This window comes from Hordeum vulgare, chromosome 4H, assembly GCF_904849725.1.
Source record: "Hordeum vulgare subsp. vulgare chromosome 4H, MorexV3_pseudomolecules_assembly, whole genome shotgun sequence".
Lineage (NCBI taxonomy): Eukaryota > Viridiplantae > Streptophyta > Magnoliopsida > Poales > Poaceae > Hordeum > Hordeum vulgare.
The window spans coordinates 178,533,117-178,605,205 of NC_058521.1; positions in this window are offsets into that span (position 1 = coordinate 178,533,117).

Below are 72,089 nucleotides of genomic sequence, written 5' to 3' on the forward strand. Positions count from 1 at the left end.
GCTTTTAATGAGATGTCTGTACTCAGACATGTAACTTCCGCTTGATGCTTGTATGCTTTGAATTTTGGGTCATGTGACCCCTCTGTTTGTAACATTATACTATGTTGGGTCTTTGGAGCCTATTAAATAAATGATGAGTCATAGAGTTATGTTGTGATGCCATTGCTGTATCTACACATATCATGCATATTGTGTGTATGTTTGAAATGCATTGGTATGTGTGGGATTCAACACCTAGTTGTGTGCCTCTAGTAGTACTCTTTACAGGGAAATGCCTCTTTGTGCTTCCTCTTGGTAGCTTGCTACTGCTCCGGACACATTGATTGACCGGCATGTACCCTTCTTAGCTGCTATGTCTGTCCCCTCGGGGAATGTCACGCGGTGTAATGGAGTCCTTGTAGCTTGCTACGACTCTTCTACACACGTTGTTGACCGACACCTGCTTTGCTAGGTTATGTATGCATGTCCCTGTACGGATTTACCAATTGGGTTCATAACTAGTCATGTCGACCCGGGTTCTCTGGCATATGATTGCTGGCGACACAGTCATATACGTGAGCCAAAAGGCATTAACAGTCCCGGCCAAGGTAAGGTGGCAGCCGTGGGGATAACCGTGCGTGAGGCCACAAAGTGATATGATGTGTTACAAGCTAGAATTGTGCGGCTTAGGACTAGGCTTGTTACCTATCTGCTAGGATGACGAGTTACTGAGCCATGGACTTATAGGATGGTCGGGTGCTAATTCTGTTTCAATCCATTTTTGTGAGAAGTGTTGCCTATGTTCTTGCTGCACCTTGAACCCAAGATGTTGAGTTGTTATGTTGCCCAAATCTCTTGTAGATTGCCTCATTTTTCATGTCGGTACAGCCGTCATGCTGTCCGATTTTCCCAAGGATCGTGGTGTTTTAGTGCTCTTTCTTGTTTCTGAACCCTGGTTGTTTCCTTCAGGATGTAGCCAGTAATCCGAAATTCTGCTGGTCGTGGTCTGAACCATGGAGCTGGCAGGGATGAAGAAGTTTCTCTCGATCCACCTTTGATGACAGAGGTTATGTTAGAAATTGAGAGGAACAAGCGTGCCACCAACCGTCTATTAGAGCACATTGAGCAGAATATAGCCCATCAGCGCAATGAGCTAGTGTCCATCCGAGACTTCATCAAATTGAATCCCCCCACCTTCTATCATTCCAATGAGCCACTATATGCAGATGATTGGCTCCGAAGTATCAACAACAAGTTGTGTTATGCAAACGTGGCTGAAGGAGACAAGGTTACTTATGCCACATATCACCTTGAAGGTTCTGCTAGCCTATGGTGGGAAAAATTTGAGGTCATGCGTCCTGCAGGCCAAGTTACTTCATGGAAGGAGTTCTACGAAGCTTTTTGTGAGCATCATATTCTGCAGGCCCTGATAGATCGGAAGCAAGAGGAGTTTTGCAATTTGTCTCAACACAAGTTGGATGTCGTTTCTTATAGTTGTGTGTTTGGACGCCTTGCGTGTTATGCACCAAAAAAGTATCCACAGATTCCAATAAGCAAGCTAGATTCAGGAAAGGTCTTAACCCAAAGCTTCGCCATGATCTCAGTCTGCATGAGTTCATCAGTTTTGAGGTTCTTGTGAACAAAGCCATCCAAGCAGAAACAAGCACAATGACCTACGAAGAATCTCGCAAGTACAACCATGATGTTTGATCATCTTCAATTTCTATGTCCCAGAAGCGCAGGACATGGATCCCGAATGCAGCTCTTCCTCCAAAATATGTATCAAGGCCATCCTATGTGGTGCCTCGTTTGCCGATGCCAAGTGTTCCTAGAACAACCTCATCAACCAAGTGTTCAACCCAGATCCAGGTCCTATTTATGGAGCATGCTTCAAGTGTAGCCCGCCAGGACACTATTCAAGGGATTGTCCTCTGCGTGGTTATGTTCCACCCCCATCAGAAATGGGTGTTGTTCGTTGCAAGCTGCCAACAAAGAAGCTTAATGAAAGGTTAGTTGCTCCAACTCGTGGATGTGTGCACCATGTATCTCCAGAAGAAGCTCAAGATGATGATGATGTTGTGCTTAAGACGCTTCTTGTCAATTCTCATCCAGCTTCAGTCCTATTTGACTCAGGACCATCCCACTCCTTCATCTCTGACCATTATGCCTCCTTGCATAACATTGCTTTTGAAGATATGCCCATTCCATTAGTAATTCAGGCTCCAGGTCCCAAATGGCAAACTAATGCAGTAAGCCATGGGAACCAAATCCTTGTCGATGGTTTAGTATTCCTTGCTTCTCTGATAGCCCTCAAGACTTCAGATATCAATATCATTTTGGGGATGGACTGGATGATAGCTCATCATGCCAAAATTGATTGTTTCTCTAGGACTGTTTAGCTTACTCATCCTTCTGGCCAGATAGTCAATGTCTCGTCTGGTATTTCAAAACGCCAGATATATGCCCTCAATGCCAATCCTCGTCCAGACCTTGAAAACATCCTGGTAGTCCGTGCCTTCTCGGATGTCTTTCCAGAGGAACTGCCAGGTGTTCCATCTAACAGAGAAATAGAGTTTGTCATAGTACTTATTCCAGGAACCGCCCCAATTGCTAGAAGACCCTATAAGATGTCTCCTCAAGAATTAGTTGAGCTTAAGATCCAACTCGATGAATCTTTGAAGAAAGGTTTTATCCGTCCAAGTTCTTCTCCTTGGGCGTGTCATGTCCTCTTCATCAAGAAGAAGGATGGTACGGATCGGATGGTTGTAGATTATCGACCGGTTAATTTGGTCACGATAAAGAACAAATATCCGCTCCCCAGAATCTACGATCTGTATGATCAACTCGGTGGATCTATAGTCTTTTCCAAGATGGATTTGAGATTAGGTTATCATCAAATCAAAATTAGTAATGGGGACAATCCTAAGACGGCCTTTGTCACTCGTTATGGCCAATACGAGTACACTGTCATGTCCTTCGGTCTAACCAATGCCCCAGCAACATTCTCTCACTTAATGAATTCGTCTTCATGGAGTACTTGGATAAATTTGTCGTGGTTTACCTCGATGATATTCTGATTTACTCATAGAACGAAGAAGAACATGTTGAGCATCTTAGGCTGGGATTGATGAAACTTCGAGAGCACCGCCTTTACGCCAAATTCTCTAAATGTGAATTCTGGTTGCCAGAAGTGACCTATCTAGGCCACGTAATTTCTACGAAGGGTATTGTTGTCAATCCCGAGAGAGTTCAGGCCATTCTTGATTGGACTCCACCTGAATCGGTGAAGCCTTGGCATAGCAAGCTATTGTCGCCGTTTTTTTGAGAACTTCTCCAAAGTTGCCAAACCTCTAACTGAACTCCTCAAGAAAGATAAGAAGTTTGAGTGGACCCAAAGTGTCAGGAAAGTTTTCAGGAGTTGAAAAGACGACTGACTACTGCCACGGTACTTGTGCCCCCAGATTTAACAAAGGACTTTATTATCTACTGTGATGCCTCGCGTCAAGGACTTGGATGCATTCTTATTCAAGATCGTCATGTGATTGCCTACATATCTCGACAGTTGCGTCCACATGAGGAGAATTATCCATAACATGATGTGGAACTTGCCGATGTCGTTTACGCACTGTTAACCTGGCAACATTACCTTCTCGGTAATCATTGCGAAATATACACTGATCACCAGAGTCTCAAGTATATATTCACCCGACCGGATTTCAATCTCAGGCAAAGACGTTGGGTTGAGTTGATCACGAACTAAGACTTAGGAATATCTTACACCCCAGGCAAAGCCAATGTCATGGCTGATGCACTAAGTCGTAAATCCTATTGTAACAACCTCATGTTGCTACAAAGTCAACCACTTCTCCATGAGGAATTTAGTAAGCTTAATCTTCACATTGTTCCTTAAGGATTCCTTTCCACCTTGGTGGCGAAACCGACTCTTGAGGATCAGATCATAGCAACTCAGAAGCATGATACAGGAATTTCCCGGATCAAGAGCGGCGTTGCCAAAGGACTTGCTGGTCGATTCTTGGTAAATGATAAAGGTGTTGTATTCTTTGAGAATCGTTTATTGGTTCCCAAGAAGCAAAAAACTTCGAGAATTGATCTTCAAGGAAGCTCATGAATCTCCTCTCACGATTCATTCCGGTAGTACTAAGATGTATCACGACCTACGCTAGAGGTTCTCGTGGACCCGGATGAAGAGAGAAATCGCACAATTTATTGCTAACTGTGACGTTGGTCTTCGCATTAAGGTAGAGCATCAAAGGCATGCTGGCACCCTTCAGCCCTTGGCTATTCCCGAGTGGAAATGGGACAAGGTTGGTATGGATTTCATCACCGGCTTTCCAAAGTCTAAGAAAGGGAATTATGCCATCTTCCTGGTCATCGATCGTCTTTCGAAAGTTGCTCATTTTCTTCCAGTTCGAGAGAGTATAACTTCTAGTCAGTTAGCAGACCTATATATTTCTCGAATAGTTTCTCTTCATGGTGTTCCTCTGGAAATCAATTCAAATCGTGGAAGTCTTTTCACCTCTCGATTTTGGGAAAGTTTCCAGAATGCTATGGGAACTCATCTGTCACATCCCTGAATCCCTAATCGAGTTTAGCAAGATTGTGCTCATGTATTATTCATTGCATCCAATAAAATGAAATAAAGACAAAAGAAAGAAATGAAAACAAGAGCAAACCTAGCAACTCTATATTCAAAATAATTCAAACTAAGTGACAAATCAATGAACCCAAAATGGCCTTCTTAAAAGTTCATCTTTTCTGATAATTCTTGGAAACAAAATATCAAGGGTGAAATATATTTTCAAAATGCTTTTAGAATTTTATTTTAAATATAAAAGTCACTGAAATCAATTACATATTTGATTTCAAATATTTCAGATTCCCATAAAATGTTGAAAACTTTATCTGGGTTTGGAAATATTCCAAATAACATCCCAGCATTACTCACACTATTTTAGAAATAGTTTGGAGCCAAAAATAAAATAAAACTAAGTCAAAAAGGATAAAACAGAAACTAAGAAAGAAAGAAAAATGAAAAAAACTATACCTTGCTCAGGCCCAGCCCAGCTCCTCCCCTCGTGTCGTCTACCTCCTACCAGTCGGCAGCAAGAGGTGGTCGTCGCTCCCTCCTGCGCGGCCACGCACCTGCGTGCCTGCCTGGCCGCCCCTTCGCGCTGGCCGCAAGGGGATAACCCTCCCGAATACATTCCCGTCCTTATCCTCTCCCCATTCGCGCTCTCTCCCCTCTCCCTCTCGGCCGCCATTTGAGCCCGAGCTAGAGCTCGAGCTAGCCGTCGTCTCTGGCCACCGGAAGTCTCCCTCAGCACGTCGTTCGCTCCGCCTCATCGAGTTGGTCGTCCCCGCCAAAGGAGAAGAGGCCCCGAGCCCTGCATCGCCCTGACGCCATCGTCTTCCTCCTCGGATCCCCCAAGCTTGCCGTCGTTGTTCTCCCTCTTCAGGCCGTCCCCGAGCACGCCTTTGACGCCCCTGCACTCCCTGTGAGCCCAGGATGCTTTCCCCCTCATTTTCCCTCTCGATCCCGAGCTCTAGGCCCAGATTCATCGGAGCCCGACGAGGACCGCCGCTGTAGCTCGTTGCCGGTGACCCTACAGTGACCGGTTGGTCCATCCGAGGCCTTCAACAGCTCCAGCTATTCGCGTAGATGCTCTAGGAGCCCAACCTCGCGCGATTTGCACTCGATTTCGATGACCTCGACGATGGCCGAGCTCCGGCAGACGCCGAGCTCCGCGTCGGCGTCGATTCTGGTCATCTCAGCCCCGAGGCTTGCTCCATCTTGCACGCGGTCGAGTGGCCAGTTGTTTGAGCCCCTCCGTCGTCCTTTTGGTCGCCAGAATCACAAACCCGATGCCCTCTGCGGTTCTGGTGGTCGCCGGAGCCTCGCCGTCGGTGGGTTGACTCCCCTGAGTCACTGGCAAGTGGGGCCAGCCCCTGGCTAATTAAGATTAATAAAAATAAAAATAATAGTTATATTAAAAGTTAAACAGACACTGACATGTGGGTCCAACCCTGTTAAATATCTAATTAGTTTAAAATTTGACTAATTTCTCGCGAGAGTCACTGACTAGTGGGTCCCATTGGTCAGGTTTGACTTTCAAAGGGCCAGCTGACCTGCTGATGTCATGCTGATGCAATAATTCCAATTCTAATTAATATAATTTCATAAAAAGTGCAAAACTTTGGAAATTCATAGAAAATTGATTATAACTCCAAATTTGACAAATAATATATGCAAATTGATCAGAAAAATTCAATGAACACAATGGTGCTACTTTCATGCATGAAAAACAAAGTTATGAAGCAGCATTAGGTAAAATCAATTAAATGATTATGATAAATATGTTAATTCAATTAATATTTGAATTCAAATGCAAATCCTCATCATTCTATAAGTTTTATAACCACTATAACCCATACTACGTTTCATTTCATGCCATGATCATGCATCATGATTGTTGCATATGATTGCTATTAATTGAATGTTGTTATTTCGGTAGGCTCTTCCCCTCCGGATATGTCCGAATATCCGATTGACGGATATTATCCCTCTGCTGAGCAACAAGGCAAGCACCCTTTTTGATCATCCCGATATAATCCCATGTTCTTGCTCCTGCTCCCACTTATTGCATTAGGACAAAAATATTTCAAATGCTTTACTTCGGTAGCTGAACCTATTCCTTTGCATGACCTGTCATTGTCATAGTAAATAGCCAAACCATGCAACCTAGCATACCTGGTAGATGCTTGTGCTGTGATGTGTTATTCCTGCTATGCTTGCTATGCCTAGAGTTGTGTCAGGTCTGTTTCATCTGGATGATGAACATGAATGGATGAATGTGTTCTAGTGATAAAGAATAAGTGTGGAACCTGATTTGGTGAAGGTACCTATGAAAGGCTATGTAGGAGTACATGGTGGGTTGTTTCATTGGAACGTCCTTAGGAATTGAGTTCCGTGTATGTAGTCCAAGACGAGATACTACCACATGCTGGGCCCTGAAATATGACCCCGCTCGACTTATTAATCGCCTAGTACTTGATCCAGGAGGCGCAAGTAGTTTCTGTTGTTTATAGTCATGCTGGAGGCCGTACATAGTGCTGACTTTAGAGGTGGGCTATGATGGGGTAGGCAGTGGCCCGGTGTACCAAGTGGCACCCGGATGGTGGGCTTGGGAACCCTGCGCACATCGTTTGAGGTCGTGGCGGAAACCTCGGCCGGACTTTCGTGCGGGTTACCCTCAAATAGGCGATAAACCTACACTAGGTACTAATGTGGTGAAAGGTCGTGGCCGACTCCCTCGCTGGGCTTCTGTTTGAAGGTTGCCGAGGTGCATGACGTGCACATAGCGATAAGTGGCGAGAGCGTGTGTGAAGAAGTACACCCCTGCAGGGTTATGATCTATTCGAATAGCCGCGTCCGCGGATATGGACTACTTGGAGGCATATGTCGTTCATAGACAACTTTAATGGCTACTCGTAAAAGTATCAAGATAAGTGTGAGTGTCATGGATGGCATTTCCGTAGGAAGACAGAATGATTCCATGATAGTGTATTATTGTGGAGTTAGTGGACTCGTGTACGACTTATCAAAGTTGTTAAAACTATTTAATAATTGTTGCAGAGGATACCCACGAGCCAACAGGTGGGTTCTCTCTTGACATCGATGATGACGAGTAGCTGGTGTCCCAGCTACGACTTGGCCCCTTTCAGCAGGGATCTCTAGATAGTCAGGCTTTATCCTTATCCTTTCAACTGTCTGTACTCAGCCAGCTTTTATGCTTCCATTGGTTTGTGTGACTTTGTTTGTATGACTTTGAGTGTCGGGTCGTGTGACCCCTGCTTGTATGAACATATTTTGAAAGACTCTTCCGAGTCTTCTAAATAATGTCATGATGTTGTATGGTTATGTTGTGATGCCATTGTTGTATCTATGCATATGTAGTATGTCATGCGTACGTGTGATGCACTGTGATATTGATACGTCCATTTTGCATCATGCTTTCATGTTGATATTTATTGCTTTTTGGGCTGTTATATTACTTGTGGTACCATATTTATGTCTTTTCTCTCTTATTTTGCAAGGATTATTTCAAGAGGGAGAATTCACGCAACTGGAATTCTAGACTGGAAAAGGAGCAAATCCTAGTCCACTATTCTACACATCTCCAAATGCCCTGAAAATTTAGGTGGATTTTTTCTGGAATATATTAAAAATACTGTGCGAAAGAACTACCGGAGGGGGGACACCAGGGCCCCACAAGCCCCCACTCCGCCACCACCCCCCTGGTGGCGGTGGGCAAGCTTGTGGGCTGCATGAAGGCCCACTAGCCCCCCTCTTTTGTTATATGAAGCGTCCTGGTCTGGAAAAAATCAATCGGGAGCTTTTTCGTGGTTTCGCCGCCGCCACGAGGTGGAACTTTAGCAGATCCAATCTAGAGCTCCGGCAGGACGATCCTGCTGGGGAAATTTCCCTCCCGGAGGGGGGAATCGTCGCCATCGTCATCACCAACACTCCTCTCGTTGGAGGGGAGGCATCTTCATCAACATCTTCATCAGCACCATCTCCTCTCCAATCCCTAGTTCATCTCTTGTAATCAATCTTCGTCTCGCGACTCCGATTGGTACTTGTAAGGTTGCTAGTAGTGTTGATTACTCTTTGTAGTTGATGCTAGTTGGATTATTTGGTGGAAGAGTTTATGTTCAGATCCTTGATGCTATTCATTACACCTCTGTTCATGATTATGATTATGTCTTGTGAGTAGTTACTTTTGTTCCTGAGGACATGGGATAAGTCATGTTAATAATAGTCATGTGAATTTGATATTCGTTCGGTATTTTGATATGCTGTATGTTGTTTTTCCTCTAGTGGTGTTATGTGAACGTCGACTACATAACACTTCACCATATTTGGGCCTAGAGGAAGGCATTGGGAAGTAGTAAGTAGATGATGGGTTGCTGGAGTGACAGAAGCTTAAACCCCAGTCTATGCATTGCTTCGTGAGGGGCTGATTTGGATCCACTAGTTTAATGATATGGTTAGACTTTGTCTTAATTCTTCTTTTGTAGTTGCGGATGCTTGCGAGATAGGTTAATCATAAGTGGGATGCTTGTCCAAGTAAGGGCAGTACCCAAGCGCCGGTCCACCCACATATCAAACTATCAAAGTAACGAACGCGAATCATATGAACATGATGAAACTAGCATGACAGAAATTCCCGTGTGTCCTCGGGAGCGCTTTTCCTCCTATAACACTTTGTTCAGGCTTGTCCCTTGCTACAAAAGGGATTGGGCCACTTGCTGCACTGTTTCTACTACTTGTTACTTGTTACTCTTTGCATGCTACGTTTCACCTCGCTACACAATCACTTGTTACCGCTACTTTCAGTGCTTGCAGTTATTACCTTGCTAAAATCCGTTCATCAGAGCCTTCTGCTCCTCGTTGGCTTCGACACTCTTCCTTATCGAAAGGACTATGATTGATCCCCTATACTTGTGGGTCATCAAGACTCTTTTCTGGCGCCGTTGCCGGGGAGTGAAGCGCCTTTGGTAAGTGGAAATTGGTAAGGAAACATTTATATACTGTGCTGAAATTTATTGTCACTTGTCACTATGGAAACTCTTCCTTTGAGGAGTTTGTTCGGGGTATCTTCACCATGAACGGAAGCACGAGGAGTTGCTCCTCAACCTGAGGTACCTACTGAAAATATCTTTTATGAAATTCCCTTGGGTATGCTTGAGAAACTGCTGGCTAATCCTTTTACACGAGATGGATCTTCACATCCAGACTTTCATCTAATTTATGTAGATGAAGTTTGTGGTTTATTTAAGCTTGCAGGTTTGCCCGAGGATGAGGTAAAGAAGAAAGTATTTCCTTTATCTTTGAAGGACAAGGCGTTGACATGGTATAGGCTATGTGATGACGCTGGATCATGGGGCTACAATCGGTTGAAATTGGAATTTCATCAAAAGTTCTATCCTATGCATTTAGTACATCGTGATCGGAACTTTATTTATAACTTTTGGCCTCGTGACAGGGAAAGCATAGCTCAAGCTTGGAGGAGGCTTAAATCAATGTTATATTCATGCCCCAATCATGAGCTCTCGAGAGAAATCATCACTCAAAACTTTTATGCTCGGCTTTCTCATGAAGATCGTACCATGCTTGACACCTAGTCGTATGCCTTAGTAGCTCTCTATATAGAGAAATGCCCCTTTGTGATTCCACCGAGCCTTGGTAGTTCGCTACTGCTCCGAACACATTGGTTGACCGGCATGTATCCTTCTTAGCTGTTGTGTCTGTCCCTATGGGGAAATGTCACGCGGTGTAATGGAGTCCTTGTAGCTTGCTACGACTCGTCTACACTCGTTGTTGACCGACACCTGCTTTGCTGGGTTATGTATGACTGTCTCTGTACAGTCGAGCCACTTGAGTTTATGACTAGATATGTCGACCCAGGTTCTTTGACATTGGAATGCTAGCGACACTAATGCATACGTGAGTCAAAAGGCGCAAACGGTCCCGACTAAAGTAAGGTGGCAGCCGTGGGGATAACCGTGCGTGAGACCGCAAAGGGATGCAATGTGTTACAGGCTGCATTCCTATGACTTAGGATCAGGGTCCCGACATCATCTCTCCTTTAGCACTGCTTATCACCCTCACTCAAGTGGTCAAGTAGAAAGAGTCAATCAAATTCTCGAGGATATGCTCATAGCTTGTGTTATCTCATTCGGAATGAACTAGGAGAAATGTCTTCCATTCGCCGAGTTTGCTTATAACAACAGTTTCCAGTCTAGTCTGGGCAAAGCTCCTTTCGAAGTTCTGTATGGGCGAAGATGTCGAACACCATTAAACTGGTGAAAACCCGGTGAAAGACAATTCTTTGGACCGGATATGATCCAGGATGCAGAAGAGCAAGTTTGCATCATTCGTGAGAATTTAAAAACTGCCCAATCTTGTCAAAAGAGCCAATATGACCGTCGTCATAAGGAAGTAAGTTATGAAGTTGACGAGAAGTCTTACCTTCGGGTTTAACCTCTCAAGGGTACCCATCGTTTCGGTACCAAAGGCAAATTGGCTCCTCGTTACATTGGTCCTTTCCGCATTCTTGCTAAACAAGGAGAAGTTGCCTACCAATTGGAACTGCCCCCTTAACTTTCCAAAGTTCATGATGTGTTCCACGTTTCTCAACTCAGGCGTTGCTTCAAGGATCCTATCCGTGAAGTGGACCACGAAACGCTTGATCTCCAAGATAACCTTTCATATCGAGAATATCCCATTTGTATTCTTGATGAAACCGAGCGCAACACTCGACATCGCAACATCAAGTTTCTCAAGGTTCAGTGGTCTCATCATTCAGAGGATGAAGCAACCTGGGAGCGCGAAGATCGTCTTCGGCTTGACTACCCCGATCTCTTCACGACTATGCCTGAATCTTGGGACGAGATTCTTGTTTAGTGAGGGTGAGTTTTCATAGCCCTAGATTTACTTTGCTTGCCAAGCATTCATGCATGCATATTTAGTTTCTTTTGAATTTGAAATGTGGAAGTAATCAAACCTTAGGAACCAAAATTTTGTGAAATAGGCAATATAAAAATTGCTTCAAATAGATCCAAGAAAATGTCCGTGGTTTTCCAATAAATTATTGGCATGATATAAAAATGTCAACCAATATTTTTGGATCACAGAAACATTTTATTTTGGACTTCTGATTTAATCAAACAATTATTTGCAATGGAATTATATTTACTATAAATAAAATATAGTTTCTTAAATTCTGAAACTATTATGTGGCATTGGACAATTATATTTATGCCACATGAAAATATTATCAGGATTTTATAAAATGATTTGAATTTATTTTCAAACCCAAACAAATGTCAGAAAAAGAAATAAAAGAAACAAAAAAGAACAGAAGCTTATGTGGGCCTCCGTGGAGCAGAAGCCATCCCAGCCCAAAGGGGCAGGCTCGTCTTCTACCTCTACTAGTACGCAGAGGCGAAGCCGAGCATGGCCAGCGCCGCGCGAGCTCCTGCTTCGCGCTGGCAGCCTCCCCTTGCCTCCACCGCACCAGCAAGACCCCCTCTCTCCCTTATCTCCTCCTCCTCTCTCCATTTCCCTTGTTTTCTCTCCTCGTATTCGTCGCCATTACCGAGCTCGGGCTCGAGGTCACCAGCGTCCCTCTGACCGCAGCAGCGCCTCCCCGACCGGCCCTCAGCTCCGCGTCCACAAGCCGCTCCTCCCTGCCAAAGGAATCGAGCCGCAGGCCCCTGTAGAGTCGCCATCATCGTCGTTTCCTCCTCCGACCACCGAAGACCGCCGCCGTCGATTCGGCCTGCCCAGAGCTCCCCTTCCGTCGTCGTTGCTCCTGCGGTGAGATGTAGAGCATTTCCCCCCATTTTCCCATGCTCTCCCATGCCTCTAGTCGCAGCCCCGTCGAGGCCGAACTCCGGACGCCGCGCGCCTCGTCGCTTGCCCCCGCTAGATCGGGCGCTTCGCCAGCTCTATGTAGTCATCAACCGCACGCGAAATGGCCCCTTGTAGCGTGTTCTAGCCCGTCTCCAGCGAGCCCTCCACCCCGGTTTGGTCATCGGCGACCATCCTCAGGTGGGGGTCGACGTGGCCGGACATTAGCGCCTAACCATCCCCCCCACAGCCACTGCCAGTGGGCCCTAGGGTGGGTGAAACCCCAATTAGGAGCTGGTCAGCGCGGGTTTAGCCCCGGGTCACTCACTAGTGGCCCCCAATGGTCAGGTTTGACCTGGACCGGCTGGTTGACCTGCTGACGCAGGGATGACATCAGCCTGACGCAGTAATTCAATTCTTAGTTTTAAATAATTCCAAAAAAATAGCAAAACTTCAAAAATTCATAGAAATTAAATTATAACTCGGATGAAAATAATTTATATATGAAAAATTATCAGAAAAATGCAAGGAATCCAATGGTACCATTTTCATTCATGTTTGAACAACTTAAACATGATGAATAGGACAATTACACAATAGGCATATAAATGCTTATGTTTGGAGTTTGGAAATGATCTATATTGATCAAATAAACCCCAATTAACGTGTGATCACTTGCATTAGATAAAACCAACATCATGTTAACATGCTATGCTCATGCATCATTGTGAAGCATTTGTTGTGCTTAATTTGTTCTCTGTTGATTTTGTTGATAGACCTTGCGAGATGTAGTTATCACCAACATCGAAGAACAGCTGAGTTCTTCTGATCAACAGGCAAGCAAACCCCCTTGAGCATTCTGATACAATCCCACTCTCTCGCTCTTGCTCTCATTTTAATGCATTAGGACATAATGATTCAACTGCTACTTATGTTACAGTAGATGAACCCATTCCTTTGCATGACATGTCTTTGTCACAGTAAATAGCTAAAACAAGCAACCTAGCATACCTGGTAGATGCTTGAGCCATGTTGTGCCATTACCCTGATATGCTTGCTATGCTTAGAGTTGAGCTGGTCTGATCATCTAGATGATGAATTGGAATGATCATGTCGTACTGATGAGAGTTAAGTGTGTGAACCTATTTTCGTAAAGGTAGCGATGAGAGCCCATGTAGGAGTACATGGTGGGTTGTCTCATTGATACCGCACTTAGGACCTGAGATCTTGTGTTAGTGTTCCAAGATTAGATACTACCGCACATTGGGTTCCGGTAAGTCGACCCCTCTCGGCCTATTAACTACTCTGTTCTCAGTCCAAGAGTCGCAGTAATTCGAAACGTTCATAGGTTGTGGCACGGCCAACTAAGTGGATGAACAGTCCAATCAGGACTGGCTTGGGGCCGTGATCACATTGTTTGAGGCCATATTGGAAACCTCGGTCGGACTTCCATTATGGGTTCCAACTCAGATAGGAGACTACCTTTGCATGGGTCATTGTTGGTTAACGTCCGTGGCCGACTCCCTTGCTGGGCTACCGCTTGAAGGTTGTTGAGGTTCTTGTTTTTATGTGCACATGGCGATAAGTGGCGGGGAAATGTGTGACGAAGTACACCCCTGCAGGGTAATTATATATTCGAATAGTCGCGTCCTCGGATATGGACTACTTGGATACTTACATGGTTCATAGATAACTTTAACGGATACTTTAAAATGGTCAAGATAAGTGTGAGTGCTATGGATGGCCTTCTCGTAGGATGACGAGAGAGGATCCATGGTGGTGTATTGTTGTGGTGGATATTTGGACTTGTGTGCGCTCTCTCGTTGGGAGACGAGAGAGGTATAAAACATTGTTGTAGTTTAGGTTAGCCAAGGGTCAAAGCTGGCTTTTCTACAGTAAACCCCACAACACCGTTCATTGATACATGATGCATATGTAGTTAGTTCTCATATAAGTCTTGTTGAGTACCTTCATACTCATTGTTGCTTATTTTTATTTATGCAGAGATATACGTTATTATCTCTACGTTTTCCTGTTGACGTTAACATCAATGGAATAGCTTGGGAACCCAGATAGTGGTCTGGCTCCTATGGTAGGGTCGTTGTAGCTTTTCACGCTCTTCGAGCCGCTTTTAATAGATGTTTGTACTCATACATGTAAATTCCGCTTGATGCTTGTATGCTCTTAATGTTGGGTCATGTGACCCCTCTGTTTGTAACATTATACTATGTTGGCTCTTCGGAGCCTATTAAATAAATGATGAGTCATAGCGTTACGTTGTGATGCCATTGTTGTATCTACACATATCATGCATATTGTGTGTATGTTTGAAAGGCATTGGTATGTGTGGGATTCAACACCTAGTTGTGTGCTTCTAGTAGTACTCTTTACAGGGAAATGCCTCTTTTTGCTTCCTCTTGGTAGCTTGCTACTGCTCCGGACACATTGATTGACCGACATGTATCCTTCTTAGCTGCTATGCCTGCCCCCTCGGGGAAATGTCACGCAGTGTAATGGAGTCCTTGTAGCTTGCTACGACTCGTCTACACACTTTGTTGACCGACACCTGCTTTGTTGGGTTATGTATGCTTGTCCCTGTACGGATGTACCACTTGGGTTCATAACTAGTCATGTCGACCCGGGTTCTTTGACATATGATTGCTGGCAACATAGTCATATACGTGAGCCAAAAGGCGCAAACGGTCCCGACCAAGGTAAGGTGTCAACCGTGGGGATTACCGTGCGTGAGGCCACAAAGTGATATGATGTGTTACAAGCTAGAATTGTGTGGCTTAGGATCAGGTTCCCGACATCTAAGCCTCTACCAGCCTCTGAATCTGATGGTTGAATAGAGTCTGCTATCTTAGTTGCTGCTGCAATGTTAAGTACCGGAGTATGATATACCTCAATGTTGTCTTGTCAACCACTTAAGAAAAGTTCTCGCTGACGCCGACTGGAAGTTGGAGGACGACGACGACCGTGTCCATTCGACGGTTCGCTAGCCTCATGCTCACCGCGACCGAACCCGGGTGGGCTCTCCGCGGAGCCCGCCATGAAGACCTTCGCTGCTGGATTGCATCTCTCACACTCAGAAGGAACATCAGACTGATCTGATGCCGAGAGGATTGGGTCCCGAAGGGGTACAACACGCTCGATGGCACCAACCTGAGGAGTCGACGGAGATGACACCTGGTGAGCCACTGCCTGCTTCACCCATCGCTGGAGTCGTGAGCGGCCGGATCGCTTGCGACGATGAACAGCGGAGTGAACACCGACAGCGGAGTCGACGGTTGCCGAAGGAGTACGCCGAAGGAGCTTGCACGGAAGTGCGTTGCTCCATGGATTGGGAGCGCCTCGATGTCGAGTGGTGCTTCCTGAAGCCATGTCGAGTCATCGGCGATGAAGATGAGGGCGCCGAAACGGATCTCACCACCCATGAACGAATCACAGCCGGAAGACATGACGAAGAGTGAAAATCGCAAACTTGCCGGAAGTCGCTTAGACGTCTGCCACACAGTGGGCGCCAACTGTCGTAGGAATAAACCTGATAGTAGAGGTGTAGGGTCTGAAAGGAGAGGGCGGAGTCCTAGCTACGGCAAGCTTGTACACATGATGTATTAGTTCAGGCCCACATCTTAGAGTTAATAGCCCTACGTATCAGTGCTCGGGAGCTCTTGCAGTGTGGAATGTGTGTTACACGGGGTGCGAACCCTTGTGCCAGAGGGGAGGGGTGGCTTATATAGAGTGCGCTACCCCTCATCAAGGCCTCAGCATCTAAGGGCCCGATCGGTATGGTTTAAACATATACGTTACTGATAACGTATGTATGTAACTAATACCATTCATGAACATTAGTTGAGCGCATGTCCGTTGGCCTCCGTGGAGGTGGCTTCTGGTCTTCTATGTCGACTCGAACCTTCTGAGTGGAAGTAGGTCATCGAGTGGATGGGAATATCTTTCGAGTGTTTATGTACCGAGTGATTTTTTAGGTGCCATGACCCTCCAGTCGGAATCTTCTGCATGACCCTTTAGCTGATAATGAGGTACCCTTGGGTAGGACATTTAGGTCAGTCCTATGACCCTACCCTAGGTACATATCCCCATTAGGAACAGAAGGGACACCGACGGGCACCGGGAATGAGATTGGTAACTAGCGATGCAAGACGTACGATGTACCCAGGTTCAGGGCTCTCCGTGGGAGATAATACCCCTAGTCCTGCCGGAGTGGTTGATGAACCGAGATGATTACAAGATGCTCCTTGAGTTGTTCGACGGAGGATGAAGATGGAGCAGCCGACTCGCTATCTGCCTCTCCTATGTGGGTGTGTGGGTGCGTGGGTGTGATAATGGTCGACCCTCCGCATGGGGGCGGGGGGTTTTAAAGACGAACCCATCGGCCTACAAAATGGATACTAAGTACATTGCGGGGGCACGGCTGGCAGCCTCTCACGCCGGCCAGGAGTGCGTTAAGGATTAGTCTTGTCGCTGGAGGGGCCCGCCGGCTGCAAGGTCCCATCTGGCCCTTGGACCTGATAACCCACATGTATAGGGGATCGCAACAATTTTTGAGGGTAGAGCATTCAACCCAAATTTATTGATTCGACTCAAGGGGGAGAGAAAGAATATTCTCAAGTATTAGCAGTTGAGTTGTCAATTCAACCACACCTGAAAGATTTAGTATCTGCAGCAAAGTATCAGTACCAAAGTAGTATGATAGCAGCAGTAGCAATAGTAACCAGTAGAAGCAAAGTAATAGCAGTAGCAACAGAGTAACAGTAGCAGTAGTGACAACAGTAGCGGCAAAGTAACATAGCAAGGACCAGTAGGAAAAAGCTCGTAGGCATTGGATCGGTGATGGATGATTATGCCGGATGCTATTCATCGTGTAACAGTTATAACATGGAGAGATATGTAACTAGCTCCCGTTCGTCAATCTAATGTAGGCATGTATTCCGTATGTAGTCATACGTGCTTAGGGAAAAGAACTTGCATGATATCTATTGTCCATCCCTCCCGTGGCAGCGGGGTCCTAATGGAAACTACGGGATATTAAGGTTCTCCTTCTAATAACGAACCAGACCAACGCATTAACACTCGGTGAATACATGAACTCCTCTACTATGGTCATATCCGGGAGTGGTTCTGGCTATTGTCACTCCGGGGTTGCCGGGTCATAACACATAGTAGGTGACTACAACTTGAAAGATAGGATCAAGAACACACATATATTGGCGACAACATAATAGATTCAGATCTGAAATCATGGCACTCGGGCCCTAGTGACAAGCATTAAGCATGGCAAAGTAGTAGAAACATCAATCTCAGAACACAGTGGATACTAGGGATCAATCCCCGTCAAAACTAACTCCATTACATGATAGATCTCATCCAACCCATCACCGTCCAGCAAGCCTACGATGAGATTACTCACGAACGGTGAAGAGCATCATGGAATTGGAGATGAAGGAAGGTTGATGATGATGATGGCGATGATCTCCCCTCTCCGGAGCCCAGAACGGACTCCATATCTGCCCTCCAGATGAAGAACAGGAGGTGGCAGCGCCTCCGTATCGTAAAACGCGATGAACTCTTCTCCTTGATTTTTTCGGACGAAACGGACTATATAGAGCTGGATTGAGAGGCGGCGGAGCTTTGTGGGCCCGACAAGCCTCCCAGGCGCGGCCAGGGGGCCGTGCGTGGTCGGCTTGTGGGCTCACGGCTCCACTCCCTCCGCTGATTCTTGCACCAGTATTTTTCATAAATCCCAGAAAAATTCTCCGTGAATTTTCAGGTCATTCCGAGAACCTTTATTTCCGCACAAAAACAACACCACGGCAATTCTGCTGAAAACAGCGTTAGTCCGGGTTAGTTCCATTCAAATCATGCAAATTAGAGTCCAAAACAAGGGCAAAAGAGTTCAGAAAAGTAGATATGAAGGAGACGTATCAACTCCTCCAAGCTTAAAGCCTTGCTTGTCCTCAAGCAATTCAGTTGACAAACTGAAAGAGACAAAAGAAAAACTTCGATGAACTCTATTTGATCTTGTTGTTGCAACTATGTCTACCTCATAACCAGAATTTCAGCAAGATCACAAGCAAACCACATAAGCAAATGACATCTAGGTCTCACGGTAAACTCATATCAATGGCATAATCAACTAGCGAGCAAATAATAATAAGTCTCAAACGTCAACACTTCAATCAAAACAATCATGAAGCAGTACGAACAGATGGTATCTCGCTAGCTCTTTGTGAGACCGCAAAACATAAATGCAGAGCACCTTCAAAGACCAAGGACTGACTAAACATTGTAATTCATGGCAAAGAAGATCCAGTCACAGTCATACTCAACACAGTTAAAAGCAAGGCATAAAAACGACAGAGATGCTCTCTAATTGGTGCTTTTATAAGAGGAGGATGACTCAACAGGAACATAAATAGACAGGCCCTTCGCAAAGGGAAGCATTGATTTGCAAAGGTGCCAGAGCTCAAGCTTTTGAAAACAGAGATAATAATTTTGGGTGTTATGCTTTCATTATCAACACAATGACTAAGAGTTCTCACCATCTTCCACGCTACACATGCTATAGGCGGTTCCCAAACAGAAAAGTAAAGTTTTGACTCCCCCACCACCGATCAATCACACTCCACAACTAGCCGAATCCTTAGGTGCCGTCCATACCAGCATCAATCCAGGGGGAGTTTTGTTTGCAATTATCTTTTTGATTTGAGCATGGAACTGGACATTCCAATTACAGGCCCCTTTCTCGTGAATGATAGTGAATAAACACATATCGAGGATAACACGCCTAGCATGGAAGATACTAATAGCCCCCAGTCACCACATGAGCGGTTCAGGCATGCAAAACAGATTATTTCTTGAAGGTTTAGAGAGTGGCACATGCAAATTTACTTGGAACGGCAGGTAGATACCGCATAAAGGTAGGTATGGTGTACTCATATGGAATAACTTTGGGTTTATGGAAGTGGATGCACAAGCAGTATTCCCGCTTAGTACAAGTGAAGGCTAGCAAAAGACTGGGAAGCGACCAACTAGAGAGCGACAACAGTCATCAAAATGCATTGAGATTAACCAACATTGAGTGCAAGCATGAGTAGGACATAAATCACCATGAACATGAACATCATAGAGGCTATGTTGATTTTGTTTCAACTACATGCGTGAACATGCGCCAAGTCAAGCCACTTGAATCATTCAAAGGAGGATACCATCCTATCATACTACAACACAGTCATCTCAAAATTCATGTGGGCATCCATGACAAACCATTATAAGCTCCTATCTAAGTAAGCATGGCATAAGCAACTATGATCTCTAAGTTGTCATTGCAAACATGTTTCCCTCACAACAAAGCTGAATCAGGCACGATGAGCTAGTCATATTTACAAAAACAAAATAGATCGAGTTCATACCAGCTTTTCCAGGCTCAATCACTTCATCATATATTGCCATTATTTCCTTTCACTTGCACGACCGAACAATGTGAACAATAATAAGCGTGCTCGTGCATTGGACTATGCTGGAATCTGCAGGCAAACACAAAGGAGAAAACAAAGTAATATGGCTCTTTAATAGATAAACAGATATGCATGAGAGAGAGCCACTAAACATTGTAACCATGGTCTTCTACCTTGAACCAAAGAAAAAAGAAAACTATTTACACGGGAAAGGTCCCAACAAGAAAAAGAGGAAAATAAAATCGTTTTGGGTTTTCTCAAACTAGACAGACACACGAAAAGAAAACGAGAAAAAGAAATAAACTAACATGGATGATACAGTGGCAAAGTGTGAACACCCACGAACAAAGTGAAAGCATAAGCAAGAATATAAAGTCTGTGAGAAACACGTACTCCCCCAAGCTTAGGCTTTGTCCTAAGTTGGTCTACTCCCAAGGATGGTCCAGGCGACACCCAAAATCATAATGGGGGTCGTACGGGAGCGTTGCAGCCACTGCCTGAATAGCTGCCTCACGGAGACGAGCAGCCTTTGCCTCCCTCTCGTACTCTGCTGCCTCTCCTCTGGTTATGTAATATCTTCATTTTACCTGAAAGTCAAAGAAGGCAGGAGCAGGAAGGGTAATATGGAAAACACGTTGCCGGTAAAATATCAAACAGTATAGGAGGGATTCATCATCCCTCTCAAGGAACTGGTAGCGTGTCAAAGCGACGCGATCAAGGAAAGCTGTATGGAGCGGGGGATCTCCTTCGCGGATGGGTACTCCAAGAAAATTTTCTATGCGGGTGGCATAGATCCCACCAAAGAAATCCCCTTCATTAGCATTATTGTTCAACCTCCTTGCTATTATAGCTCCCATGTTGAAACTTCTATCACTTGTTACTACACTCTTAAGGATACTAAGGTCAGGTGCGCAGAGGTGGCAATGCTCAATCTTGCCATTAATGCATCTGCCTATGAAGAGGGCAAAATAATGCAAGGCGGGAAAATGAATGCTCCCCATGGTAGCCTGCGTAATATCTCTAGTTTCTCCAACAGTTATACCAGCGAAAAAATCTCTAACCGAAGATTTAGGAGGATCATTGAGACTACCCCAAATAGGTATCTTGCAAATTCTATTGAAATCCTCTAAATCCATGGTATACGATTTGTCATAGAGATCAAACAGTACCGATGTGTCATGGCCAGCTGAAAAATTGAATATACGAACAAAAGAGGCAGTGAGAGCAACATACTGTTCACATTTATCGGAGATGAACTCTTCGAGTCTGACGTTGTGAACAAGTGCATCAAACTCGTCTTTGAAACCTGCCTCAATCATAAATTCATCAGAAGGCCATTCACATGGTTGTACCTGTGCATCCCTTGGTTGGTAAGGATCGGGCTCCCGAATCGCAAGACGGGGACCTCTCTTTCTTGAGGAATCACCATGATAGTTTCTCCTAAACATCTTCCTTTTCTGAAATTTTCAGTGACCCAAAGGAAAAGTGAACAAGGCTCAACTAAACTCGTAGCAACTACTCCAACAAGTGCCTAGAGGCCATATTATGCATCAAAACTACTTGGGACCAGCTAAAATTAGCATGCAAAGATCAAGAACATGGTTACCAAGGCAGCAAAAATACGTGAAGTATAAGGCACTAGAGCAAAAACTAATTGGACCAATGGAGGAGTCACTTACCAAGGAGTAATTTCCCCAAAACAGTTTGGAGAATGGTGCTTTGAGCAAGGAGATTGAAAATCCCAGCAAGAGGAGCAAGAACACGGGTTTAAGCTGCGAAACGATTTTTTCTGGAGGTGGGATAAGCAGATGGGAGCTAGAATGAGTGGAGGGGTGCACATGGGCCCCACAAGACAAGTAGGCGCGGCCAGGGGGTGCCCGCGCCTCCAAGGCTTGTGGCCCACTAGTGCAGCCCCTAGACTAGCTCTTCGTCTCAGTATTTTTCAAAAATTCCAGAAAAATCATACTTGATTTTCAGGACGTTCGGAGAACTTTTATTTTTGGGGTACTTTTCTACGGGACGCTAAAACAGAAAAAAGGGAAAACTAAACTAAACCTATCATTTTTCTTCTAAGCAACCAAAGGTTAAAGCTTGGAACAGAGGTTTGTGACTCCTCGATTCATCCATCGCATGGTCATCGAAAGAAATCTGTCAATGAGGTTGATCAAGTCTCCTCGACAAACCTTTTCGAATCGCAAAAGAAGACGGAGAATTTTCGAATAGTCACTAGGTCACCTTAATGGGGATGTGTATCTCCCCAACAAGTAAATCATACTTCATCTTAATAGGAGGAATAGGGCATTCAAAGCTCCCAATAAGGATCGATGAAGTTTTTTTGATAGCATTGATGCAATGTACTCGATATTGTTTCTTCGGAAAATGCACCGTATGCTCTTGACATGGAAAGTGACATTGCCTTTGTTGCAATCTATAGCAGCCCCTGCAGTGTTTAAAAAGGGTCTTCCGAGGATGACCGCCTTGGCATCGTCCTCGGGAATATACAGAATAACAAAGTATGTTAAGATAGTGACATTAGCAACCACAACAGGCACATCCTCGCAAATGCCGATAGGGAAAGCAGTTGATTTGTCGGCCATTTGCAGAGAGATTTTAGTGGGTGTCAACTTATCCAGTTCAAGTCTACGATAAAGAGAGAGAGGCATAACACTAACACCGGCTCCAAGGTCGCATAACGCGGTTCTAATGTAGTTTCCTTTAATGGAGCAAGGTATAGTGGGCACACCGAGATCACCTAGTTTCTTAGGAGTTCCACCCTTGAAGGTATAATTAGCAAGCATGGTGGAAATCTCCTCTTATTAGTCACAATATCTTTCATGTACTTAGCATACGGAGACATTTTGAGCATATCTGTCAAACGCATTTGCAGAAAGACAAGTCTAATCATTTCAACAAATCACTCAAAATCCTCATCATCTTTTTTCTTGGATGGTTTGGGAGGAGAAGGCATGGGTTTCTGAACCCATAGTTCCCTTTCTTTACCATGCTTCCTAGCAGCGAAGTCATTCTTATCGTATCTCCTAGTCTTAGGCTATGGGTTATCAAGATCAGCAGGTTCAATCTCCACATCCTTATCATTGCTAGGTTGAGCATCTACTTGAACATTGCTCTTGATATTATCATTAGGCTCATGTTCATCACCAGATTGTGTTTCAGCATCAGAAACAGAGGCATCGTTTGGACTCTCAGGTGTATCAGCATCTCGTTGCTAGTGTGCAGGTTCCTATCATATTTCTTCTTCTTCCTAGGATGACTAGGTGCATCAGTGCTAACTCCTTGAGAATCTGGTTCAATTCTCTTAGGATGACCCTCGGGATACAAAGGTTCCTGAGTCATTCTACCGCCTCTAGTGACGACTCTGACAGAATTGTCATTCAACTCATTGAGCAAGTCATTTTGAGCCCTAAGTACTTGTTCTACTTGAGTAGTAACCATAGAGGCATGTTTACTCAGGAGCTTAAGATCATTGACATTTCTGTCCACACAAGCACTTAAGTGACTAAGCATACGAGCATTCTTTTCCAATTGTCTGCTAACATAATCATTGAAACTCTGTTGTTTGGCAACAAAGTTATCAAATTCACCCATGCATAAGCTAGCAAGTTTATCAAAAGAAATATCACTCTCATCAAACCTACGCACAGAATTTACTTCTACTACCTGTATCGGGTTATCAAGACCATGGATCTCTTCGATAGGTGGTAGATTTTTGATATAATCAGATTAATGCCTTTCTCTCGCATAGATTTCTTAGCTTCTTGCATATCTTCAGGACTGGGGAATAGAATACCTCTTTTCTTTGGAGTTGGCTTAGGAGGTGGTTCGGGAATAGTCCAAGCATTCTCATTGCACAAGATATTATTCAATAGGATCTCAGCTTGTTCTACGGTTCGTTCCCTAAAAACACAACCGGCACAACTATCTAGGTGGTCTCTGGAAGCATCGGTAAGTCCATTATAGAAGATATCAAGTATTTCATTCTTCTCAAGAGGGTGATCAGGCAAAGCATTCAGTAGCTGGACGAGCCTCCCCCAAGCTTGTGGGAGACTCTCTTCTTCAGTTGAGCAAAGTTGTATATTTCCTGCAAGGCAGCTTGCTTCTTATGGGCAGGGAAATATTTTTCAGAGAAGTAGTAGACCATATCATGGGGGCTACGCACACAACCAGGAGCAAGAGATGTGAACCAAGTCTTAGCATCATCCTTTAACGAGAAAGGAAACAGCTTGAGGATATAGTAGTGGCGGATCTTTTCCTCACTCGTGAATAGGGTGGCTATATCGTGCAGTTTGGTAAGATGGGCTACAACCGTTTCAGACTCATAACCGTGAAAAGTATGTAATTCGACCAGCGTGATTAACTCAGGGTCGACAGAGAATTCATAATCCTTATCGATCACAAAGATAGGCGAAGTAGCAAACTTCGGGTCGTATTTCATCCTAGCGTTCAAAGATTTTTCTTTCCACTTGAGCAGTAGTTTCTCAACATCATAGCTATCCTTACACGCAAGAAAATCCTCAGCTATCTCTCCCTCCATAACATAACGCTCAGGCATATCAATCAATTCATTTCTAGGAGAGCTAGTTCTAGCAGGCAAAATAGCAGGTTCTACTTCAATACTATCAGCAGTTTCAGAAGTATCATCACATCTACCAGCGGCTCTAGCAATTTGTGCATCAAGGAATGCACCTAGTGGCAAAGTAGTATCAAGCATAGCATCATCAGGAAAAGCAGTATCAAGCATAGCATCATCACGCAAAGCAGTATCAAGCAGAGCATCATCACAAGCATCATGGACAGCAGAAGTAGCATCATCAAGCACAGGCGACATATCAAGATTTCTAGCAGGAGGCGGTGTCGCAAACTTACTCATAACTGAAGGTGAATCAAGTGCAGAGCTAGATGCCAGTTCCTTACGTGTCCTCGTAGTTGAGGGCAAGACTTTAGTTCTTGGATCTATCGGATTCCTCATAGTGACCAACAGACGTAAATCCCAAGTGACTCAGAGAATATAGTTGTGCCACCCCGGCAACGGCGCCAGAAAAAGGTCTTGATAACCCACAAGTATAGGGGATCGCAACAGTTTTCTAGGGTAGAGTATTCAACCCAAATTTATTGATTCGACTCAAGGGGGAGCGAAAGAATATTCTCAAGTATTAGAAGTTGAGTTGTCAATTCAACCACACCTGAAAGATTTAGTATCTGCAACAAAGTATCAGTAGCAAAGTAGTATGATAGCAGCAGTAGCAACAGGAACCAGTAGCAGCAAAGTAACAGCAGTAGCAACAGAGTAACAGCAGTAGCAGCAGAGTAACAGTAGCAGCAGTGACAGCAGTACTGGCAAAGTAACATAGAAAGGACCAGTAGGAAAAATCTCGTAAGCATTGGATCAGTGATGGATGATTATGTCGGATGCTATTCATCATGTAAAAGTTATACCACGGAGAGATATGTAACTAGCTCCCATTCGCCAATCAAATGTAGGCATGTATTCCCGTATGTAGTCATACGTGCTTAGGGAAAAGAACTTGCATGACATCTATTGTCCATCCCTCCCGTGGAAGCGGGGTCCTAATGGGAACTACGGGATATTAAGGTTCTCCTTTTAATAAAGAACCGGACCAACGCATTTACACTCGGTGAATACATGAAGTCCTCATACTATGGTCATCTCCGGGAGTGGTTCCGGCTATTGTCACTCCGGGGTTGCCGGGTCATAACACATAGTAGGTGACTACAACTTGCAAGATAGGATCAAGAACACACATATATTGGCGACAACATAATAGGTTCAGATCTGAAATCATGGCACTCGGGCCCTAGTGACAAGGATTAAGCATGGCAAAGTAGTAGCAACATCAATTTCAGAACATACTCGATACTAGGGATCAATCCCCGTCAAAACTAACTCGATTACATGATAGATCTCATCCAACCCATCACCGTCCAGCAAGCCTACAATGAGATTACTCACGAACGGTGAAGAGCATCACGGAATTGGCAATGAAGGAAGGTTGATGATGATGATGGCGATGATCTCCCCTCTCCAGATCCCAGAACGGACTCCAGATCTGCCCTCCAAATGAAGAACAGGAGGTGGCGGCGAATCCGTATCGTAAAACGCGATGAACACTTCTCCTTGATTTTTTCGGACGAAACGGACTATATAGAGCTGGATTGAGAGGCGGTGGTGCTTTGTGGGCCCGAGAAGCCTGCTAGGCGCGGCCAGGGGGGCCCGTGCCTGGTGGGCTTGTGGGCTCACGGCTCCACTCCCTCCGCTGATTCTTGTGCCAGTATTTTTCATAAATCCCAGAAAAATTCTCCGTAAATTTTCAGGTCATTCCGAGAACTGTTATTTCTGCGCAAAAACAACACCATGGCAATTCTGCTGAAAACAACGTTAGTCCGGGTTAGTTCCATTCAAATCATGCAAATTAGAGTCCAACACAAGGGCAAAAGAGTTCGGAAAAGTATATACGACAGAGACGTATCAGGACCCACCAGCTAGCCTATGGGATTGGTGTGTGTTCCCCATGTAGGGCGAGTGTGGCACGAGGGACGTCGTCTTGCGGGATATGGCGTCGGTCAGCGATACGGCCGTCTCAACTGTAGCCACGCCGGGCTAGGTGATGGAGTGGGTACTGGCGTGCAGGTACTATACACGGTTAACGGGTCGGAGCCGGCACCGGTCAGCGGTACGGTCGCCGCCACTGTAGCAATGCATGTGCTTCTCCATCGTACACGTGTTGAGGTACTTTTGCCTTTAATGACGGCTCACATCACATCATGGGGATAGATGCGACAGGGCCCTTCAGCCGGCTGGAGGCTAGCCAGCCGGCCAGAGAGTAGACGGCTACGCTCCTAGCCGGCAAGAACTTCGTAGCCGGCCAGGAGGAACCAGAAGTTGAGGAAGCTTTCGCCACTCTCTACACCGAAGTATAGAGGATTAGACTTGATGAGCCTACCCCGGGGTTATCCCCCGGTGAGTAGTCCCCGAAGCAGGGGAGGTCCGCCGTCTCGAGGCGGAGAGCATCGTCGGCTTGAGTATCCGGCCCGCGGGCTGAGAGAGTAATGACCCACAAGTGTAGGGGATCTATAGTAGCCTTTTCGATAAGTAAGAGTGTCGAACCCAACGAGGAGCAGAAGGTATTGACAAGTGATCTTGAGCAAGGAATAACTGCAAGTACTGAAAGGTAACTTTTTATGGGTTTTCTAGTATAAGCAATAAAGAAATAAATGCAAGTAAAGTAAATCATGCCGAGGTACAGCAAGTGACCCAATCCTTTTGAACGCAAAGGATAAGTCGTAAAGTTATAAAGACTAAGGCGTTCCTGAGGACACACGGGAGAGATAGTCAAGTGCTTTCGCCATACTTTGTCTAGTACTATGTTTTGTATTGATAAGTGATATGTGGGTGGATCTTAACTAGTGCACCGTCTAGGCTAAGACAAGTACACTCTCATGATTAATCCCTCTTGCAAGCATCCACGAATACAAGAGAGAAATTAAGGCAAAGCCTAACCATAGCAATAAGCTTTAGGATCCAATACTCCCTCATGCAAAAGTATGCGAACTGGGGTTCAGGTTTCTGTCACTCTGGCAACCCACCATAAGCATTCTTTATACATGATGCATTCCTCTAGGTCCATAAAAAGGCGAAGTGTTATGTAGTCGACGTTCACATAACACCACTAGAAGAATAACACCATAACTTAAATATCAATAAACACATATTACTTCAACATCATATGACTACTAGCATCTAGACTTTTCCTATGTCCTCAAGAACTAATGGAACTACTGACAAGACATAAAAGAGATCATGATCAGAGGTGATGAAAATATGATTAACAATTTGGTCATAACAATAATCCTCCAACAAAACTCAATAGCATTCACAACAAAAGAGTAATCAACACTCATAGAGTAGAGGGGATGAATAGTGCAAGGTACAACTCCGATTGCAATTGTGAAGTGGATGGGATGAAGGTGGAGATGGTGCTAGTGTTGGTGATGATGGTGATGATGATCTCGATGATGCCCATGACGATGGTGATGACGATGAGGACGATCTTCCCTTCCGGGAGGAATTCTCCCCGGCGGAATCTGCCCGCCGAAAAGATCTTTTCTTCTTTGTCGGTTTCCGGCGCGGAGCGGTGATGGAATCGCGAAAACTCTTTTGTCCCCATAATTTTTAGGTCAAGAGGGACATATAGGCCAAAGGAGAGTACCGGAGGCGGGACCCACCACCCAGGTGGCCTCCTGGCGCGGCCTAGGGGGGCCGCGCCACTAGGTCGCGTGGGTGAGAAGTGGCCCCCTCCGGCTCTTCTTTGGCATGTCTTCGGGATCCGTTCGGAAACTTCTTCCCTCAGATTTTCAGCATAGTTGGAGATGTTCTGATATTCCAACTCTTCGTGCTATTTTCTCCGCCGAATCCTGCATCTGCTATTTCGGCATCGAAAGTTGCAAACTGTGTAAAATAAGCCAAAACACTATAAGTACATCATCATAATGTGAAATATATCGAATAATAGAGAAAAATTATGATACAAAATAGTGATGCATTTTGGACGTATTAGGGAGCCGCGACCTGTGAGCCTAGGTGTGAGAGACGACCGAGTCGGGAGCCGGCCGGCTTCCGCTGGACGACCGAGTGGTTGAGCAAGCCTACTTAGCCACACAATATTTGCTTGGAGGGAAAGTGTTTGAGGTTTCATGGCAATGTTTGATGGCCTATATATCATGTGGTAGGCAGCGGAGATGTGATGATGGAAACGTAACACTAAGCATAACAAATCTAGAAACGGTGTGAAGCTCATGATCATCTTGCCTATGATTTCTTCAGACTGGAACTGCTCTTGTTCTTCCTACACAAACTCTCCGGACTCCTCGAACTCGTTTTTGGCCCTTGTAACTACCCAAAAGGAACAACTTCTAATAAACACCAGCAACAAATGATGCAACAGACAATATGAGTCATGCATGCACTGCTCCAAACAAGCACATAAAATAGCCCTACATCGGTAAATCTATTGCCACCTCACCATAAGGGTATTTTTACAGAGATGTCCAAAATCAGAAACTAAAAACACCATTGGATTCACTCGGACTTTCTACCCCAAATCCATATATCATACTACCACCTTTGTTTACAAAAAAACTCCACGACAGTAAAAGAATAAATTCACAAGATCAAACTACAACATTAATTCAACAACAGGAACTGTTCTTGAGATAGTCCAATTTGGCAAGTCCAAATCTGGACATTTCCAGAAATGGAAATATGCCATTTTTAGAACCAGGAATATTCACAAACAAAAAAATAAATTTAACAGGGGAATGAGGGGGTCCCACCTCATAGTGGCCCCTCTCTGAGTGACATGTGGGACCAGGGGGCCCACTGTCATACACACACACACAACACCACACAACTACACACACACTGGCCACACCAGATCCACACACGGCCACACTGGATCCAGCGCACCACAATTCAGAAAGTCCAATTTGGCAAGTCCAAATTTGGACATTTCCAGAAATGGAAATATGCCATTTTTAGAACCAGGAATATTCACAAACAAAAAAATAAATTTAACAAGGGGAATGAGGGGGTCACACCTCATAGTGGCCCCTCCTCTGAGTGACATGTGGGACCAGGGGGGCCACTATCATACACACACACACACAACACCACACTGGATTGAGCGCACCACAATTCAGAAAAAGAATAAGCAGAGGGGGGTGTCGAACCCACCACCCCACAAACACATGCGCAATATGCTACCACTGGGCTAGCACTCTGTAGCTGAACTAACACAGGCTCCAGCTAATGTAAGCTATTCTGCAGGAAAAGAATTCCACCGAAAAATAAAAAGGTACGCGTGGGGATAGAACCCGCAACCTCAGGGTCATTGCACAAGCGTGCTGCCAGCCGGGCTAGATGGGGTGTTCTTCTGTGCTAGGTGATCCATGCCAACAAAGTAAAAGCAGCGCCTTCTCTGTTAAACAGAGAGGAGTCGACGACGACTACAGGAACGAACACGGGGAGGGGTTGTTGCTACGATCTGCTGCTAGCTACGCTGCTACTATGCTGTATGCACGCGCTGAAGCTGCTGCCGCTAGCTACTGAAGTTGTGTGCACACGCTGAAGCTGCTGCCGCTAGCTACTGAACCTGTCTGCAGCTGAACCTGCAACTACGCTCTGCTGCTACTACAGATGCAGACGCGCGACGAGCAGCTTGCCGGCGGACATGGCTACCAACGGCGGGGCCTCGGCTAGAGAGGGGAAAAGCGGAGGAGAAGGTGCGCAGCTCACATAGGGTCAGAGAAGGGGAGCCCAGCTACAGAGAGGAAGGTGCGCGTAGAGCTGCTGCAGGAGGCTTGCCGGAGGTGACGAAGACATCGGCCGTCGTGGACGTCGTTGAAGAAGACTCCGCTCCCGATCTCTATGAAAATGGAACCCCACCTGGGTCCTCTTGCTCCTGGTAACTTCGGGGAGGAGGCGAGGTCGATGCTACGCCGACGTCGAGCTTGGGTCGGAGCTCACCATGGCGATGGAGATGATCTGCTTGTTTCTGGCGGCGCTAGAGGGGGCAGAGGAGGGGAATGGAGAGGCTAGCGTTGCGAGGAGGAGAGGGCATGCTAAATAACCTCACGGAACGCGCTTGGAGCCACTAGATCGAGGGGGAGAATGGATCGGTCGTGCTCCTCTGTTCGTACAGGCAGGGCCGGGCCGGCAAAATCCGGGGCCCTGTGCTGAACGAAAAAATAAGGCCCTATCTCACAAAAATATGAACTAACGAGCAATTATAATGTATATATGTCTCGCAGAAAAAAATTATAATGTATATAATATAATATCTTACATAAAAATTGGACATATAAAAAAGTCATACCTATGCAACTTCCGATTGCTATTTATTTGAACATCCTCATTCTTGCGGTATTCTTTGAAATAAAATCTTCAATGATATCCTCGTAATCAATCTTCTCCAAGACTTCACTCTCAAGTGCTATTGTGACCAAATCATTGAGTCTTTGTTGTGTCATAGTGGTACGCATATAGGACTTCAATAGTTTCAATTTAGAAAAACTTCTTTCTGCCGATGCAACTGTCACATGAATGGTCAACAGAACTCTATATGCAATACTTGCATTGGGAAAACAATCATGCCTCTTTAAAAAATTCAGAATTTCAACAGGTCCGATATTTTCTTTTGGCATGAAATTTTGTAGAAACTTCAACTCAACAAATAGCTCATTGGCATCAATATCAGATTGTTTATCCTTCATAAGGGAAGCCTCAAGATTAACACAAGAAGATTTCAAACTATCCTTATCCAATGAACGCAATGTTTCAGAGGTAAATAAGAAACCAAATATTTTCTGGTAACCTTCATATTGCTCAAATCTCCTTGTGAGTGAGGAAATTGCTTGATCAACAACACGTATGAAATAGTTGACTCTAAATGATTCTTGTGCAGACTGTGGGGCAATATTTGTGTCATCTGGGTTCTCATCAAACTGTTTCTTTCTTTTAATTTCTCTTCTTTTACGAAATGTTGCATCAATATTCATCTCAAGTGCAATTTCTTTGGCTATCTGCAATGCTTCTAAAAAACCAGTTTCTCTGTACCCCTCAAAGAAAGAAATAAGCCCTTTCACTTTCTCAATTGCAACATCAATAAGCATATCCTTTGTTTGCAAGTTCTTGCTTACTAAATTAATAGCAGACAATACCTCATACCAAATGACTATTGCCACGATAAATTCATACTCTCCAAGTTCATTGTTTGCCAAACCTAGGGCCTCACTGCTTGCCTTTGGATCACTATCAATTTCAGATACCTGAAATTAAAATAAAGTTCATAAATGTTATGGTTGGACTAGTCAAAGTCTGAATGAATTACATCATTAACAATATGAACATATTGGTTACCTGAAGTAGAGCCTCGCGAATGTCTGAACATTGAAATCTAATTGGTTTAACACTTTCAACACGACTCTCCCAAGGCGTAGCTGACACAGACTTGAGAGTCAATCCTGATATGTTTTCTTTCAAAATATGCCATTTCTTAGTAGAATTTGCAAAAATTGTATAGATGCGTTGGATGATCCCAAAAAAGTCTTTTGCTCTACCACAAGTCTTGGCCATATCACAAAGTGTTAAATTAAGGCTATGACAACCACAAGCAGAATAAAAAGCTCTAGGATTTACATCCAAAAATTTTCTTTGTACCCCTTGATGCGTTCCTTTCATATTTGATCCATTATCATAGCCTTGTCCTCGCACATCATTTATATCAAGATCAAGAAGTTTTAGCTCATTCTGTAGCACCTCAAAAAGTCCTTGGCCAGTTGTATCATTTACATCAAGAAATCCTAGAAAAGACTCTTCTATGCAAACTTGACTTGAAGATGAATCCACATATCTTATAATTAAAGACATTTGCTCTTGGTGACTTGCATCAGGGGTACAATCAAGTATGACAGAGAAATACTTTGCGCTCTTTATTTTCTTGATAATTTCATACCTAATACAAGAAGCAAGCAAGTGTAGCAATTCATTCTGAATCTTATGATCAAGATAATGAGCATGAGTTTCTTCATTTGTAATACGAAGAACATGCTCCTGTATAATGGGGTCAAATTCAGCCAACATCTCTACCAAACCCAAGAAATTACCATTGCTATCTTCATACAACTTGCCGTTAGTACCACGGAATGCTAGATTATGCTTGGCAAGAAATTTCACAATGCAAACAATTCTGAATAATACCTTTCTCCAATGGTCCTTCTCTTTCTCAAGGTGTCATTGAGCTGTTTTATCAATAGTTTGATGTTTTTCCAATCTACTGCGCAACTCATACCAATTAGTCATACTCAAAACATGATCCCCACTTGTCTCATGGTCTTTTAGTCTATTGGTCATATGTGACCAATCATTACAGCCCTCATTTGCCAATTGACCTTTCTGATGACTTTTTCTAAATAACTTACAAGCAAAGCAAAAGACTCTATCAAGTTGTTTAGAATAGACAAGCCAGTCTCTATCACAACACTCTCCATTTGATAGACATCTAGTATAGAATAATGCGGTAAACCTTTTACGATATCTATCTTTAGGACCTTTCTTAATTGAATTGTCTCTTTTTGGACCCTTTTGTGCTAAGATATCAATCTGTTTAGAATCAAGAGAATTCCAGTTTCTTGGATCAAATATATCAGACTGATTACCGGATAACACTTGCGGTGGTTTTTTTCTAAGAAATTTGTCCATGCCGCCTTTATAAGATTTATAAATTAAATTTTGTTCTTCTGCTTTTTTCTTGCACTTATAGGCACCAGACTGATGTTTCCCCATGATGACTCAAATCTATATTATTGAAATACAATATTAAAAAGATGAATAAAATGAAATTGAAGTTATACAGTAGCATGATGGCACTTAGACGAACTGTCTAACTCACCTAGTTTTGGGTCCTGCACGGATGAACTGGGATCGATCCGACAAGACGACGAGTCTCGGCGGCGGCTGAATCGGATCGCGGGATCGATCTGATGAATAGATGAACTGATCAGTGATGATGCGAACGACGAAGGCGACGAGCACCTGAGTACCTGACGACGAGATATTATTTTTTTGCCGAAGCCTGTTGCTGATGGGAAAACGTTTTGGAGACGGCGACTCGGCGAACTGCGAGCACGAGACGGCGAGCCGCGAGCACCAGTTCCTCAGAATCCCCACGTTTCGACTTTCGAGATCACGTGTTTTGGCGAGCGAGAGCGATCTCCTGTTTTGACGAGCGATAGGGGCGAGGCGGCGAGCAGGGCTTATTTCTCTGGATCACGGCATCGTACTATCCTAGTAATAGTATCCTACTATCCTAGCGCTATACGGCCGTAGCCCGTAGGTTGTAGCTAACACAGGCCCATCGTGCTATCCTAATCCTAGTAATAGTATCCTAGCGCTATAGGAGTACGGTTGTAGGCTGTAGCTAACACAGGCCGCTCGAGGCTCTGTGCGGGGCTGCAGGCGCCCACTGGCCCAGGCGGCAGGCGCAGGCGGCAGACGTCCAGGTCCAGCGAGCGAGCGACGCGCTGATCGATCGCACGCTCACAACGCCCACGTCCAGCCAATTTTCCTTTATATACAACTATATCTATATACATATATATATATATATATATATATATATATATATATATATATATTGGGGCCCCCCAAAATCGTGTGCTCTGTGCGGGCTGCACATGTGGCACCACTGTGGGCCCGGGCCTGCGTACAGGTGACGACAGCGAGAGGAGGGAGACGATCCTGTGTCGGGCCTCTCTGGTTGAGGATATGGGCCATGGGGAGGAAACTGGCCCAGAGCCCTCTCTCTTACAGAAAAAATAAAAAAGTTTTCTTTTTTAATAAAATCCACACATGCCCTAATTCACAAAGAAAGTAGAGGGGTGTCTGGCATTCAACCCAAATATATTTGGGCTCACAAAAATGCCTTCTACCTTATAAACTAGAATTGGGATTTTTAAGAGCCAATAAAATAAATACCCAAAAATGCAATTGGCTCTGGTTTTTTTATTTAAAACTAAGACAAGAATGCTCCACACAAGCTAAGTAACATAAGCATAAAATCAAACATAATATTGTTGGTAAACGTAGCATAAATTCAAAATTTTCCTACGCATATTCAGATCTTCCTATGGAGAGACCAGCAACGAGAGAGGGGTGAGTGCATCTTCATACCTTTGAAGATCGCTAAGCGGAAGTGTTGCTAGAACGCGGTTGATGGAGTCGTACTCGCGGCGATTCAGATCGCGATGTGATTCCGATCTAGTGCCGAACCACGGCACCTCCGCGTTCAACACACGTGCAACCCGGTTACGTCTCCCGCACCTTGATCTAGCAAGGAGGAGGGAGAGGTTGGGGAAGATCTCCGGCAGCACGACGGCGTGGTGTCGATGGAGAGACGAGATCTCCCGACAAGGCTTCGCCAAGCATCGTGGGAGAGGAGGAAGAAGGGGGGCAGGGCTGCGTCGAGGGAGAGGGAAAACGGTGTGCAAAACAGCCCCAAAACCCCCACTATATATAGGAGGAGGGGAGGCGGGAGCCACCCCTAGGGTTCCCACCCTAGGTGGTGCGGCAGACCCCCCCCCCCCGAGATGGGAGGTGCGGCGGCCAGGGCAGGGGGAGGGGTGGCGCACCCCTAGGTGGGCCTTAGGCCCGCCAGCGCCTAGGGTTTTCCCCCCTCTCCACCTCCTACGCCTTGGGCCTCCTTGTGGGAGGCGCACTAGCCCACTTTGAGCTGGTTTCCCTCCCTATTTTGTCCCATGCTACCTCTTGGGGCTGGTGGCCCCTCCCGGTGAACCCCCGGGACCATTACCGGTAATCTCGGTGGTCCCGGTACATTACCGGGGACGCCCTAAACATTTCTGGTGTCCAAAACCATCCATCCTATATATCAATATTTACCTCCGGACCATTCCGGAGCTCCTCGTGACGTCCGGGATCTCATCCGAGACTCTGAACAACTTTTGGTAACCTCGTATAACAATTCCCTATAACCCTAGCGTCATCGAACCTTAAGTGTGTAGACCCGACGAGTTCGGGAGACAGGCAGACATGACCAAGACACCTCTCCGGCCAATAACCATCAGCGGGGTCTGGATACCCATGATGGCTCCCACTTGCTCCACGATGATCTCATCGGATGAACCACAATGTCAAGGATTCAATAATCCCGTATACAATTCCCTTTGTCTGTCGGTATAGAACTTGCCCGAGATTCGATCGTTGGTATACCTATACCTTGTTCAATCTCGTTACCGGTAAGTCTCTTTACTCATTCCGTAGCATGTCATCGTGTGACTAACTTCTTAGTCACATTGAGCTCATGAATGATGTTCTACCGAGTGGGCCCAGAGATACCTCTCTGTCAGGTGGAGTGACAAATCCCGATCTCGAGTCGTACCAACCCAACAGACACTTTCAGAGGTACCCGTAGTACACCTTTATAGTCACCCAGTTACGTTGTGACGTTTGATACACCCAAAGCACTCCTACGGTATCCGGGAGTTGCACAATCTCACGGTCGAAGGAAAAGACACTTGACATTAGAAAAGCTTTAGCATACGAACAATACGATCTAGTGCTATGCTTAGGATTAGGTCTTGTCCATCACATCATTCTCCCAATGATGTGATCCCGTTATCAATGACATCTAATGCCCATGATCAGGAAACCATGATCATCTATTGATCAACAAGCTAGCCAACTAGAGGCTTGCTAGGGACACATTGTGATCTATTTATTCACACATGTATTATTGTTTCCTGTTAATACAATTCTAGCATGAACAATAGACGATTATCATGAACAAGGAAATATGATAAAAGCCATTTTATTATTGCCTCTAGGGCATATTTCCAACAAATACCTAGGGAAGATCCAACGTTTTCAAAAGAGAAAAACAGAAACTTTATTCACCACTTATAAAATTGGGAAGGGAAGGGGTTTGCAGTATTCGATGAAACAAGGTTTCGAAGAGAAGAATAGATGGATCCCATCACACATCCAACCACAACTACTAACACCCACACATCCAACAAACAAGATGCAACACAAGACAACAAGATGATATGTTATGATGCTATGATGCACAAGAAATGACAACACCACAAGGCTCACATCCATTCACATTGAATCAACAAGGTTGCCACATATCGAAAGGATTACAAAAGGGGAAAGAAAAGCACTTGGGATGTTACAACTCTCCCACACTACAAGAGGATCTCGACCCGAGATCTAGGATTGGAAGAACTCTGGAAACTCGGAATGGAGGTGGTCCTCACGCTCCCAAGTGGCCTCTTTATCTGAGTGATGTGACCATTGCACTTTGAGGAACTTGATTGAGTTATTGCGGGTCTTGCACTCAGTCTTCAAGAACTACAACTGGATGCTCATGGTAGGATAGGTCGGGCTGGAGGTCGATATCCTGGATATCAACTGTGCGCTCGGGAGTCTTGAAGCATCTCCGAAGATGAGAGATATGAAACACGTCATGCACATTTGAGAAGTTGGACAGAAGCTCTAACTGATATGCAAGATCGCCTCTCTTGCCAACAATTCTGGAAGGACCAACAAAACGAGGAGCAAGCTTTCCTTTGATGCTGAAGCGTTGAGTGCCCTTCATGGGAGACACTTTGAGATACACGTAATCATCAAGCTGAAAATTCATGTCACGACGCTTGCTGTTTCCTGTTAATACAATTATAGCATGAACAATAGACGATTATCATGAACAAAGAAATATGATAATAACCATTTTATTATTGCCTCTAGGGCATATTTCCAACAGTCTCCCACTTGCACTAGAGTCAATAATCTAGTTACATTGTGATGTATCAAACACCCATAGCATTATGGCGTTGATCATGTTTTGCTCGAAGAAGAGGATTAATCAACGGGTCTGCAACATTCAGATCCGTATGTACTTTACAAATCTCTATTACTCCACTCTGTACATGGGCCTGGATGGAGTTGTAGCGGCGTTTGATGTGCTTGGTCTTTCGGTGAAACCTGGGCTCCTGGGCTATGGCAATGGCCCCAGTGTTATCACAAAAGAGCGTCATTGGACCCGACGTGCTTGGAACCACTCCAAGGTCGGTGATGAGCTCCTTCATCCAAATTCCTTCATGAGCTGCTTATGAAACAACTATGTACTCCGCTTCACATGTAGATGCTGCCACGACTTCTTGCTTGCTGCTGCACCAGCTCACTGCCCCACCATTCAAAACATATATGTATCCGGTCTGTGACTTAGAGTCATCCGGATCTGTGTCGAAGATGCATCGACGTAACCCTTTACGACGAGCTCTTCGTCACCTCCATAAACGAGAAACATCTCCTTAGTCCTCTTTAGGTACTTAAGGATATTCTTGACAGCTGTCCAGTGTTCCATATCGGGATCACTTTGGTACCTCCCTACCAAACTTATGGCTAGGTTTATATCAGGTCTGGTACACAACATGGCATACCTTAGAGAGCCTACGGCTGAAGTGTAGGGGACAGTACTCATCTTCTCTCTATCTGCTGACGTGGTTGGTGACTGAGTCTTACTCAATATCATACCTTGCAAAACTGGCAAGAACCCTTTCTTTGAGTTTTCCATATTGAACTTCTTCAATATCTTGTCAAGGTATGTACTTTGTGAAAGACCTATGAGGCGCCTCGATCTATCTCTATAGATCTTGATGCCTAATATGTATGCAGCTTCTCCAAGGTCCTTCATTGAAAAACTCTTGTTCAAATAGGCCTTTATGTTCTCCAACATCTCTATATTATTCCCCATCAATAATATGTCATCCACATACAGTATGAGGAAAGCTACAGAGCTCCCACTCGCTTTATTGTACAGACAGGCTTCTCCGTAAACCTGTATGGACCCAAACGCTTTAATCACCTCATTAAAGCGAATGTTCCAACTCCGAGATGCTTGCACCAGCCCATAGATGGAGCGCTGGAGCTTGCACACGTTGTTAGCACCCTGAGGGTTGACAAAACCTTCTGGCTCCATCATATACAACTCGTCCTTAAGGTTCCCGTTAAGGAATGCTATTTTCACGTCCATTTGCCAAATTTCATAATCATAAAAGGCGGCAATTGATAACATGATTCGGACTGATTTCAGCTTTGCTACGGGAGAGAAAGTCTCTTCGTAGTCAATTCCTTGAATTTTTCAAAAACCATTTGCGACAAGTCGAGCTTTATAAACGGTTACATTACCGTTTGCATTAGTCGTCTTCTTGAAGATCCATTTATTTTCTATGGCTCGCTGGTCATCAGGCAAGTCCACCAAAGTCCATACTTTGTTCTCATACATGGATCCTATCTCGGATTTCATAGCTTCAAGCCATTTGTTGGAATCCGGGCCCGCCATCGCTTCTTCATAGTTCGAAGGTTCACCGTTGTCTAACAACATGATTTCCATCACAGGGTTGCCGTACCACTCTGGTGCGGAACGTGTCCTTGTGGACCTTCGCGGTTCAGTAGTAACTTGATCCGAAGCTTCATGATCATTATCATTAACTTCCTCTTCAGTTGGTGCAGGCGCCACAGGAACAATTTCCCGCGCTGCGCTACTTTCCTGTTCGAGAGGGGGTGTAATTACCTCATCAAGTTCTACCTTCCTCCCACTTACTTCTTTCGAGAGAAACTCTTTCTCTAGAAAGGATTCGTTCTTGGCAACAAAGGTTTTACCTTCAGATCTAAGATAGAAGGTATACCCAATAGTTTCCTTAGGGTATCCTATGAATACGCATTTCTCCGCTTTGGGTTTGAGCTTTTCTGGTTGTAGTTTCTTCACATAAGCATCGCAGCCCCAAACTTTAAGAAACGACAACTTAGGCTTCTTGCCAAACCATAGTTCATACGGTGTCGTCTCAACGGATTTAGATGGTGCCCTATTTAAAGTGAATGCTGAAGTTTCTAATGCGTATCCCCAAAATCATAGCGGTAAGTCTGTAAGAGACATCATAGATCGTACCATATCTATAAAGTGCGATTACGACGTTCAGACACTCCGTTGCGTTGCGGTGTGCCAGGCGGCGTCAGTTGTGAAACGATTCCACACTTCCTTAGGAGTGTGCCAAACTCGTGACTCAAATATTCTCCTCCACGATCAGATCGTAGACACCTAGTTTTTCTGTCACGTTGATTCTCGACTTCACTCTGAAGTTCCTTGAACCTTTCAAACTTCTCAGATTTGTGCTTCATCAAGTAGATATACCCATACCTACTCAAATCATCGGTGAGAGTGAGAACATAACGATAGCCACCGCGAGCTTCAACGTTCATTGGACCACACACATCAGTATGTATTATTTCCAATAAGTCGGTTGCTCTCTCCATTATTCCTAAGAATAGAGTCTTAGTCATCTTGCCCATGAGGCACGGTTCGCATGTGTCAAATGATTCAAAGTCAAGAGAGTCTAGCAGTCCATCAGTATGGAGCTTCTTCATGCGCTTAACGCCGATATGACCAAGGCGGCAGTGCCACAAGTATGTGGGACTATCATTATCAACTTTGCATCTTTTGGTACTCACACTATGAATATGTGTAACATCACGATCGAGATTCATCAAGAATAAACCATTCACCAGCGGAGCATGACCATAAAACATATCACTCATATAAATAGAACAACCATTATTCTCTGACTTAAATGAGTAGCCATCTCGCATTAAGCAAGACCCTGATACAATGTTCATGCTTAAAGTTGGTACTAAATAAAAATTATTAAGGTTTAAAACTAATCCCGACGGTAGATGTAGAGGTAGCGTGTCGATGGCGATCACATCGACCTTGGAGCCATTCCCGACGCGCATCGTCACCTCGTCCTTGGCCAGTCTCCGCTTATTCCGCAGTTCCTGCTTTGAGTTGCAAATGTGAGCAACAGCACCGGTATCAAATACCCAGGAGCTACTACGAGCGCTGGTAAGGTACACATCAATAACATGTATATCACATATACCTTTAACGTTGTCGGCCTTCTTGTCCTCTAAGTATTTGGGGCAGTTCCGCTTCCAGTGACCTTTTCCCTTGCAATAGAAGCACTCAGTCTCAGGCTTGGGTCCATTCTTTTCCTTCTTCCCGACATCTGGCTTACCGGGCGTGGCAACGGCTTTGCCGTCTTTCTTGAAGTTCTTCTTACCCTTGCCCTTCTTGAAACTAGTGGTCTTGTTGACCATCAACACTTGATGCTCTTTCTTGATTTCTACTTCTGCAGACTTGAGCATCGAGTACAACTCGGAAATGGTCTTCTCCATCCCTTGCATGTTTTAGTTCAGCATAAAACCTTTGTAGCTTGGTGGGAGAGACTTGAGGATTCTGTCAATTATAGCATCATCCGGAAGTTCGACTCCAAGTGAAGTCAGACGTCCGTGTAACCCAGACATTTTGAGTATGTCCTCATTGATAGAACTGTTCTCCTCCATCTTACAGCTAAAGAACTTGTTGGAGACTTCATATCTCTCGACACGGGCATGAGCTTCAAAAACTAGCTTCAGCTCTTGGAACATCTCATATGCACCGTGTTGCTCAAAATGCCTTTGGAGCCCCGTTTCCAAACTGTATAACATGCCACACCTAACCAGAGAGTAGTCATCACTTCGCGTTTGCCAGACGTTCAGAATGTCCTGGGCTGCTGTGGGAGCGGGAGGGTCACCTAACGGCGCATCAAGGACATAAGCATTTTTAGATGCTTCAAGGATGAGCTTCAAGTTGCGAACCCAGTCCGCATAGTTGCTACCATCATCTTTCAGCTTGTTTTTCTCTAGGAATGCGTTGAAATTGAGGTTGACATTGGCCATCAACAATATTTATAAAGACAACTTTTAGACTAAGTTCATGACAATTAAGTTCATTTAATCAAATTAAGTATGAACTCCCACTTAAATCGACATCCCTCTAGTCATCTAAGTGATACATGATCAATGTTGACTAACCCGTGTCCGATCATCACGTGAGACGGACTAGTCACCATGGTGAGCAACTTCATGCTGATCGTATTCAACCATACGACTCATGTTCGACCTTTCGGTCTCTTGTATTCGAGGTCATGTCTGTACATGCTAAACTCATCGAGTAAACCTAGGTGTTTCGCGTGTGTAAATCTGGCTTACACCCGTTGTATGCGAACGTTAGAATCTATCACACCCGATCATCACGTGGTGCTTCGAGACAACGATCCTTCGCAACGGTGCACACTTAGGGGAATACGTTCTCAAATTTTAAGAGGGATCATCTTATTATGCTACCGTCGTTCTAAGCAATAAGATGAAAAACATGATAAACATCACAATGCAATCATATAGTGACATGATATGGCCATTATCATCTTTGCTCTTTTGATCTCCATCTTCAGGCATTGCATGATCATCATTGTCACTAGCATGACACCATGATCTCCATCATCATCATCTCCATCATCATGTCTCCGTGAAGTCGTCACGCCAACTACTACTATCACTACTACTATAGCTAACCGTTAGCAATGGAGTAAAAGTAGTAAGCACATGGCGTTTCATCTCATACAATAAATTAAGACAACTCCTATGGCTCCTGTCGGTTGTCATACTCATCGACATGCAAATCGTGAAACCTATTACAATAACATGATCATCTCATACATCGTACATGCAACATCACAACTTTGGCCATATCACATCACATGTCAAACCCTGCAAAAACAAGTTAGACGTCCTCTAATGTTGTTGCAAGTTTTACGTGGCTGATTTGGGTTTCTAGCAAGAACGCTTTCTTACCTACATGACAGCCACAACGATGATATGCCAAAGCTATTTACCCTTCATAAGGACCCTTTTCATCAAATTCAATCTGACTAGAGTAGGAGAGACAGACACCCGCCAGCCACCTTTATGCACGGTGTGCATGTCTGTCGGTGGAACCAGTCTCACGTAAGCGTACGTGTAATGTCGTTCCGGGCTGCTTCATCCCACAATACCGCCGGAAAATCATAAGACTAGTAGCGGCAAGCAATTGACAAATCATCGCCCACAACCTTTTGTGTTCTACTCGTGCATAGAATCTACGCATAGAAAACCTGGCTCGAATGCCACTGTTGGTAAACATAGCATAAATTCCAAATTTTCCTACGCATATTCATATCTTCCTATGGAGAGACCAGCAACGAGAGAGGGGTGAGTGCATCTTCATACCTTTGAAGATTGCTAAGCGGAAGCGTTGCTAGAACGCAGTTGATGGAGTCGTACTCGCGGTGATTCAGATCGCGATGTGATTCTGATCTAGTGCCGAACCACAGCACCTCCGCGTTCAACACACAAGCAGCCCGGTGACGTCTCCCGCACCTTGATCCAGCAAGGAGGAGGGAGAGGTTGGGGAAGATCTCCGGCAACACGATGGCGTGGTGTCCATGGAGATACGAGGTCTCCCGACAGGGCTTTGCCAAGCACCGTGGAAGAGGAGGAAGAAGGGGGGCAGGGCTGCGTCGAGGGAGAGGGAAAACTATGTGCAAAACAGCCCCAAAACCCCCACTATATATAGGAGGAGGGGAGGGGCGAGCCACCCCTAGGGTTCCCATCCTAGGTGGTGCGGCAGCCCCCCCCCCCCCCACATGGGAGGTGCGGCGGCCAGGGCAGGGGGAGGGGGTGGCGCACCCCTAGGTGGGCCTTAGGCCCACCAGTGCCTAGGGTTTCCCCCCTCTCCACCTCATGCGCCTTGGTCCTCCTTGTGGGAGGCACACCAGCCCACTTTGGGCTGTTTTCCCTCCCTCTTTTGGCCCATGCTACCGCTTGGGGCTGGTGGCCCCTCCCGATGGACCCCCGGGACCATTACCGGTGGTCTCGGTGATCCCGGTACATTACCGGTGACGCCCGAAACATTTCTGGTGTCCAAAACCATCCATCCTATATATCAATATTTACCTCCGGACCAGTCCGGAGCTCCTCGTGACGTCCGGGATCTCATCCGGGACTCCGAACAACTTTCGGTAACCTCGTATAACAACTCCCTATAACCCTAGCGTCATCAAACCTTAAGTGTGTAGACCCTACGGGTTCGGGAGACACGCAGACATGACCAAGACACCTCTCCGGCCAATAACCATCAGCGGGGTCTGGATACCCATGGTGGCTCCCACTTGCTCCATGATGATCTAATCAGATGAACCACGATGTCAAGGATTCAATCAATCTCGTATACAATTCCCTTTGTTTGTCGGTATAGAACTTGCCCGAGATTCGATCGTCGGTATACCTATACCTTGTTCAATCTCGTTACCGGTAAGTCTCTTTACTCGTTCCGTAGCACGTAATCGTGTGACTAACTTCTTAGTCACATTGAGCTCATGATGATGTTCTACCGAGTGGGCCCAGAGATACCTCTCCGTCACGCGGAGTGACAAATCCCGATCTCGATTCGTACCAACCCAACAGACACTTTCAGAGGTACCCGTAGTACACCTTTATAGTCACCCAGTTACGTTGTGACGTTTGATACACCCAAAGCACTCCTACGGTATCCGGGAGTTGCACAATCTCACGGTCGAAGGAAAAGACACTTGACATTAGAAAAGCTTTAGCATACGAACAATACGATCCAGTGCTATGCTTAGGATTAGGTCTTGTCCATCACATCATTCTCCCAATGATGTGATCCCGTTATCAGTGACATCTAATGCCCATGATCAGGAAACCGTGATCATCTATTGATCAACGAGCTAGCCAACTAGAGGCTTGCTAGGGACACATTGTGATCTATTTATTCACACATGTATTACTGTTTCCTGTTAATACAATTATAGCATGAACAATAGACGATTATCATGAACAAGGAAATATGATAATAACCATTTTATTATTGCCTCTAGGGCATATTTACAACAAATACCTAGGGAAGATCCAACGTTTTCAAAAGAGAAAAACATAAACTTTATTCACCACTTATAAAATTGGGAAGGGAAGGGGTTTGCAGTACTCGATGAAACAAGGTTTCGAAGAGAAGAATAGATGGACCCCATCACACATCCAACCACAACTACTAACACCCACACATCCAACAAACAAGATGCAACACAAGACAACAAGATGATATGTTATGATGCCATGATGCACAAGAAATGACAACACCACAAGGCTCACATCCATTCACATTGAATCAACAAGGTTGCCACATATCGAAAGGATTACAGAAGGGGAAAGAAAAGCACTTGGGATGTTACAACTCTCCCACACTACAAGAGGATCTCGACCCGAGATCTAGGATTGGAAGACCTCTGGAAACTCGGAATGGAGGTGGTCCTCACACTCCCAAGTGGCCTCTTTATCTGAGTGATGTGACCATTGCACTTTGAGGAACTTGATTGAGTTATTGCGGGTCTTGCACTCAGTCTTCAAGAACTACAACTGGATGCTCATGGTAGGATAGGTCGGGCTGGAGGTCGATATCCTGGAGATCAACTGTGCGCTCGGGAGTCTTGAAGCATCTCCGGAGATGAGAGACATGAAACACGTCATGCACATTTGAGAAGTTGGACAGAAGCTCTAACTGATATGCAAGATCGCTTCTCTTGCCAACAATTCTGGAAGGACCAACAAAACGAGGAGCAAGCTTTCCTTTGATGCTGAAGCGTTGAGTGCCCTTCATGGGAGACACTTTGAGATACACGTAATCATCGAGCTGAAAAGTCATGTCACGATGCTTGTTGTTTCCTGTTAATACAATTATAGCATGAACAATAGACGATTATCATGAACAAGGAAATATGATAATAACCATTTTATTGTTGCCTCTAGGGCATATTTCCAACAATCTCCCACTTGCACTAGAGTCAATAATCTAGTTACATTGTGATGTATGGAACACCCATAGCATTATGGCGTTGATCATGTTTTGCTCGAGGAAGAGGTTTAGTCAACGGGTCTGCGACATTCAGATCCGTATGTACTTTACAAATCTCTATTACTCCACTCTGGACATGGGCCTGGATGGAGTTGTAGCGGCGTTTGATGTGCTTGGTCTTCCGGTGAAACCTGGGCTCCTTGGCTATGGCAATGGCCCCAGTGTTATCACAGAAGAGCGTCATTGGACCCGACGCGCTTGGAACCACTCCAAGGTCGGTGATGAGCTCCTTCATCCAAATTCCTTCATGAGCTGCTTCTGAAGCAGCTATGTACTCCGCTTCACATGTAGATGCTGCCACGACTTCTTGCTTGCTGCTGCACCAGCTCACTGCCCCACCATTCAAAACATATATGTATCCGGTCCGTGACTTAGAGTCATCCAGATCTGTGTCGAAGCTAGCGTCGACGTAACCCTTTACGACGAGCTCTTCGTCACCTCCATAAACGAGAAACATCTCCTTAGTCCTCTTTAGGTACTTAAGAATATTCTTGACCGCTGTCCAGTGTTCCATACCGGGATCACTTTGGTACCTCCCTACCAAACTTATGCCAAGGTTTATATCAGGTCTGGTACACAGCATGGCGTACCTTAAAGAGCCTACGGCTGAAGCGTAGGGGACAGTACTCATCTTCTCTCTATCTGCTGCCGTGGTGGGTGATTGGGTCTTACTCAATCTCATACCTTGCAAAACTAGCAAGAACCCAATAGGCCTTTATGTTCTCCAACATCTCTATATTGTTCCCCATCAATAATATGTCATCCACATACAGTATGAGGAAAGCTACAGAGCTCCCACTCACTTTATTGTACAAACAGGCTTCTCCGTAAACCTGTATGAACCCAAACGCTTTAATCACCTCATTAAAGCGAATGTTCCAACTCCGAGATGCTTGCACCAGCCCATAGATGGAACGCTGGAGCTTGCACACTTTGATAGCACCCTTAGGGTCGACAAAACCTTCTGGGTGCATCATATACAACTCTTCCTTAAGGTTCCAGTTAAGGAACATTGTTTTCACGTCCATTTGCCAAATTTCATAATCATAAAAGGCGGCAATTGCTAACATGATTCGGACTGATTTCAGCTCCGCTACGGGAGAGAAAGTCTCTTCGTAGTCAATTCCTTGAATTTTTCGAAAACCCTTTTCGACAAGTCGAGCTATATAAACGGTTACATTACCGTTTGCATCAGTCTTCTTCTTGAAGATTCATTTGTTTTCTATAGCTCGCCGGTCATCAGGCAAGTCCACCAAAGTCCATACTTTGTTCTCATACATGGATCCTATCTCGGATTTCATAGCTTCAAGCCATTTGTTGGAATCCGGGCCCGCCATCGCGTCTTCATAGTTCGAAGGTTCACCGTTGTCTAACAACATGATTTCCATCACAGGGTTGCCGTACCACTCTGGTGTGGACCGTACCCTTGTGGACCTTCGCGGTTCAGTAGTAACTTGATCCGAAGCTTCATGATCATTATCATTAACTTCCTCTTCAGTTGGTGCAGGCGCCACAGGAACAATTTCCCGCGCTGCGCTACTTTCCTGTTCGAGAGGGGGTGTAATTACCTCATCAAGTTCTACCTTCCTCCCACTTACTTCTTTCGAGAGAAACTCTTTCTCTAGAAAGGATTTGTTCTTGGCAACAAAGGTTTTACCTTCGGATCTAAGATAGAAGGTATACCCAATAGTTTCCTTAGGGTATCCTATGAATACGCATTTCTCCGCTTTGGGTTCGAGCTTTTCTGGTTGAAGTTTCTTCACATAAGCATCGCAGCCCCAAACTTTAAGAAACGACAACTTAGGCTTCTTGCCAAACCATAGTTCATACGGTGTCGTCTCAACGGATTTAGACGGTGCCCTATTTAAAGTGAATGTTGCAGTTTCTAATGCGTATCCCCGAAATGATAGCGGTAAGTCTGTAAGAGACATCATAGATCATACCATATCTAATAAAGTGCGATTACGACGTTCAGACACTCCGTTGCGTTGTGGTGTGCCAGGCGGCGTCAGTTGTGAAACGATTCCACACTTCCTTAGGTGTGTGCCAAACTCGTGACTCAAATATTCTCCTCCACGATCAGATCGTAGACACTTAGTTTTTCTGTCACTTTGATTCTCGACCTCACTCTGAAATTCCTTGAACCTTTCAAACGTCTCAGATTTGTGCATCATCAAGTAGATATACCCATACCTACTCAAATCATCGGTGAGAGTGAGAACATAACGATAGCCACCGCGAGCTTCAACGTTCATTGGACCACACAGATCAGTATGTATTATTTCCAATAAATCGGTTGCTCTCTCCATTATTCCTAAGAATAGAGTCTTAGTCATCTTGCCCATGAGGCACGGTTCGCATGTTTCAAATTATTCAAAGTCAAGAGACTCTAATAGTCCATCAGTATGGAGCTTCTTCATGCGCTTAACACCGATATGACCAAGGCGGCAGTGCCACAAGTATGTGGAACTCGGCAAATGGTAGGCAGTCTTCCCACTTCATGCCAAAAGAAATCACATAGGCTCTGAGCATATCCTCAAGCATCTGATTGACTCTCTCAACTTGCCCACTTGTCTGAGGATGGAAATCTATACTGAAACGAATCTTAGTACCCATCGCAGACTGAAATGAATCCCCGAACTTGGAAGTAAAGATGCTTCCACGATCTGAAGAAATGAGCATAGGAACACCATGAATGAGACTATCCTTGACGTATACAACTCTGCCAGCTGAGCTGCCGAGATAAACTCTTTGACCGGTTGGAAATGAGCAACCTTGGTCAACTTGTCGATGATGACGATGATGGCATCGTTGCCTTTCTTGGACTTTGGAAACCCAGTGACGAAATCCATCTCAACATGATTGAATTTCCACTCGGGTATAGGCAAGGGATGCAGAAGACCTGCTGGACGTTGATGCTCCGCCTTCACTCTGCGACACACATCACACTCGTTCACGAGCTGAGCAATTTCACATTTCATGCGAGTCCACGAAAAGGTATGCTTCAAATCCAGATACATTTTGGAACTTCCTGGATGTATCGAGAGAAGGGAATTATGGGCTTCTTCCATGATAACCTTCCTGAGCTCCCCTTTCGGAACGACAAGGCGATCCTCAAAGAACAAGGTATCTCTGTCATCAACACGGAAGCACTTATATTTGGGAATGCTCTTTGCCAAGCCAATCTTTACTTTCTTCACCATGACATCAAGAGGTTGAGCTTGTCAGACTTGGTCTTCCAAGGTAGGATAAATCTGGAGATTAGCAAGAAATCCCTGAGGTACTAACTGAAGGTTGAGCTTCATGAAAGATTCACAAAGATCAGGCTAGAGAGGCTTCAGAATGAGACTCATGCAGTAAGGCTTTCTGCTCAAAGCATCTGCAATGACATTAGCTTTGCCTGGAGTGCAGTCAATGCTCAGATTATAATCTTGGATCATTTCCACCCAACGAGTTTGCCAAAGATTGAGACTAGGTTGGGTGAAGATGTATTTGAGTCTCTTGTGATCGGTGTAGACCTCAACATGTCTGTCCAACAAGAGATGTATCCAAGTCATCACAGCATGTACCACCGCCGCCAACTCAAGATCATGAGTGGGGTAATTCTTCTCACTTGGCTTCAACTGCCTCGAGGTATAAGCTACCACTTTCTTCTCTTGCATCAGAACTGCACCAAGACCTTGAAGAGAGGCATCACAGAACACTTGGTAAGACTTGGAATCATCAGGAGGAGTCAAGACTGGAGTAGAAGTGAGCTTATCTTTGAGTGTGTCGAAGTCCAACTGACACTCTAGAGACCAGAAAAACTTCACACTCTTCTAAAGAAGGCTTGACAGAGGCTTAGCAATCTTGGAGAAATTCTCAACGAATCTTCTGCAATAGCTTGCAAGCCCGATAAAGCTTCCAGGCTACTTCACATTCTGAGGAGGTTCCCACCCAACAATGGCCTGCACCTTTGATGGATCAACTTTGATGCCCTTGACAAAGATGATGTGCCCCAGGTACACAACTTCCTTCAACCAGAACTCACATTTGGAAAACTTAGCATAGAACTTATGCTCTCTTAGCTTATCAAGCACAAGCCGGAGATGTTCTTCATGCTCTTCCTTAGCTTCAGAAAAGACCAGAATCTCATCAATATACAACAAGACAAATTCATCCTTGAATGGGGAGAAGATATAATTCATCATCTGACAGAAGGTTGGTGGAGCATTCGCGAGACCGAAAGACATCATTGTGTACTCATACGAGCCAAAGCTTGTCCTGAAGGCAGTCTTGGGAATGTCCTCTTCACAAATGTGAATCTGATGATAGCCCATCCTGAGATCAAGATTAGAGAAGATCTTAGCCCCTTTCAATTGCTCGAACAACTCGTTGATGTTGGGAAGTGGATACTTGTTTCTGATCGTCTTCTTCTTCAATGGATGGTAATTGACACAGAGTCGGTCCGTACAATCCTTCTTCTTGACAAAAAGAACTCCACAACCCCAAGGATATGAGCTTGGTCTAATCAGACCCAGACGCTCTTGCTCATCAAGCTGCTTCTCGAACTCTTTCAGCTCTTCTGGACCCAGTTTATACGGCCGCTTGCATACTGGTTCAGTACCCGGTTCAAGCTCAATTACGAACTCAACTGCCCGGTGCACAGGCATTCCTGGCAGTTCTTCCAGAACGACAACTTCATACTCACAGACCACTGGGACTTGAGAAATTGGAGAGATCTCACCCTTCTCATTAAAGGAAAACTGACGGATCGTGTCATCACACGCCGCAAAGATAATCACGTCCTCCGAAGGATGAGTTAGCTTGACTTCTTTAGCTTGACAATCAAGAAATGCCTTGTTCATAGCCAGCCAATCCATCCCAAGGATCAGATCAATATCAGACTTGCCAAGAACAATTTGAGAAGCCGCGAAAAAATAACCACCCATCTTCACAGAGACATCAGGAACACACAAACGAGAACTCATATGTTTCCTAGGGGAAACAACTGCCAACGGCTTAGGCAACTGCTCCTGATGCAGATTATGCTTGGATGCAAATGGATACGATATGAAACAATGTGAAGCACCAGAATCAAATAAAACCTTTGCAGGAAAATCATTAACAAAGAGATTACCCATTATCACATCTGAGGAGTTTTCTGCTTCTGCTCCATTCACCATATTGACTCTCGCAGGCTTGGGATTGAACTTCACCATTGCATTGCCTGGAGGCTTCACTAGAGGAGGGGGTGGAAGATGCTGCTGAGTGGTGCACTTGTTGGAGTAGTGACCCTTCTGCCCACACTTGTGACAAGTCACCTCTGACAGCGAACGGAATTGCACTTGAGGATTCCCTTGCTTCTGCAGCTGAAACCTCTCCTGGAAAGCTGGGTTGGGTGGGTGGGAAGAACCACGACCACCTGACTGCTTGAACTGCTGAATCTGCTGAGGAGAAGGAGACACCCAATATTTCTGTTGCTTTCGGACCACCTGAGTTGAGGACGAGGGACTGGAATCTCTGAAACACTTCCTCGAATTCTCCACTTTGAGGAAAGCTGCTTCAGCCCTGAGAGCCAAGTTGTAGAACTTATCGAACTCATCGTGATCGTGCAAGGCAAGGGCCAACTGCAAGTATTCCTTCAAACCACCTCTGAACTGATAAATCTTGCTCTTTTGATCTGGGTTGTCCTATTTAGCATACCGATCCAGCTCATGGAACTCGACATTGTACTTTTACACAGAAGATCCTCCTTGCCTCAAGCGTCTGAACTTCTCACGCATCTCTTCCACAAAGCTAGACGGAATATAGTGAGACCTGAAATCTGTGCAAAAGTCATCCCAGCTGATCATTCTGTAGCCCGTGGAGTCCCTCAACTGTTGCCACCATTCTGCCGCCTGTCCCTTGAGATGAAAAGTTGCAAACTTGATGAAGTCCTCTGGTCGCACATTACTGCACTCGAAGTGCTAGTTCATGTCACGAATCCGGTCATCAGCGTCGAATGGCTGGTCACAAGACGTGAAGGACTTCGGCTGGTTTGCCAGGAATTGATTCAGAGTTGCAAACTGATGAACACCATGGTTGAAATTGACCTGTTGTTGATTGTTCCTCTCTTGCAACAACTGAAGTAACATCTGAGTGTTAGCATGTGTTGCAGCCATCACCACTTGCCATGCCTCTCGAGAATGAGGCGGCGGCGGAGGAGGCGGAGGAGGTGGTGGAGGATCAACACCCTCACGACCCGGATTGTGGCGAGTTGGTGGAGCCATCCTCGAGACGGAAAACACGTTAGACCAGAGATTAACGTTCAAGGTAAAGCTGAATCAATAGACGGAAATATCTAAACAAGAATACTTAGCAATTGCATTCGAACAATAATTAGTAAGAATGCTTCCTCAAAGTAAGTGCCGACAACATCTGATTAAAGCCACTCGCAAACCAAGTATGAGCTAGTATTGCTCGGAACAATGTATGACAGAGATTCCATCTGATATCTTCGTGGATATGATTGCACGGGCTCGATCCTAGAGTAGCCATCATGTACAAGGTAGTGCACACGACGTACGAAGTGTCCCCGAGTCGTAGCAAGCTACAAGGACTCTTTAAGACACAATGAGAACCACTGTAAGATGATCGTGAACAAACGGATCCACTGAATGTCAAATACCAACCTCACATCATGCATCTGTTGGAAGATTGTCCTATAAGTAACTACCTAAGGTCCCACCTAAGAACTCCCAAAATTTCTGGTCATGCAATCTGGTCCACGAATACAAGGAGTAATATATCACTCAACTCCTATACTAAACCGTCCAGTGTATCACATCCGTCAACACATAACCAGAATCTCAGAACTTCATTTATCTCAGACCCTCGTAATCACAATGATACTAAGTGTTGTGATACATCCGGAACTATCTACACCAGTACTAGGGAAGCCAGACTCCTCTCGTCACTACTAGTATTGAAGCAATTTCAAACACCCTCTGTCCTGAGATACTAATAAATATGAATGATAGCGATATGCTCAAGAATCCCCTGGAGCTCAACTCCCCGGAAGAAATCAAGTCAGACAGGAGGCACCAAGACAGAACTCCGTCACGTCGACATCATATAGATTCCAAAAATATCCGCGTGACCCTAAAAAAATTTGAGCGAGAAGAGGAGTAGAATTAAAATTTCCTAAGTCGTGAACCTCACCACACCATAGAAGAGGAGAAAAAAGAAACCTACTCTCTGATATAACTAAGACTCAAAATAGTTTTTGCTAGACTCGACTCGACCATGTTCGATCACACAAAGGCTCATATGGTCGTAAGGCTCTGATTACCAACTTGTAAGGACTCAGATGCGGCCATTTTCTTATTTGGGGACGAGGCCTCAAAAGGGGAAACAGGCACATCTACGCGTTTCACAAGCAAGATAATCATAGCAATACAAATAGCTGAAGAGTGACAAGTAGGGCATACACTGGCCATTTGATAAAGTACATAGTCATACAGTCATACATTATTCAGAACATAGAATGGTCCGGCTACGGACAAGATAAACAGCAAAAGCTATGATATCCTGCATGCTGGCCCCACGATCACGACCAAGGGCTCTAGTCCTCGGGATAAGTCACATACAGCCTGCCTCTATCCTCATCGAACTCCCACTTTGGCTGGCTGTCATTGGGAACTCCTGCATCAGGGGTACCTGTACCTGTGGGTGTTTGTAGTAATCCGTGAGCCATGAGGACTCAGCAATTTTATGACCTTGGTATCGAATCTAACTGACTTAAATGGGTGAGGAAGGTTAGGTGTTTGAGTTTGCAGCAACCTAAGCTTATATGGTGGCTATCATACGATGAACAGGGTTAACATATGGTGTCCTACGCAAGACGGTCGAAAACTAGATTGATTACTAAGTGATCCTGAACACCTACTTACGTCATTCATAACCCCACCGTGTTCTCGATCAGAGAAGGAGCTCTGAAGGAGACAGTCACGGTTACGCACTCAGTTGGCAAGTTTTATTAGAATTACTTTAAGTTGTCTAGAACCGGAAGTTAAAAAAATATCCATGTTTGCCACATAACCGCGGGCACGGCTTTCTGAAAGATTAAACCCTGCAGGGGTGCTCCAACTATTCCATCACAAATTACCACAGGCCACATAGTTATCCTCTACCAGGAAACTCGTGATCTCGTCGGATTCCTTAGAGGAAAACCTCAACTCTGAGAAGACCCAAAGTCTCACCGGAATCCCAATGCGCAAGATATATCGCTAAGGTAAGACAAATCCAGCAAGACCGCATGACGTGTCGACGACCCTGATAAGAGCCGCATATCTCAATCTCAGGACACGACGGATGGGAAAGTGTTGGGGAACGTCGCATGGGAAACAAAAAATTTCCTACGCGCACGAAGACCTATCATGGTGATGTCCATCTACGAGAGGGGATGAGTGATCTACGTACCCTTGTAGATCATACAGCAGAAGCGTTAGTGAACGCGGTTGATGTAGTGGAACGTCCTCACGTCCCTCGATCCACCCCGCGAACAATCCCGCGATCAGTCCCACGATCTAGTACCGAACGGACGGCACCTCCGCGTTCAGCACACGTACAGCTCGACGATGATCTCGGCCTTCTTGATCCAGCAAGAGAGACGGAGAGGTAGAAGAGTTCTCCGGCAGCGTGACGGCGCTCCGGAGGTTGGTGATGACCTTGTCTCAGCAGGGCTCCGCCCGAGCTCCGCAGAAACGCGATCTAGAGGAAAAACCGTGGAGGTATGTGGTCGGGCTGCCGTGGAAAAGTTGTCTCAAATCATCCCCAATACCTCCGTATATATAGGTGGGAGGGAGGGGACCTTGCCTTGGGGCTCAAGGAGCCCCAAGGGGGGAAGGCTCCCCCCCCAAACCGAGTTGGACTTGGTTTGGTGGGTGGGAGTCCTTCCCTTCCTTCCCACCTCCCTTTTTTTTCTTTCTCTTTGATTTTTATCTCTATGGCGCATAGGGCCCTTTTGGGCTGTCCCACCAGCCCACTAAGGGCTGGCGCGCCACCCTTATGGCCTATGGGCTTCCCCGGGGTGGGTTGCCCCTCCGGTGAACTCCCGGAACCCATTCGTCATTCCCGGTACATTCCCGGTAACTCCGAAAACCTTCTGGTAATCAAATGAGGTCATCCTATATATCAATCTTCGTTTCCGGACTATTCCGGAAACCCTCGTGACGTCCGTGATCTCATCCGGGACTCCGAACAACATTCAGTAACCAACCATATAACTCAAATACGCATAAAACAACATCGAACCTTAAGTGTGCAGACCCTGCGGGTTCGAGAACTATGTAGACATGACCCGAGAGACTCCTCGGTCAATATCCAATAGCGGGACCTGGATGCCCATATTGGATCCTACATATTCTACGAAGATCTTATCGTTTGAACCTCACTGCCAAGGATTCATATAATCCCGTATGTCATTCCCTTTGTCCTTCGGTATGTTACTTGCCCGAGATTCGATCGTCAGTATCCGCATACCTATTTCAATCTCGTTTACCGGCAAGTCTCTTTACTCGTTCCGTAACATAAGATCCCGCAACTTACACTAAGTCACATTGCTTGCAAGGCTTGTGTGTGATGTTGTATTACCGAGTGGGCCCCGAGATACCTCTCCGTCACACGGAGTGACAAATCCCAGTCTTGATCCATACTAACTCAACTAACACCTTCGAAGACACCTGTAGAGCATCTTTATAGTCACCCAGTTACGTTGCGACGTTTGATACACACAAAGTATTCCTCCGGTGTCAGTGAGTTATATGATCTCATGGTCATAGGAATAAATACTTGACACGCAGAAAACAGTAGCAACAAAATGACACGATCAACATGCTACGTCTATTAGTTTGGGTCTAGTCCATCACGTGATTCTCCTAATGACGTGATCCAGTTATCAAGCAACAACACCTTGTTCATAATTAGAAGACACTGACTATCTTTCATCAACTGGCTAGCCAACTAGAGGCTTGCTAGGGACGGTGTTTTGTCTATGTATCCACACCTGTAAATGAGTCTTCATTCAATACAATTATAGCACGGATAATAAACGATTATCTTGATACAGGAATTATAATAATAACTATATTTATTATTGCCTCTAGGGCATAATTCCAACAGTCTCCCACTTGCACTAGAGTCAATAATCTAGCCCTCACATCATCATGTGAATTACATTGTAATAAATCTAACACCCATACAGTTCTGGTATTGATCATGCTTTGGCCGTGGAAGAGGTTTAATCAGCGGGTTTGCTACATTCAGATCCGTGTGCACTTTGCATATATTTACGTCCTCTCCCTCGACGTAGTCGCGGATGAGGTTGAAGCGTCGTTTGATGTGTCTGGTCTTCTTGTGAAACCGTGGTTCCTTTGCTAAGGCAATGGCACCCGTGTTATCACAGAACAAGGTTATTGGATTCAGTGCGCTTGGCACCACTCCAAGATCCTTCATGAACTGCTTCATCCAGACACCCTCCTTAGCCGCCTCCGAGGCAGCCATGTACTCCGCTTCACATGTAGAATCTGCTACGACGCTTCGCTTGGAACTGCACCAGCTTACCGCACCCCCATTAAGAATAAATACATACCCGGTTTGCGACTTAGAGTCGTCCGGATCTGTGTCAAAGCTTGCATCGATGTAACCTTTTACGGCGAGCTCTTCGTCACCTCCATATACGAGAAACATCTCCTTAGTCCTTTTCAGGTACTTCAGGATATTCTTGACCGCTGTCCAGTGATCCACTTCTGGATTACTCTGGAACCTACCTGCCATACTTATGGCCAGGCTAACATTCGGTCTAGTGCACAGCATCGCATACATGATAGAACCTATGGCTGAAGCATAGGGGACGAAGCGCATATGCTCTCTATCTTCATCAGTTGCTGGGCACTGAGTCTTACTCAATCTCGTACCTTGTAGAACTGGCAAGAACCCTTTCTTGGACTGTTCCATTTTGAACCTCTTCAAAACTTTGTCAAGGTATGTGCTTTGTGAAAGTCCTATCAGGCGTTTTGATCTATCCCTATAGATCTTAATGCCTAGAATGTAAGCAGCTTCTCCTAGGTCCTTCATAGAGAAACTTTTATTCAAGTAACCTTTTATGCTCTCCAAAAACTCTACGTTGTTTCCAATCAGCAATATGTCATCCACATATAATATTAGAAACGCCACACAGCTCCCACTCACTTTCTTGTAAATACAAGATTCTCCAACCACTTATATAAACCCAAATGCTTTGATCACCTCATCAAAGCGTTTGTTCCAACTCCGAGATGCTTGCACCAGTCCATAAATGGATCGCTGGAGCTTGCACACCTTGTCAGCATTCTTAGGATCGACAAAACCTTCGGGTTGTATCATATACAACTCTTCCTTAAGGAAACCGTTAAGGAACGCCGTTTTGACATCCATTTGCCAGATTTCATAATCGAAAAATGCAGCTATTGCTAACATGATTCTGACGGACTTAAGCATCGCTACAGGTGAGAAGGTCTCATCGTAGTCAACTCCTTGAACTTGTGAAAAACCCTTTGCCACAAGTCGAGCTTTATAAACGGTCACATTGCCGTCAGCGTCCGTCTTCCTCTTAAAGACCCATTTGTTCTGAATGGCCTTGCGGCCCTCGAGTAGTACCTCCAAAGTCCACACTTTGTTTTCATACATGGATCCTATCTCGGATTTCATGGCCTCTAGCCATTTGTTGGAATCTGGGCCCACCATTGCTTCTTCATAATTTGCAGGTTCATTGTTGTCTAACAACATGATTGATAAGACGGGATTACCGTACCACTCCGGAGCAGCACGTGGTCTCGTCGACCTGCGTGGTTAGACAGAAACTTGAACTGGAGTTTCATGATCATCATCATTAACTTCCTCCTCAACCGGTGTTGCAATGACAGAGGTTTCCCCTTGCCCTGCGCCACCATCCAGAGGGATGAGAGGTTCGACAACCTCGTCAGGTTCTATCTTCCTCTCACTCAATTCTCTCGAGAGAAACTCCTTCTCGAGAAAAGCTCCATTTTTAGCAACAAACACTTTGCCCTCGGATTTGAGATAGAAGGTGTACCCAACTGTCTCTTTTGGGTAACCTATGAAGACGCACTTTTCCGCTTTGGGTTCCAGCTTTTCAGGCTGAAGCTTTTTGACATAAGCATCACATCCCCAAACTTTAAGAAACGACAACTTTGGCCTTTTGCCATACCACAGTTCGTATGGTGTCGTCTCAACGGATTTTGATGGTGCCCTATTTAAAGTGAATGCAGCTGTTTCTAATGCATAACCCCAAAACGATAACGGCAAATCAGTAAGAGACATCATAGATCGCACCATCTCTAATAGAGTATGATTACGACGTTCGGACACACCATTACGCTGTGGTGTTCCAGGCGGTGTTAACTGTGAAACAATTCCACATTGTCTTAAGTGAGTACCAAACTCGAAACTCAGATATTCACTCCCACGATCAGACCGTAGGAACTTGATCATCTTGTTACGATGATTTTCTACTTCACTCTGAAATTGCTTGAACTTTTCAAATGTTTCAGACTTGTGCTTCATCAAGTAGACATAACCATATCTACTCAAATCGTCAGTGAAGGTGAGAAAATAACGATATCCGCCGCGTGCCTCCACGCTCATTGGACCACACACATCGGTATGTATGATTTCCAACAAGTCACTTTGCACGCTCCATTGTTCCGGAGAACGGAGTCTTAGTCATCTTGCCCATGAGGCATGGTTCGCACGTGTCAAGTGAATCAAAGTCAAGTGACTCCAAAAGTCCATCAGCATGGAGTTTCTTCATGCGCTTTACACCAATATGACCCAAGCGGCAGTGCCACAAAAATATGGCGCTATCATTGTTTACTCTAACTCTTTTGGTCTCAATGTTATGTATATGCGTATAGCTATCGAGATTCAATATGAACAATCCTCTCACATTCGGTGCATGACCATAAAAGATGTTACTCATAGAAATAGAACAACCATTATTCTCAGACTTAAAAGAGTAACTGTCTCGCAATAAACAAGATCCAGATATAATGTTCATGCTCAACGCAGGCACTAAATAACAATGATTTAAGTTCATCACTAATCCCGATGGTAGTTGAAGTGACACGGTGCCGACGGCGATTGCATCAACCTTGGAACCGTTTCCTACGCGCATCGTCACTTCGTCTTTCGCCAGCCTTCGTCTATTCCGCAGTTCCTGCTTCAAGTTGCAAATGTGAGCAACAGAACCGGTATCGAATACCCAGGCACTACTACGAGAGCCGGTTAAGTACACATCAATAACATGTATATCAAATATACGTGATTTTTCTTTGGTCGCCTTCTTATCTGCCAGATACTTGGGACAATTGCGCTTCCAGTGACCCATACCCTTGCAATAGTAACACTCCGTTTCAGGCTTAGGTCCAGCTTTGGGTTTATTCGTCGGATTAGCAACAGGCTTGCCGCTCTTCTTCGAATTGCCCTTCTTGCCTTTGCCGTTTCTCTTGAAACTAGTGGTCTTATTCACCATCAACACTTGATGCCCTTTACGGAGTTCAGACTCTGCGACTTTCAGCATCGCAAACAACTCGCCGGGAGACTTGTTCATCCCTTGCATGTTGTAGTTCAACACAAAGCCTTTATAGCTTGGCGGCAGTGATTGAAGGATTCTGTCAGTGATAGCTTCTTGCGGGAGTTCAATCCCCAGCTCAGCTAGACGGTTTGAGTACCCAGACATTTTGAGCACATGTTCACTGACAGATGAGTTTTCCTCCATCTTGCAAGCATAGAATTTATCGGAGGTCTCATACCTCTCGATCTGGGCGTCCTTATGAAAGATAAACTTCAACTCCTGGAACATCTCAAATGCTCCATGACGCTCAAAGCGACGTTGAAGTCCCGGTTCTAAGCCATACAAGACTGCACATTGAACTATTGAGTAGTCCTCCTTACGTGCTAACCAAGCGTTCTTAACATCCTGATCAGCCGTAGCGGGTGGTTCATCTCCTAACGTAGCATTAAGGACATAATCCTTCTCCCCAGCTTGTAAGATTAGCTTAAGATTACGAGCCCAGTCTACAAAGTTGCTTCCATCATCTTTCAACTTAGCTTTCTCTAGGAACGTATTAAAATTCAGGATGACTGTTGCGTGAGCCATGATCTACAACACAAATATATTCAAAGTGGACTTAGACTATGTTCAAGATAATTAGAGTTTAGCTTAATCAAATTATTCGCTGAACTCCCACTCAAAAAGTACATCTCTCTAGTCATTTGAGTGGTTCATGATCCACTTACACTAGCTCAAGTCCGATCATCACGTGAGTTGAGTATAGTTTGAGTGGTAAGCATCACTATGCTAATCATATCATCTATATGATTCATGATCGACCTTTCGGTCTCATGTGTTCCGAGGCCATGTCTGCACATGCTAGGCTCGTCAAGCTTAACCCGAGTGTTCCGCGTGCGCAACTGTTTTGCACCCGTTGTATGTGAACTTTGAGTCTATCACACCCGATCATCACGTGGTGTCTCGAAACGACGAACTGTAGCAACGGTGCACAGTCGGGGAGAACACAATTTCGTCTTGAAATTTTAGTGAGAGATCACCTCATAATGCTACCGTCGTTCTAAGAAAAATAAGGTGCATAAAAGGATTAACATCACATGCAATTCATAAGTGACATGATATGGCCATCATCACGTGCTTCTTGATCTTCATCACCAAAGCACCGGCACGACCTTCTTGTCACCGGCGCCATGCCATGATCTCCATCAACGTGTTGCCATCGGGGTTGTCGTGCTACTCATGCTATTACTACTAAAGCTACATCCTAGCAAAATAGTAAACGCATCTGCAAGCACAAACGTTAGTATAAAGACAACCCTATGGCTCCTACCGGTTGTCGTACCATCGACGTGCAAGTCGATATTTCTATTACAACATGATCATCTCATACATCCAATATATCACATCACATCGTTGGCCATATCACATCACAAGCATACCCTGCAAAAACAAGTTAGACGTTCTCTAATTTTGTTGTTGCATGTTTTACGTGGTGACCAAGGGTATCTAGTAGGATCGCATCTTACTTACGCAAACACCACAACGGAGATATATGAGTTGCTATTTAACCTCATCCAAGGACCTCCTCGGTCAAATACGATTCAACTAAAGTTGGACAAACCGACACTTGCCAGTCATCTTTGAGCAACGGAGTTACTCGTAACGATGAAACCAGTCTCTCGTAAGCGTACGAGTAATGTCGCTCCAAGCCGCTTCAATCCAACAATACCGCGGAATCAAGAAAAGACTAAGGAGGGCAGCAAAACGCACATCACCACCCACAAAAACTTTTGTGTTCTACTCGAGAAGACATCTACGCATGAACCTAGCTCATGATGCCACTATTGGGGAACGTCGCATGTGAAACAAAAAATTTCCTACGCGCACGAAGACCTATCATGGTGATGTCCATCTACGAGAGGGGATGAGTGATCTACGTACCCTTGCAGATCATACAGCAGAAGCGTTAGTGAACGCGGTTGATGTAGTGGAACGTCCTCACGTCCCTCGATCCGCCCCGCAAACAATCCGGCGATCAGTCCCACGATCTAGTACCGAACGGACGGCACCTCCGCGTTCAGCACACGTACAGCTCGACGATAATCTCGGCCTTCTTGATCCAGCAAGAGAGACGGAGAGGTAGAAGAGTTCTCCGGCAGCGTGACGGCGCTCCGGAGGTTGGTGATGACCTTGTCTCAGCAGGGCTCCGCCCGAGCTCCGCAGAAACGCGATCTAGAGGAAAAACCGTGGAGGTATGTGGTCGGGCTGCCGTGGAAAAGTTGTCTCAAATCAGCCCCCAATACCTCCGTATATATAGGTGGGAGGGAGGGGACCTTGACTTGGGGCTCAAGGAGCCCCAAGGGGGTCGGCCGAGTCCAAGGGGGGTAGGCTCCCCCCCCCCAAACAGAGTTGGACTTGGTTTGGTGGGTGGGAGTCCTTCCCTTCCTTCCCACCTCCCTTTTTTTTCTTTCTCTTTGATTTTTATCTCTATGGCGCATAGGGCCCTTTTGGGCTGTCCCACCAGCCCACTAAGGTCTGGTGCGCCACCCTTATGGCCTATGGGCTTCCCCGGGGTGGGTTGCCCCCCCCCCCCCCCCGGTGAACTCCCGGAACCCATTCGTCATTCCCGGTACATTCCCGGTAACTCCGAAAACCTTCCGGTAATCAAATGAGGTCATCCTATATATCAATCTTCGTTTCCGGACTATTCCGGAAACCCTCGTGACATCCGTGATCTCATCCGGGACTCCGAACAACATTCGGTAACCAACCATATAACTCAAATACGCATAAAACAACGTCGAACCTTAAGTGTGCAGACCCTACGGGTTCGAGAACTATGTAGACATGACCCGAGAGACTCCTCGGTCAATATCCAATAGCGGGACTGGATGCCCATATTGGATCCTACATATTCTACGAAGATCTTATCGTTTGAACCTTAGTGCCAAGGATTCATATAATCCCGTATGTCATTCCCTTTGTCCTTCGGTATGTTACTTTCCCGAGATTCGATCCTCAGTATCCGCATACCTATTTCAATCTCGTTTACCGGCAAGTCTCTTTACTCGTTCCGTAACATAAGATCCCGCAACTTACACTAAGTCACATTGCTTGCAAGGCTTGTGTGTGATGTTGTATTACCGAGTGGGCCCCGAGATACCTCTCCGTCACACGGAGTGACAAATCCCAGTCTTGATCCATACTAACTCAACTAACACCTTCGGAGATACCTATAGAGCATCTTTATAGTCACCCAGTTACGTTGCGACGTTTGATACACACAAAGTATTCCTCCGGTGTCAGTGAGTTATATGATCTCATGGTCATAGGAATAAATACTTGACACGCAGAAAACAGTAGCAACAAAATGACACGATCAACATGCTACGTCTATTAGTTTGGGTCTAGTCCATCACGTGATTCTCCTAATGACGTGATCCAGTTATCAAGCAACAACACCTTGTTCATAATCAGAAGACACTGACTATCTTTGATCAACTGGCTAGCCAACTAGAGGCTTGCTAGGGACGGTGTTTTGTCTATGTATCCACACATGTAAATGAGTCTTCATTCAATACAATTATAGCACGGATAATAAACGATTATATTGATATAGGAATTATAATAATAACTATATTTATTATTGCCTCTAGGGCATAATTCCAACAGAAAGCCTACAGGATACGAGACCTCAAGTTTCCTCGCGGTGGCCCCGTAGTCTGCCCATTTTGGACCAATACTCATGAGGAGCACTGGCCCAGGGGGGTAGATTAAATTCCTCGGGGTAGCTACTCCCTATGCATTTAATTATTAAGTTGTTAGCAAATTGACACCAAAGTTGGGTCTTCCCAGACAAGTCTTAACACTATAGGATTTATCGAGGGGGTCCCCATAACAACGCCGAACGTGTTAGGAGCGCTCAGTTATGGAATAAAACACCGGTAGCCGAATCTAAGGCGGCAACAACGGAACAAACCACCCGACAAAAGGCTAGGACTTCCGTTATTAACCAAGTATATAGGTGCATTAATAAAATAGCAGTTAATATAATGATATCAACTTCCCATGTTAACACTAGGACCAGTTCGCAGCTGCAACTAGCAACGCTAACAATTAGTGGTTGAGCAAGCCTACTTAGCTAAACAATATTTGCTAGGAGGGAAGGTGTTTGAGGTTTCGTGGCAATGTTTGATGGCCTATATATCATGTGGTAGGCAGCGCAGATGTAACGAAGGAAATGTAACACTAAGCATAACAAAGCTAGAAACGGTGTCAAGCTCATGATCATCTTGCCTCTGATTTCTTCACACTGGAACTGCTCGTGTTCTTCCTGAACAAACTCTCCGGACTCCTCGAACTCCTTCCCGGCCCCGGTAACAACCCAAAAGGAACAACATCTAATAAACACCAGCAAGAAATGATGCAACACACAATATGAGTCATGCATGCACTGCTGCAAACAAGCACATAAAATAGCCCTGCATCGATAAATCTATTGCCACCTCACCACAATGGGATTTTTATGAAGACGCCCAAAATCAGAAACTAACAACACCATTGGATTCACTAGAACTTTCTACCCCAAATCCATATATCATACTTCAACCTTTGTATACAGAAAAACTCCACAACAGTATAAGAATAAATTCACCAGATCAAACTACAACATTAATTCAAGAACACAAACTGTTCTTGAGACAGTCCAATTTGGCAAGTCCAAATCTGTACATTTCCAGAAATGGAAATATGCCATTTTTAGCACCAGGAATATTCACAAACAATAAAATTCATTTAATAGGGGAAAATTATGAGGGGGTCCCACCTCACAGTGGCCTCTCTCTGAGTGACATGTGGGACCAGGGGGGCCACTGTCATACACACACACAACACCTCACAACTACACACACACTGCCATTTTTAGCACCAGGAATATTCACAAACAAAAAAATTCATTTTATAGGGGAAAATTATGAGGGGGTCCCACCTCACAGTGGCCTCTCTCTGAGTGACATGTGGGAACAGGGGGGCCACTGTCATACACACACACAACACCTCACAACTACACACACTGGCCACACCAGATCTACACACAACCACACTGGATCCAGCACATCACAATTCAGAAAAAGAATAGGCACAAGGGGGTTTGAACCCACCACCTCACACACACATGCGCAATATGCTACCACTGGGCTAGCACTATGCAGCTGAACTAACAGAGGCTCCAGCCAACGTAAGCTATTATGCAGGAAAAGAATTCCACCGAAAAATAAAAGGGCACGCCTGGGGATCGAACCCGCAACCTCAGGGTCATTGCGGAAGCGTGCTACCAGCCGCGCGAGATGGGGTGTTCTTCTCTGCTATGGGATCCATACCAACAAAGTAAAAGAACCGCATTCTCTCTTATACAGAGAGGCGCCGGCGACGACTACAGGAACGAACACGGGGAGCGGTTGTTGCTGCAAGCTGCTACTACTACGCTGCTACTACGCTGCATGCACACGCTGAAGCTGCTGTCGCTAGCTACTGAAGCTGTCTGCACGCGCTGAAGCTGCTGCCGCTAGCTACTAAAGCTGTCAGCAGCTGAACCTGCAACTACGCTCTACTGCTGCTACAAATGCACACGCGTGACAAGCAGCTCGCCGGCGGACATGGCTACCGACGGCGGGGCCTCGTCTAGAGAGGGGAAAGTGGAGGAGAAGGTGCGCAACTCACATAGGGTCAGAGAAGGGGAGCCCGGCGACACAGAGGAAGGTGCGCGCAGAGCTGCTTTTTTTGAAAAGGAGGCATCGCCCCGGCCTGTGCATCGAGTGATGCATGCAGCCATTTTATTAAATAAGAAACAGTCTGATAGAAGTACAGAATAGTCTCAAGCAGCTGAAAATAAAAAGAGAAAGGCTTTACAAGGCGACCAGAACGCCAATCTCAGAGATAGCAATAGGCCTAGATAACTATCGACCTATCCTATCAGTATGCCGCCATCCATATCGATTGAAGATACCCTGAGCTACCATCTTCCATTGGGCACACCCAGTAACCAAAGGCTCCCTGGTTTCCACAAGAATGAGTAAGGACCACATGTGGATCAAGGCGGTAGCCCTGAAGATGACCTGCTAAAAGTTAATATAGTGTTGTCTGTTAAAAATAAGATCGTTTCTGCAGTTCCATATAGCCCACAAAAGAGCACAGATCCCAACCCGAATTAGCTTGGTGTACTGAACATTAACCCCTTCCATCCACGTCCCAAATAACATGTCAATGCGCACAGAGCTGCTGCAGGAGGCTTGCCGCGGGTGACGAAGACGCCGGCCGTCGTGCACGTCGCTGAAGAAGACTCCGCTCCTGATCTCTGTGAAAATGGAACCCCACCTGGGTTCTCTTGCTCCTGGCAGCTTCGGGGAGGAGGCGGGGTCGATGCTACGCTAACGTCGAGCTTGGGCCGGAGCTCACCATGGTGATGGGGACGATCTGGTTGTTTCTAGCAGCGCTAGAGGGAGGAGAGGAGGGGAATGGAGAGGCTAGGGTTGCGAGGAGGAGAGGGCATGCTAAATAACCTTGGGGAACGTGCTTGGAGCCACTAGATCGAGGGGGATAAGGGATCGGCGGTGCTCCTCTATTCGTACAGGTGACGACAGCGAGGGAGGGAGACGATCACGCGTCGGGCCTCTGGCTGAGGACATGGGCCACGGGGAGGAAAGTGACCCAGAGCCCTCTCTCTTACAGAAAAAAATAAAAAGGTTTTCTTTTTTAATAAAATCCACACATGCCCTAATTCACACAGAAAGTATAGGGGTGTCTGGCACTCAACACAAATATATTTTGGCTCACAAAAAGGCCCTCTATCTTATAAAAATAAAATTGGGATTTTTAAGAGCCAATAAAATAAGTACCCAAAAATGCAATTGGCTCTGGTTTTTATTTAAAACCAACAGAAGAATGCTCCACACAAGCTAAGTAACATAAGCTTAAAATCAAACAGAATACCTAGGGAAGATCCAACATATTCAAAAGAGAAAAGCAGACACTTTTATCACCACTTATATAATTGGGAAGGGAAGGGCTTTCCACTATTTGATGAAACAAGGTTTCAAAGAGAAGAATATATGGACCCCATCACACATCCAAGCACAACTACTAACACCCACACATCCAACAAACAAGATGCAACACAAGACAACAAGATGATATGTTATGATGCCATGATGCACAAGAAATGACAACACCACAAGGCTCACATCCATTCACATTGCATCAACAAGGTTGCCACATATGGAAAGGATTACAAAAGGGGAAAGAAAAGCACTTGGGCTGTTACAGCCCGGCTCCAAGAAGCCGAGAGGCAAACAGACGACCTTCAAGGCCGGTTGGACCGAGCCGTCACGGAGCGCGATGCCTTGTGTGGTGAGGGCGGACAGCTGCGTCAGGAGTTAGAGCTTCTCTAGACAGAGAAGAAGGACCGTGAGGCGGCCCATTAGACGGAGCTCATGCAACTGTGTGCTGCCCACAGCGACACCCTTTTGCGGTAGGAGGCCTCCTGGGTCGCCGAGGTTGAGCGCTTGGAGAAGCTGCGCCTTGACGAAAAGGCGCATCAGGACGCCGCCATGAAGGACATGAAAGCCCAGTTGGCGAAAGAGACCGAGGCGGCACATGCCCTGCAGGGTGAGCTCACCCGTCAGGCTCCGGAGCGTGCGGTCCGGGACCGCGAGGCTCAAGAGGAGGCAGGCGAGGTCGACATCCTCCTCAACCGTGAGTCGTCCCTGCTGCATCCTTTCTTTTTATTGTTGAATTCTCTTTTTCTCCTTCTTTAACCCGTGCCCCCGCCATTGCTTCCCAGAGCTCTTCCCAGCGACTCGGGATGCAGCGGACACAGTTGTAGACGCTCATCGTGATGAACGACGCGCCGCCGGCATCACGGTGGATGCCAATGCCGGCTGGACCATGGAGGAGGTGGCCCTTGCCACCACGGCCTGTATGCGGGAGCTATCGTAGTCCCTGACTCGGCTCGAGGACACCGGGGCTGGCGATGGTGAACGCCCTTTGCAGGACGCGGTGGAGCCAGCGTCGATGAGCCGGCTGTCCCGATGGCTCGAGGCAAGAGCTTCCCGGCTGGACGCCTGGCATTCGTCAGCTGCATGGGCCGGGGAATATATGGTGCTCCGCCTTGCCAAGTCATGATATCACAACCTGAACTTGGTCCTTCTCGCAATGCAACGCATCGGCACGGAAGCGGAGTTGGCTGCCGTCGAAGACGAGCTGCAGGTGCGGGCCAGTGACATTGCCTCCTTTGCCGCGTGGAATGAGTATTCCCTGGAGAGGAGGGCTGATGGAAGCCTGATCCCGGAGGATAATTACCACCTGGCCCTTGCCGATCCCGATGGCAGCTCCGACGAGACGGCATTCGAGGATGCCGACTCCAGTGACGAGGCCTATGCTGACTCCGCCGCGAAGGGCAGTGTCGAAGGCGTCTGAGAAGACGACGGCGCCTCCACCTCAGGTGCCGCTGGCGATGCCGGAGCCAAGGGTGGGGTCGCCTCGACCTCCGGTGCTGCCGACGATGCCGGAGCCAATGATGGAGCCACCTGACCTTCGGTGTTGTCGGTGATGCCGCAGCCAAGGGTGGAGCCGCCACCGACTCAAGTTTTTTGTTTTCTGCATGTTTTTGTTAATCCAGCACTTGCACCCACTAGGTGTGTAGTTTAATGAACTTTAGTCATGGGCCTTTACATGTCTTTTGATGTAATATTTGTTTGTTTGCTTGAATTGCGCATGCAAATGTTGTGCTTGCCGACTCGCTTTTCTGTCTTTCATTTCCCTTTGGCTTCCGTCTGTCCAACAGCTTGCCCCCTCTAGCATCCACCCTGCTAGTCCGACAGTTGGGAGCCGGTCTGTGATTGGGACGGGGCTTGTCCCTTCGAAGGCATCAGCCTTGGATTTTTTGAAGCCACATAGATACTTAGACTTGGAGCGAGTCAGCAGAGGCCGTCTAGAAATGAAGATCGAAAGCGATCAGACCAACCCGAGCCGGCAACCCCTTCGTAGTCAAATTTTACGCGCAGCCGGTCTTCCGTTCCACGATCCCGTTAGCCGGACAGCTGGGAGCCGGTTTGTAGCTTGCACGAGGTGGTAAGGGTTTCATCTTGACATGCACTATATGTTCGACTACGACTAGGAAGTTGGTTCGGGCCGGCTAGCGAGCCCCCGAGCCCGAGAAGTCAGACCGGGAAGCCCACTCTTGTAATGACAACTCTATTTATGAAATTGAAAAGGTATGCCCCAAGTACTGGCTTGGAGCACCTATTGCATTTATTGAAATCCCAAAAGGGTAAAGGATACATACGTACACATTTTTCTCTCTTGTTCTAGCAGTAGAACGGGTGAAGCAATGTCGCGTTCCATGGACGCTCCGTTTCCTCACGGGAGGCGTCTCTCTTGCGCTTCTGCGGCTTCTGCGCGTCTATTAGATAGTACGCATTGTTGTGCAGCGCCCTGCTGATGATGAGGGGTCCCTCCCATGGGGAAGAGAGCTTGTGCTGGCCGGTCATCCGCTGGATTCTTCTAAGTACCAGGTACCCCTCACGGAAAGAGAGAGGCCTGATCTTTTTGTTGTGGTAGTGTCTTAGCTTCTGCTGGTAGACGGTCATCCGGCTCAGGGCTAGCTCCCGTGCCTCCTCGAGTAGATCGAGGCCGTCTTCTCTTGCCTCTTTTGCATCCGCCTCCGTGTACAGGGTGACGCGAGGCTAGTCAAACTCGACATCTGCGGGGATGATTGCCTCGGACCCGTAGACGAGGAAGAATGGCGTGAAACCGGTTGACCGGTTCGGCATGGTGCGGAGGCTCCATAGCACAGGCGGCAACTCTTCGATCCAGCAGCTGGCTGACCTCATGAGTGGCGCCACGAGTCTTGGCTTGATGTCGACCAAGATTAGGTCGTTTGCCCTTTCCGCCTGGACGTTTAACTGCGGGTGTGCCACCAACGCCAGATCGAGCCGGATGCCCTCTTTGGCACAGAAGAGCGCCATTGCACCTTTGGCAAAGTTGGTGTCATTGTTGGTGATGATGTTGTGGGGGACGTCATAGCGGACGGTGATGTCCTTGATGAACCTGACGGTCGTGGGAGCGTCAAGCTTCTTGATTGGCCTGGCCTGAATCCACTTGGTGAACTTGTCGACGGCTACCAGGAGATGCGTCATGCCGCCTCGAGCGGTCTTGAATGGGCCTACCATGTCCAGCCCCCAGACGACGAAGGGCCATGAGAGGGGAATGGTCTTGAGAGTCGAGGCCGGAAAGTGGCTTTGCATGCTGAAGCGCTGGCATCCGTCACACTTGTCGACCAAGGTTGTGGCCTCTTCCAGGGCCGTGGGCCAATAGAATCCATGGCGGAATGCCTTGGCCACCAGGGTTCTAGAAGCGGTGCAAGCCCGCACTCACCCTAATGTATGTCCTTTAGAATTTCTTGCCCTTTCTTTGATTCAACGCAGCGTTGAAATACGCCTGTTACATTGCGTCGAACCAGTTCGCGGTTGATGATGGAGTAAGCGGGAGATCGGCGCTGGATCTCCCGCGCTTACGGCTCATCTTGAGGGAGCTCGCCACGGAGGAGGAAAGCCAGGATGGGTTGTGCCCATGTGGGAGCCGACACAGGAGCCGGCTCTGGCTCGGCCTGAAGGTCAGGGGCAGCTGAAGCCCCCGAGTTTGTCGTTGTGGTCATGGGTTCGAGACCTTCTGTCTCTGGCGCCGTCGTGGCAGTCGGCATGCCATCAACCTCCATGAAAGCCACCCGCTGGGTGTTGATCCAACTGGGTTCGGGTTTGGCGTAGTTGATACGTCTCCAACGTATCTATAATTTTTGATGGTTTCATGCTATTATCTTGTCAAACTTTGGATGTTTTGCATGCCTTTTATATATTTTTTGGGACTAACTTATTAACTCAGTGCCAAGTGCCAGTTCCTATTTTTCCCATGTTTTTGACCCCTTTCAGAGCAGGATTTTGAACGGAGTTCAAACAGAATGAAACTGCCAAAAAGATTTTTTCCAAAACAGAAAAAGATCGGGAAGCTGGAGAATCAGGGCAGGGGGCCTGCAGGGACACCACAAATCCCCTAGCCGCGGCCAGAGGGGCCCGCGCCTCCCTGGCTTGTGGGCTCCCTGGGCCACCTCTGCCCTAGGTTTAGTGCCTATATATTCCCTAAAATCCTAGAAAAAATCACGAAATCGTCGAAAGTACTTTTTCGCCGCCGCAAGCTTCTGTCTCCACAAGATCCCATCTGGGGCACGTTCTGGTGCCCTGCCGGAGGGGGGATTTGCATACGGAGGGCTTCTTCATCAACACCATGACCTCTCCGATGATGCGTGAGTAGTTCACCATAGACCTACGGGTCCATAGCTAGTAGCTAGATGGCTTCTTCTCTCTCTTGGATCTTCAATACAAAGTTCTCCATGATCTTCATGGAGATCTATCCGATGTAATCTTCTTTTGCGGTGTGTTTGTCGAGATCCGATGAATTCTGGATTTACGATCAGATTATCTATGAATCTTATTTGAGTTTCTCCTGATCTCTGTTATGCATGATTTCAAATTCTTGTAATTCTCTTCGAGTTGTGGGTTTTGTTTGGCCAACTACATCTATGATTCTTGCAATGGGAGAAGTGCTTGGTTTTGGGTTCATACCGTGCGGTGACCTCACCCAGTGACAGAAGGGGTAGCGAGGCACGCATCATGTTGTTGCCATCAAGGGTAAAAATATGGGGATTTCATCATTGGTTTGAGATTATCCCTCTACATCATGTCATCTTGCTTAAGGCATTACTCTGTTTGTCATGAAGTCAATACACTAGATGCATGCTGGATAGCGGTCGATGTGTGGAGTAATAGTAGTAGATGCAGAAAGTATCGGTCTACTTGTCTCAGACGTGTGCCTATATGTATGATGATTGCCTTAGATATCGTCATGACTTTCGCGGTTCTATCAATTGCTCAACAGTAATTTGTTCACCCACCATAATACTTGCTATTTTGAGAGAAGCATCTTGTGAACACTATGGCCCCCGGGTCTACTCCACACCATATTTTCAGCCTTACTCTTTTTCTTCGTTGCACTTTCCGCCTTCAGATCTCACTTTGCAATCAATCTTGAAGGGATTGACAACCCCTTTAAAGCGTTGGGTGCAAGCTCTTTTGTGTTTGCGCAGGTACTCTGGACTTGACGAGATTCTCCTACTAGATTGATACCTTGGTTCTCAAACAGAGGAAAATACTTAGTGCTCCTGTGCTGCATCACCCTTTCCTCTTCAAGGGAAAAAACAACGCAAGCCCAGTCTCCGTCAACGTGCCAATTCTGGCGTTGTTGTCTGTTGCCGTTGCAGGAGAATTTCTGCCGCCGTTGCCGGGGAGGATCAAGTCAAGAACTCATCCAAGTAAGTGTCGCAAACTCACCTCTTGCATCTACTTTGTTTGCCAGTTGCCTCTCGTTTTCCTCTCCCCCACTTTAGAGTTTGCCTTTTTTGTTTGCCTTTTTCGTTCGCCCTTTTTCTCGCTTGCTCTTTGCCCTCTTGTCTGCCAGCTAAAACCCGCATGGCCCAACCAAGGGATTTTGATGCTCACTATGCAAAGTTAGAAGAGATTGAAACAAGTTTTAAAGGCTTCATGTCTACATAGTTTGAATACAACAGTTACTTTCGTAGAGAACTGATGGAGCAAAATTGTTTTCTGGCTTTTATGAGTAGATAAGTTGATGATATGGCCAAAGAATTCCTTGCACTAAATTCTCAGTTTGCTCGTCTTGAAAAGTTAGTAGGCCAGATTTCTGATAAGCAGGCTACCTTAGTCAATAAAATGGTTGTTAAACCTGAAACTCGTGCTGAGAATCACGAAGATCTTAAACTGCTTGGTGTGACTCCCATTGAATCTTTGTTTTCTTGTGACAAACCTAATGATGATGGGGCTGGATATGAATCCACTTTGGTTGAAAAGCACCCCAATGATTCGGAGTCCATCTATCTTGATGCTAAAAGCATTGAAAGTGGATAGAAGATATTAAAGCTTTGAGTAGTAATGAAATTACTACTATGGATTACAAGGAATTCAATTATGATAGTTGCTCCTTGATTGAATACATTTCCTTGATGCAATCCATGTTAAACTCTCCAC